A 72,089-nucleotide genomic window follows, 5' to 3' on the forward strand; every position below is an offset into this window, starting at 1 on the left:
GGAGGTATCACTATCCATTATTATTATTATTATTACTATTATTATTATTATTGTGGAGGTGGTGGTGATGATGATGATAAAAACGAATAGTTTTGACACAAAAATAGACAGGTTGATCAACTGAATCAAATTGAAGACCCATACATAAATCCATTCACCTGATTTTTTTAAATAAAAAAAAAATCGAGAAACACTGTAAAAAGAAAAGAAAAAGCAGCTTCAATAAATGATGCTGGTCAAATTTGATAGCAGCAGGCAGAAGAATCCAAACAGATCCATATTTGTCATCTGAACAAAGCTCTAAACTCAATTTCAAGTGGATCGAAGATATTAATATAAAATTTGAAACACTGAACTGGATAGAAGAGAAAGAAGGGAATATCTTTGAACTCAGGGAAAAAATCTTTCTGAAGAGAATACTGTTAGAGCTGGCAATAAGATCAACAATTAATAAATGGACCTCCTGAAAGTGGAAAATTGCTATGCAGCAAAGGAAATAATCGTTTGTACAAAGTGGCAACTTACAATACGAGAAAAGAATTTTACCAACTACACATTTGCTAGAGATCTAACCTTCAAAATCTATAAAAAAAACTCAAAAAGAAAAAAGAAAGAAAGAAAGAAAAGAAAAGAAAAGAAAAGAAAAAACGAAAAGAAAAAGAAACACCTGGATATCGAGAAAAAAATACCCAACAAAAAAAATGGGTACAGAGAATTCTCAAAAGAGGAAATTCAAATGGCTGAGAATTACTTAAAGAAATGTTCAGCACCCTTAGTCATCAGCGAAATGTGAATCGAAGTTACTTTGAGATTTCATCTTCACACCTATCAGAATGCCTAAGATCAATATAACAAGTCACAGCTCATACTGACAAGAACATGTGTTCTGTGTAGTTTTAAAAAAATGCTATTTCCTTTACCCAGGACCCAGGCTGCAATTTTGTTCTGCCCAATTTAGCTCCAGGATCATCCACCTCCAGCCCTGGTCAAGTTGCACACCTGTTACAAATGTGTGGGTGACTTAGGTCCAGCCCATGCATGCTCTTTGGTTGGTGTTTCAGTCTTTGTGAGCCACCATGAGCCCAGGTTAGTTGATTCTGTGGCATCCGTGACCCCTGCAGCTTCCTCAATCCTAGCCCCCACTCCCCACTCTTCTACAGGACTCCTGGGGCTTCACCTAATGTTTGGCTGTGGTCTCTGCATCTGTTTCCATCAGCTGCTGGATGAAGCCTCTCAGGAGACAGTTATGCTACGCTCCTGACTGCAAGCATAGCAGAGTATCATTAATAGTGTCGGGTTGGCTCTTTCCCATGGCCTCTCAAGTTGGACCAGTCATTAGTTGGTTGTTTCCTCAGTCACGGTTCTGTCTTTATCTGTTTGCATCTTGTAGGCAGGACAAATTTTGGGCGAAATGTTTTGTCAATGGGTTAGTGTCACCCTTCCCACACTGGAAGTCCTACCCACCTGGCTACAGGAGATAGCCACTTGAGTCTCTGTTCCCTGTTGCTAGCAATCTCAGCTAGGGTCACCCCATATCCTTCCAGGAGCTTTCCCCAGTCCCAAGTCACCAGCTTGTCCCAGAGAAGCTCCCCTCTACCAATTTCCCCTCTCTTTCCCAGCCCCTCTCACTCCCCACCTCTGCTCTTCCTATGCCTAATCCTAGCCCCATTTTCCCCTCCCAATCCCTTTCTCCCACCTAGTTCCCCCTCTCCATCCACTTCTGATATCTTTTTTATTTCTCCTTCTGAGCGACTCAAGCATCCTTTCTTGGGTCCTCCTTTTTACTTAGCTTCTTTAAGTCTAGGGATTGTAGCATGGTTACTCTGTGCTTTATGACTAATGTCTACTTATAAGTGTATATACCATGATTGCCTTTCTGGGCCTGGGTTACTTCACTCAGGATATTTTCTAGTTCATCCATTTGCCTGCAAATTATATGGTGTCTTTGTTTTAGTAGATGAGCGTACTGTGTATATGTACATATACTCCTGTATAAATATACCACATTTTCTTTATCCATTTTTCTGTGCAGGGACAACTAGACTGTTTCCAGTTTTTGATTATCATGAACAAATCTGCTATAAATACGGTTGAACAAATGTCTGTAAACGTGACCTTCATTCACCTGATGTCATTGTCATTTCCGAGGCTTACTGCCTCTGTCTGCTAACCCAGGCCTAGACCTGGAAGCTTCTAGCCTTCATACAATCTAATCAAGGATTAGAATGTTTTGGGCCTCTGAGACTTATTACTGAATAAATTCACCCTTTCTAGTTCTTTCTGAACTCTGGCTGCCTAGTCAACTCAGCTATTCTGACTCAAACTCCTCTCCAAGATGACTGATTCAATCTGTCTTCTCTCAGCTTCTCCAGAATTACTCTACTTGGCTTCATACTAACTTTGGCAATATGTTCTCATCTTCTAGCTCCTTCTCATTCTATGGTTCATTCTGTCTTCACCCATGTTTAGTTTGTTCTCTCTGCAGCCTGTCTCTGTAAAATTCTCCTAGTAAAACTACTTCCTGCCATTGTTTCTGTGCTACTCTCTCTTAAGTCATCTCTCTTTCCTCTCTGTTCTCATGAGGGTTGGGCATAACCTATTCCGTCAAATCTTTTTCTGATTTATCACTTTGTCTGCCACTCACAAAAAGTGATATCACTTTCAAACATGGGTGCTTCCTTCAATAAATTAACTTTACCTTCATTGTCAGGTATTAAAGGTGTATACTAAGGGTGTATTTCAGCCAGAGAGATTAAAGGTGAGTGCTAAGGTTGCATGGCCTTGATAGGGAAGGGATGACAAGGTCCCTGCCCCTGGGACAGGGCCAGTAGGTATGGGCCTCCAGGAGTGTTTATAGCTGCTGTGAGCATAAGGCTTGTTTGTATAATAATGTACATATTTTCATGTTCCTCCTTCAAGAAATGTCCTCCCTGTTAACATTAATGACTCCATAATAATAAGAGACAGCAGAGTCTGGGAGGTGAAGATATGGCTAGTGTCCCAGCAAAATGGCAAATGCTGGGATCTTCAGGGCAGCCCTTAAGGCTGTGGAAAAGAACTCTAAAAATATGAATTAAGATATATATATAATTTCTCAGCTATGCAAAATATAAGGATGCAATATGAATTATACGAGGTGCTTCATGAATCTAAAGGAACAGAAGCAGCTGCACTCTGAGCTTGTCAGAAAGATGCTAAGGGAGGAGGTGAAGAGATTTAGGGAGTGGTGATCACAGGAGATCCTACCCAGATAAGGGTTTTTTGTTTGTTTGTTTGTTTTGTTTTATGCTTGATTCCTGAGTTCAAGGTCAGCCTGACACAGAGGGAATTTAGGTCCAGGCCCAGGTGTGGTAGAAATGGTCATTTCAGGTTAGAGTCCCACCCTGTCCTCTGTGCTTAACAAAGGCAGATAGATTTCTAAATTCTTTTGCAATTTTTTTTTTAATGTCTGTGCTTGCTGTCTAAGAACCAAGGAGCTGGGATCCTGGAATGCTGATCTATAGGCTAATCAAAAGGGAACCTGGAGTAAATGACTGGGTTGATATGTAAAATAGAATTTTCTTTCAGCATAACAGGAGAGAACTGCTTGGAGGACTGTCTGGAGCAGAAAAGAGAGAGAGACAGAGAGAGAGAGAGAGAGAGAGAGAGAGAGAGAGAGAGAGAGAGAGAGAGAGCTGTCTGGAAATTTCCAGAGAAAGCAGAACAGAGAAAATACAATCTTCAAAGCTGTCTTAAGCAGAACATAGGTCATCAGCTTGGACCCACGATTTGACTTTGAGTCATGTGTTTGTCATTCTCAAACACCTCTTCCTCTCCAAGCCAAGGCTGATCCCTCGCCCTGAGCCCCACCACAACTAACATTAAACAACATGATATCAGGGTTCACAGTGTGATCAAATATCCTGCAACAAGTATCCTTGTGGGATGGCGGAACATCTTTTGGGTATATGCCTAGGAGTGGTATAGTTGAGTAGAACTATTCCCAATTTTCTGAGAAACTGCCAGATTGACTTCTAAAGTGGTTGTACAGGCTTGCACTCCCACCAGCAATGGAGGAGTGTTTCCCTTGCTCCATATCCTTGCCAGCATGTGCTGTCATTTGAGTTTAATGAGTTTCAGTGGCTTAAAAAATGTTCATAATACATTTTTTATTATAAAGCAACTTACAGTGCATGAAATACATGGTAAACCATTTAAAATATGGAATATGCATTACATTTGATTAAAGGAATATATATTATACCGAAAGTGTGAAGGTATAACAACATGCATATGAAAGACCCCAGCTTAGCAACAGTAACGCCATTTTGCAAGGCTGTACTTAAGATGACTGGTTCAGGGAAAGGTTAGAACACTGAGTACACAGCGGCTGCCAAGCAGGATGTGTTTGGTTGAAGGCCTGGCAACAGGACGACTTCGGTTGAGCACCTGACAATGAAAAAAAAGCCCCGGGAGAGGTCCCACACCCTGGTGGGGGGCCGAGTCAGTCGTTATGTTCCAAGAAGGTAGCTAAGAAACTTGCCCCCGGGCTGAACCCTTGGGGGGCCGAGTCAGCCGTTATGTTTCTGGAAGGTAGCTAGGAAACTTGCCCCCGGGCTAAACCCTTGCCATATTAGAATCCACCAATTATATCCCTGTAACCATGCATCTGCTTCTGTATGCTTGCTTCTGCTCCCCAAAATCCTATAAAAGCCCATCCTTGGTTCCGTGGGGCGCGCCAGTCCCCCGAGTGACTGAAGCGCCCGCAGGTGCCTGTGCCTGTGTATCCCGACAATAAACCAAATCCTCTTGCTGATTGCATCCTGTGGTGTCTCAGTCTGGTCTTTGGAGTTGGAGGGTCTCCATCCCGAGGGAAAGTTCTCCCTGAGAGCTTTTCGTTTGGTGCGTTGGCCGGGAAAGGAGATCCTCCACCCAGGGACCACCGACCACCCACTGGGAGGTAAGCCGGCCGGCGTCTGTCTGTCTGTCTGATTTTGTCTCGTTCTGTCTTATTCTGTCTGTTCTGTGAGCGCTCAGCCAGGTTCTGTGAGCGCTCAGCCAGGTCTGTTCTGTGAGCGCTCAGCCAGGTCTATTCTGTGAGTGCTCAGCCAGGTCTGTTCTGTGAGTGCTCAGACAGGTTCTGTGAGCGCTCAGCCAGGTCTGTTCTGTGAGCGCTCAGCCAGGTTGTTTGGAATTTGGGCGGGATGAAGAAGGAGCTGACGAGCTCGGACTTCTCGCCCCGCAGCCCTGGAAGACGTTCCAAGGGTGTTAGGGGCCCGACTTTTCGGGGCCCAATCTGGGAGAGGAGAAAGATCCGGACTAACGGCACCTCTGTCTGTAGTTTTGGCTTTCAGAGGGCCCCGGACCTTTGCCACCTCCATCTGACTTTTTGCTTTCAGTTTGGTACCAAAGCCGTGCAGCACACCTGTCTGTTGTTTGTTTGACTGTTGGTGTTGTTTGTTTTCTCTGTGTTCTAATCTTCCTTAGAACTAACATGGGACAGTCCCTAACAACGCCCCTAAGTCTCACTCTTGATCATTAGAAAGACGTCCACGACCGGACACACAACCAGTCCGTCGAGGTTTTAAAAAAAAAAAGGAAAAGGGCAGACTCTCTACACATCCGAGTGGCCCACTTTCGGAGCAAGATGGCCAGTGAATGACACATTTAATAAGATCATTATTTTACAGGTTAAAGATCGGGTCGTCCACGGACATCCTGACCAGGTTTCTTATATTATCACTTGAGAGAGTCTCGCCTTAACCCCCCCCCCGGGCGGAACCCTTCGTGGACCCGAATTGGCCTCCCCTCAACCCCCAGCCTGTCCCCTCGGCCCCGCCCGGTCCGCCGGCCACGTCTTCCTCTCTCTACCTTTGTGAAATCAGAGCCTTCTAAGAAACCTGTCCTCCCGGCAGACCCAAACTCCCCTCTCATAGATCTTCTCTCTGACAGGCCCGGCTGAAACGGAGGAGGCAGAGCCGCCGGCCAGATCAGTTGCCGGGCCACAGTCTGATAAGGGTTTCTCCCCTGTCGCAGGGAGATTGCGCAATAAGCTCGAGGTGATGCCAGATTCAACCTCCCAGGCTTTCCCACTTAGACAGGGAACCGGTGGCCAGACCCAATACTGGCCGTTTTCAGCAGCTGACATTTACAATTGGAAACAACACAACCCTTCTTTCTCCAAAGATCCGGTGGCACTCACCGACCTAATAGAATCTGTTTTACTTACCCACCAGCCTACTTGGGATGACTGCCAACAGCTCTTACAGGCCCTCTTAACCTCAGAAAAAAAAAAAAAACAAAAAAAACAAAGAGTGTTCCTAGAGGCCAGAAAGCATGTTCTGGGAGATGATGGGCGTCCCACCCAGCTGCCTGAGGACCAAACTGGGATTTTAATACAGCTGAAGGTAAGGGACACCTACGCCTTTATCGCCAGTTGCTTCTAGCGGGTCTCCGAGGGGCTATACGACGCCCTACTAATTTGGCTCAGGTAAAACAGGTATTACAGGAAGCAGGGGAAACTCCCTCCGCCTTTCTAAGGAGGCCTACCGTATGTACACTCCCTATGACCCAGATGACCCAGGACAAATGACGAGTGTCTCTATGTCCTTCATCTGGCAGGCTGCTCCAGATATCAGGACTAAGTTACAGAGGTTAGAAAATTTGCAGGGCTATACATTACAGGATTTACTTAAAGAAGCTAAAAAGATTTTTAATAAGAGAGAGAATTGAGTCGAATCTTGGCCGCCGTAGTTCAGGGCCAAGAAAGGAAGGGAGATAGGGGGGAGCTCGAAAGGGGCTGAAGCTGGATAAAGATCAATGTGCCTATTACAAAGAAAAAGGACACTGGGCCAGAGAGTGCCCCAAGAAGCCTGGCGGACCCCGAAAGCCTCGACCACGAACCTCCCTCTTGGCTCTAGATAAAGATTAGGGAGGTCAGGGCCAGGAGCCCCCCCCCTGAGCCCAGGGTAACGCTTAAAGTTGGGGGGCAGCTGGTTACTTTCCTGGTAGACACAGGAGCCCAGCATTCAGTCCTCACTCAAGCTTCAGGACAACTCAGCGACCGGACGGCCTGGGTACAAGGAGCTACTGGTGAGAAACAATACCGATGGACTACGGACCGCCGGGTTCAGCTGGCTACTGGTAAGGTGACCCATTCCTTCTTACATGTTCCGGACTGCCCGTACCCTCTGCTGGGCCGTGACCTGCTCACCAAACTAAATTCATTTTGAGGAAAGAGGGGCCCAAATAACTGGCCCCCACGGAACTCCCCTTCAAGTTCTAACCCTATGAACCGGGACAGGACACTGGCTTGGGCAGAGACTGGTGGGATGGGGTTGGCGCTCCAACAGCCCCCCTTAATTACAACTCCAGTCTCCATAAAACAATACCCCCTGTCACATGAAGCTTATCAAGGTATAAGGCCTCACATTACGAGGCTTCTAGATCAAGGCATCCTAATCCCCTGCCGGTCGCCTTAAAATACGCCTCTTCTGCCTGTAAGAAACCTGGCACTGGAGATTATAGGCCAGTACAAGACTTGAGAAAGGTCAACAAGAGGATAGAAGATATTCATCTGACTGTTCCAAACCCTTACAATTTGCTCCTGACTTTAGGGTTCAACATCCCACCCTCATACTCCTGCAAACCTTTTGAACTGTTCATCGATGAGAAACAGGGGTATGCTAAAGGGGTCCTAACACAAAGGTTGGGACCCTGAAAACGCCCTGTGGCCTACCTGTCTAAGAAATTGGACCCTGTGGCCTCCGGCTGGCCACCGTGCCTAAGGATGGTGGCTGCTATTGCTGTCCTGATCAAGGACACTGGAAAATTGACTTTGGGACAGCCACTCACCATCCTAACACCCCACGCAGTGGAGGCCTTGGTAAAGCAGCCCCCAGACCGCTGGCTCTCTAATTCTCGCACCAAGCCTTGTTACTGGATACAGAACGGGTTCAGTTTGGGCCCGTAGTCGCCCTCAATCCTGCCACCTTGCTTCCTCTACCAGAGGAGGCAAAACAGCATGACTGCCTACAAATCCTCGCAGAAGTACATGGAACCAGGCCGGACCTATCGGACCAGCCTCTTCAGAATGCTGACCACACATGGTACACGGATGACAACAGCTTCTTGGCAGAGGGAGAGTGAAAGGCTGGAGCTGCGGTCACTACGGAGGACAAAGTGATTTGAGTGAAAGCCCTGCCTGCTGGTACCTCCGCACAACGGGCTGAACTCATCGCCTTGACTCAGGCGCTCAAGATGACAAAAGGTAAGAGGCTAAATATATATACAGACAGCCGTTATGCCTTTGCCACGGTACACATCCACGGGGAGATCTACCGGAGGCGGGGGCTGCTCACATCTGAGGGTAAAGATATTAAAAAAAAGGCTAAAATTCTGGCCCTCTTAGAAGCTCTATTCTTGCCCAAAAGACTGAGTATTATGTATTGTCCAGGACACCAGAAAGGGCACAACCCAGAGGCACGAGGAAACCGGCTGGCCGATGCCACGGCGAGAGAAGCGGCCATGAGCAAACAAATCTTGCCCTTAAATAGCCCAGACCAACCCACGCCCCCACCAGTGGGACAAACTAGTTGGGTTTATGCCCATGAGGACATAGAGCTCCTAGAAAAAAATGGGGGCCATCTACCACCCTCAACTAAAACAGTGGGTCTACAAAGGACTTTTAAATTGATCTCCTTTTTACATAAGAAGATAAAAACCTTACTAGATCGAGAAGAGATAAATCTGTGTTTTTTTTTGAATTGGGACAAAGCGATACAAAAGGTGACTGAGAGTTACAAAGCGTGCGCTCAGGTTAACCCGGGAAGGACCAGGATTGGACAAGGAGTTCGTCCTAGGGGACACCGTCCCGACATCCATTGGGAAATTGATTTTACTGAAATTAAACCAGGTATATATGGATACAAGTATCTCCTAGTGTTTGTAGACACCTTCTCAAGATGGGTCGAAGCCTTCCCCACAAAGCACGAGACTACAAAAATGGTCACCAAGAAGCTCCTCGAGAAAATCTTTCCCAGGTATGACATGCCTCAAGCGTTGGGGTCGGACAATGGGCCCGCTTTCGTCTCCCAAGTAAGTCAGTTGGTGGCCAAATTGCTGGGGATTGATTAGAAATTACATTGTGCCTATAGACCCCAGAGTTCAGGTCAGGTAGAACGCATGAATAGAACAATTAAGGAGACTTTATCCAAACTTACGCTTACAACTGGCTCAAAGGATTGGGTGGCCCTCCTTCCCCTAGTTCTATATCGGGCCCGGAATACCCCGGGCCCCCATGGTCTAACTCCTTTTGAAATAATATATGGAACACCACCCCCATTTGTCCATTTCTTTGATTCAAACATTGCTGATTTTGCTGACAGCCCTTCTCTGAGGGCCCATTTACAGGCCCTACAGATTGTGCAGAGAGACGTCTGGAGACCTTTGGCCGCTGCTTACCAGGACAAGCTTGAGCATCCGGTGGTGCCACACCCGTTCCAGATTAGAGACACCGTGTGGGTGCACAGACACCAGACCAAGAATCTCGAGCCACGGTAAAAAGGACCCTACACCGTCCTCCTGACTACCCCGACCGCCCTAAAGGTAGACAGAGTCTCGGCTTAGATCCACACACCACACGTCAAGACAGTCCGGTCTGAGGAATTGACTAATCACAACACTACACCCCAGACATGGAGAGTTCAGCGCACTCCAAACCCCTTAAAGTTAAAACTCCTACGTGGCTCCTCCTAGCCCTTTTGTGGCCTAGAGTCAGTGGGGGAATAAGCCCCCACCAGACAGAAATTTCTTGACCAAGTCGAGTGAAAGATTTCACTCAAAGTTAGCAAAAAAATGGGGGAATGAAAGACCCCAGCTTAGCAACAGTAACGCCATTTTGCAAGGCTGTACTTAAGATGACTGGTTCAGGGAAAGGTTAGAACACTGAGTACACAGCGGCTGCCAAGCAGGATGTGTTTGGTTGAAGGCCTGGCAACAGGACGACTTCGGTTGAGCACCTGACAATGAAAAAAAAGCCCCGGGAGAGGTCCCACACCCTGGTGGGGGGCCGAGTCAGTCGTTATGTTCCAAGAAGGTAGCTAAGAAACTTGCCCCCGGGCTGAACCCTTGGGGGGCCGAGTCAGCCGTTATGTTTCTGGAAGGTAGCTAGGAAACTTGCCCCCGGGCTAAACCCTTGCCATATTAGAATCCACCAATTATATCCCTGTAACCATGCATCTGCTTCTGTATGCTTGCTTCTGCTCCCCAAAATCCTATAAAAGCCCATCCTTGGTTCCGTGGGGCGCGCCAGTCCCCCGAGTGACTGAAGCGCCCGCAGGTGCCTGTGCCTGTGTATCCCGACAATAAACCAAATCCTCTTGCTGATTGCATCCTGTGGTGTCTCAGTCTGGTCTTTGGAGTTGGAGGGTCTCCATCCCGAGGGAAAGTTCTCCCTGAGAGCTTTTCACATACTGGCTATTTTGTGTGTCAACTTGATAAAGCTGGAGTTATCACAGAGAAAGGAGCCTCCCTTAAGGAAATGCTGCCATGAGATTCAGCTGTAAGGCATTTTCTCTATTAGTGATCAAGGGGTGAGGGCCTAGCCCATTGTGGGTGGTACCATCCCTGGGCTAGTAGTCCTGGTTTCTATAAAAAAGCAAGCTGAACAAGCCAGGGGGGAGGCGGGGGCAGTCAGTAAGTAACATCCTTCTGTGGCCTCTGCATCAGCTCCTGCTTCCTGACCTGTGTGAGTTCCAGATCCTGATTTCCACATTCCTGATGAACAGCAATGTGGAAGTGTAAGCTGAATAAATCCTTTCCTCCCCAACCTGCTTCTTGGTCGTGATGTTTTTTGCAGGAATAGAAACCCTGACTGAGACAGCATGCAAATAATATTTCCTGAAAACTGTGTTTGAGGAAAGGGACATGGGAAATCCTGCTTTTGTGTTCGTAAAGAAATAAACTGTAAGTGGGCTGCATAATGATATGATTGAGCCTATATTACTGCTCTTAAAGAGTTGGTTTATGTGGAGAGTTGTGTGTGTGTGTGTGTGTGTGTGTGTGTGTGTGTGTGTGTGTGTGTGTGGTGGGTAGTAGGGGATTGAGATCTTGTGTAGGGAACTTATGCATAAAAATGCTAAAACTCATTTTGTCAGGAAGTGGTAGATTAAACCCTGCAGTAATGCATTAACTCTTTCAGGTCACTAAGGGACCAATTAGTGCACCCTGCTAAGGGGCACTAAATTGTATCCTACTAGCCTGGAGGAGAGCAGGCATGTCCCGAAGCACTAACTCATCACCCTGGGAAGTGATTCAAATCTGGGAAGAAGCTGGCTCATTGAATATTAATTGAATGGGTGAATAAATGAAGGGAAGGCAAGGAAGAGAGCTAACAAGCTAACATGTATTGATTATTTACTATGTGCCAGAGGCCTCCCATTCATTCTCTCATTTAATTCTCATGGCAACTCTGAGACCCCTATTATTATTACTACTACCACTTTACAGGAAAGGAAATTGAATCCACACCAGAGACTTGGATGGCTTTTTGTCTGTCCTATAGGTACTGACCTTACACAGTCACTGGTTTACTATAGTCAGGAGCACGGAGTCCCTCTTGGCCCTAGAATCTTCTTTTGGTATAACTGATTCATAAAATTCTACAATTCAAGACATCTCCTCCTTTCTTTCTCCTTCACCTTCTCCTCTTTCTCCTACTCCTTCTCTTGCCCCTCCTCATCCTCTTAAGACCTCATTATGTTGGCCCCTTTGTGTAGCTCTGCTTGTCCTGGAACAACTATGAAGTTCATAGAGATTTACCTGCGTTTCTCTCCTGAGTGCTTGGATTAAAGGTATGTGCCGTATGGCTAGACTTTCCTTTTTAGTGTATAACTGCACATGTTATAAAGGATGTAGTTCCATAAACAGGGAATAGGAAAGGGGGTTGGGCAGTAAAAACATTTGGGATATTATTAATTTCCAGGGAAATAAAGTGATATTACATTCTGGGAAACATTTTTTCTTTTTTTACATTTTAAAATAAGGGATGAACTAGACATGAGCAAGAAGGGTAGAAAGGAAAGCCACCAGGGTAGAAAAGGAGAATGAAGAAGTGGGGGCAGGGCTGGAGGGAAGCTGTGCTTTACCCATTAACTATTGCTTTTGGTGGGTACATGGAACACTTTTCCTTTTAACCTTGTGGAAGACAAAGGGAGGCATTTGCAGGATGGTTGGTCTGGGCTTCACTGTACCTTGGAGCAAAGTATATTGGTTTAGGAAGGAAATATATTTCTAACTTAACTTCATTACTGAGAAGTTCTAACCCAGTCAGCTTGCTAGTACAGACTTGTGAGTGTGGGAAACTGGCAGAAGAAAACCAACACTGGGTGGATCTGCTTATTTATCTCTTAATTTTTTAATATTTTATTTTACTTAAAAACGTTATTTTTAAATCTAATTTGAAATGTTACTTTCCCTTGTTCTTTTCCTCTCTCCAGTCCATCCCATGTTGCCCACTTTTTGTTCCCTTCTCAAATTCATAGCCTCTTTTCCTTTAATTGTTGTTTTGCACACACAGACACACAGACACACACAGACACACACACACACACACACACCTCCCTTAGTGTTGCTTATATGTATATGATTCTGGGGGCTAACCACTTGGTATTGAACAACCAGTCATGTAGTGCATCCCTGGGGAACCTTTTCACTCTCCCTCAGCATCATTTAGCTACCTACAATTGTCTATTGATGTGGCCATGTGGAATGTCAAATGTCTATGGATGACAATGTCCCTCATAGGTCCCGATAGGCCCCCATAGGGTTTGACACTATTAGGATGTATGGTCTTATTGGAGGAAGTAGGTCCCTCGGGGTGGGCCCAGTGTGTCTCTTCCTGCTGCCTTTGGGTCAGGATATAGGGCTGTAGGCTCCTTCCCCGGCAACATGTTTGCCTGTGTGCCACCATGACTCCCGCCATGTTTCTCTCCATGCTGATAATATACTAAGCCTCTAAACTATGAGCTAGCCCCAATTAAATGATTTCTTTTACAAAAGTTGCCATGGTAATGGTGTCTCTCTACCCACCAATAGGACATTGACGAAGACATATCCTTTCCACACTAACGTGTCTATTGCTGTTGTACTTGTTCATGGCTAGAAGACACCGCCACCTCACTGCAGACTACCTGGTCATCTGACTTACAGTCATTTTGCCCTCTCTCCTACCATGTTCCTTGAGTCTAAGATGCAGAAGCTGTGCTGTATCCCCAGGGGTGGGCACTCCGTGATTGGTTGTTCTGTGCATTTTGGCTCATTTCTTAGATAAATCCTGAATTGGGAGGAGGTGTTGCTCTGAATATCCCTAATGGGAGGCCAGGCAACTCAACTGCTTAGACAGTTACAGGTTTTGAATACTCAGTTCTCCGTGTCTATAATTTTCATTTTGAAAAGACGGTTTCAAGAAATAAAATGAAAATTCTAAAAAGAAGCCTTCTCTTATTCTTTCCTGCTTCTTCATTTGGGTGTATTTATATTTCAGCTCTCAAAGAATGAGGGGGCAATGATTTTCCTTCTCGAAAGAAAATTCAAACTACTGACATCTTTAAATAGATTTATACCCAAATTATACACTGTAAGTCTACCAGCAACTTCACAAAGAATCATCCACATGGCCTTTTGTATTGGGATCTTTTATATGATACTGAAACTCATGTAGGAGGGAGAAAATAATGATTAGGCTTAAGCAAAGTGAAAAGATATTTTCTCAGCTGGAAGCTGTTAATACTTCAGCTGATAGAGACTTGGAGAATAACTCCTCTGTTGTGTGTTTAACAAATAAATATACAAGCACCAGAATAATTCACAGGCTGAGGAATCGCAGGAGGGAGATGGCAGTTGAGCAGATCCGAGACTGATCGTTTTCCTGCTCCTGGGATGTTGTTCTTTTGCCCTAAGCATCAGAGTGACAGCCCTTCTGCAGGTTGGCTCCAGTCCTGTGGGCCTTGCTCTCTCTGAGTAATACTCGCCAGCAGCTTTACACGTTCACAGAGGACACAGAATTGGTGGAAACGCAGGTGGAGTGTTTGGAATTTTAGCTCCCCTCTGAGTATTTTTTAAAAATTTAAATGCTTTTTTTCCAAAGTGATTCGTGTGAATAAAAAAATTTACGAAGCCTGGAAATGAAGAATTTATATAATAATCCCACTTCTGAGAAATACCAATTAGACCTGGAGACTATTTACTCCCTTTTTAAATCCTACAGGAGTCGTGTGTGTGTGTGTGTGTGTGTGTGTGTGTGTGTGTGTGTGTGTGTGTGTGTGCACATGTGCGCGTCTGCGTGCTTGTTCGCCAGAGGTTAACCTTGGTCCTCTTTCCTCAGGAACTATGGCAGTTTGAATAAGAATGCCTCACCCAGAGGTCCCCAGTTGGTGGAACTATTTGGGAAGAATTAGGAAGTGTGTCCTTGTTGGAGGAAATTTATCACTGGGAGTGAGTTTTGATGCTTCAAAAGCCTGTATCCTTGTATCCTTCCCAATCAACTCTCTTTGTCTGGTGGTTGTGTCTCAAGATGTAAGCTCTCAGCTTCTGATTCAGTACCATGCTGCCTGCCTTCTGCCATGCTCTCATAATGATGGGCATGGACTCACTCTCTGACACCGTAAGACCACAACACTTTCCTTTCTAAGTTGCCTTGGTCATGGTGGTTTGTCATAGTAATAGAAAAGTAAGTAGGACAGGAGTGATCCATTATGCTTTCCTCAGACAGGGTTTCTCATTGGTTTGGACCTTACTGGATGGTGATCCCCATGAAGTACCTACCTGATTCTGCCTACCCTGCGCTAGTATTACAAGTGAGTGCCCCCAATGCCTGGAATTTTGTAGATATGAATTGAACTCAGATCATTTGTAAGACAAACACCATACAAATGAAGCTATTTCCCCAACCCTATGGGTGTCTGTTTACTTGAACTAGAGTGTTAAATCCTTCACAATCAAGGTCTCATTTCTCAAGGGGAGAGTTGAAAGACTGAGCTAAGAACACTCCTATTTCTACTGTTGTTTCAAGAGTTTTGGAGGAGAGGAGAAAGAAGACATATGAGCCTTGTCACGAGAAAGGGCGGTCTTGGATCATGTTTTCCTTGTCTAGACTCTTACAGTTTTCCTCAGTGAGCCAGTGGAGGTGTCTGCTAAGCAACTGACATCATTGATCATCTCAGTGGTCGTAGAAGCGTATCGATCACAGACAGACTCTACCTAGCAAATGCTGGGCTAAGACTGCACTCGCTTGGGTTTTTATAGTGGGATGATAGACACTGACTAGGTGGTCAGCACTCTGTTGTTTTTTTTCCCCCTTGGGTTGCTGCTCCCTGTAAATGGAAGGCATTCCTTATACACATGCATGGTTACAATGGTTACTGGAACACACCCTTTAGTTGGTCAACATAAATGGGCTCGGGATGGTAACATACAACTTCAGAGAGAACAGTCTAAATGAACCCATAAAACTACCACAGAATCCCAACATTTGCCAATTTTGTTTCAGTTCCCACCTTGGTACATTCGTTCCTTTCTTCTTCTGCTGCCATTGTCTTCTAAAGTAAATCTGAGTGATCCTGTGACTGCTTCAATAGGAAATTCTAAAAAGACAATATCCCCATAACCATGGTATCATTGATATGAAGCAAAATTAGCAGGAATTCTTTGAGGTTATCTAGTACTTATTTCAAGTTCAAATGTTCTTGACTGTCTAAAAAAATTATTTTTTTCCTATTAGAATTCAATTAAATCCTATTCGAAGTGTTCTTTGCTTCAAAAATACTTTAAAGTAATAGTTCTCTATTGCCATTTAGTTCCAATCAATCAATCTGTTCTATGGCAGGGGTGGGGTGGGGGGCGGCCTGGGTCCTATGTGTCAGATAAGCACTCTAGTACTGACCTATAGCCTAGTCCCTTCTTATCTCTTATTTTGACATAGTATCTCTCATTAACTTTCTCAGACTAGAGTTGATCTCATATCTTTTTGCCTCTGAAGCATCTGGAATGATAGGCCTGCCTTTATGTCATTTAATTTTTAAAGAAACAGTATTATTTCTCCTTAGAAATTCATGCTGGCTTTGGAGGGATATATATTTTTTTTTAATCTGTAAGATTTCCTCTTTATTTTGCTAAGTGAGAGGCCATGTAGACCATCACATTATTAATATTTCTATGATCACATTAATAATGTCATAGTGGTGGGCCCAAATGACTGGGAGCTGATTGACAGGTCAAGAAAGAACATTTTAATCATAGGTTATAGAAAGTGGATTCAGGGAAACAAACTTCTATAAGGACAGCTATTCTGTGAATGGCCTTATTAATCAAGTCTGGTTTGGCTTTGTTAAAGAACATAACAAAACTTTGGTCTATGAGCCCTGGGATCTATAAGCCCCATTTCCATCTGCCTGTGTGTAACCACTGTGCTATCTCACCAGCATTGTGGCTGGCTGGGCCTTGTTAATAACACACCAATGGATTTTTAACCTTCTTCAGATTCCCACTAAGGTTCTGCTTAAGAATGGAGGCATAGTGCTGCCCCTGGAAAGTGTATGCATTCTACCAAAAATTAGGCAAACTCTAGTGTTCTTAAAAGCTACTCAACTGATAGTGTGGGTTGTGAATCCACAGGATACTGTAGGAACTGGAAAGGAAAAGCCAGTTCTTTCTTGACATGACCTTGTGATCAATCTGAGCCATCCTGCTAACTTTGGAACTCTAAATGAGCAGGAAGGGAGCGAACCAAGATTTCTCTTATGGCCCACTCCCATGGGGATTGCTCAGGACTTCTGGAACATTCTTTTTGGCTTCTCAGCTTCGTCTTTTAGAAGTGTTCTTCATTTTCTTTGTTCCCTAGAATTTAAGGTTCAGTTCAGATGGCAATTCCTTAGTGTGACTTTTCTAGGTGCCCATTTAGGTCTGTTTGCTTCTCTTCTGAACTTTCAAAGTGCTAGCATTTAATGTACCCACTAGGATTAGTGCTTCAGGCAAGATCAGAGCTAGTCTCATTTGTCTTTCTTTTTCTTTTTTTTCCTAAACGTCTTTGAAGATTATGGCCATGTATCTAGCCATCGAAAGAGAGAGGAGACTTGTCTCCAGTTAGCCCGTAAAACAGAAACAGCCCATCAGAAATGGGAGGAAACTGATGAACATTTATGCCTTGGGCCACTAGGAAATCTTATTTTATTTTTCAGTGTTTGATATATGCAAAAAGATCCTGTTGGACACAAGAAATGTAAAGAATGACAATAGCTAAACGTTTTATGATACTTACGAGGTATCAGAAGATGGTCTAAGCTCTTGGCAGTTATTATTCATTTAATCCTTGAGACAATGTGATAAGGTTGGCACCGTTATTATCTCTGTTTATCTTGTGGGAGCACTGTGAATTCAAGCAACCTACCAAGGTTATACAAGCTGTAAGTGACAGAGCTGGGATTTAAACAAAGGCAGTGTGACTCAAAGAAAAGTAGGACGTAATCTCTTAGCTTTCAAATATTTACAATCTGAGGGATTTAACTACAGTGGGAATAGGTACATTCCCTAGAAATGAGCGTAACCAGCAACAGGAATCTGCGAATTTCAGGTTAGAGCATTATTGCATGAAGTCACAGCTGAGGCCAGTGGCTAGATGCTGGTTTCTCAGCAGGCACCAGGAGGAGAGTCCATTCTCACCACGGGCTGAGCTGGGCCCTCTGTTAAACTGTAAGGACTCCCACAGAGGGGATTATTGGGCCCTGTTCATCAGAAGTGACCAGGATGCTTGCTGTCTATGGAGTATGGCTTTATTTTTACAGACTTACCTTATGTTCACCAGAAAAACTAATTGCACAGTGTTGTTCGGTGGTATTGTCCCACTACCTCATGAGAAGCACCCTGAGGAGATGACCATTTTGGATTTTTCCTTAGAATTTCTTCTCAAAACAATAGTTCATGTGACTGCTGAGAAGCCACTGAACTGAAGCCACACGGGAGACTAGCCAAATGCTAGGATGGCATTGCAGTCTCCACGAGCATTTCTCTGGGGAGCCAGGAATGTTCGGAGTAACCCTCCATCTTAAACACTGTGGTTTTTATTTTATTTTGTTTTTGTTTTTTTCCAAATAGGTTTTCTGAGAAAGAGGGGGTTTTAAGGGCTTCTCTGGAGATGAATGACCATATAATCATCTGCTCTGGGGGCAAATGGTTCCCGAGCTCTGGCATAAATCTGAGCGGTTGTTGCCTTAGAAACAAGAAATGTTTTGTAATTCTCTTTCCTGGACAACCATTTAGGGTCTCTAATTTGCTCTCTTCTATCCACAGTTTCTAACCCTTTAACCCCAGGTGAGAAATCTTGATCCCCCCCACCCCCGTGAGGGATAACCAGCATCCTTTCTCATTTCCACAGACATTAAGCACATGGTGGGGACTGACCCTCTTCTTAAAGGAGGTCCAGTTGTGATGGCAGTGAGGAAATAAGCCACGACAGGACCCTGAGGGTTCAATGACATTTGTCCTATTTTTCTTGCTACTGCTGAGTTTCCTAGGAGGCAAGATTTTCGATGTAAAGCCTGAACGATCCTAGCAGGGACATGAGCAGTCCTCCAGGTGAGTTCTATGATGCTTCTGATTCCACCCACCCCTAGAATCATCTATGGAGGGCAGCTTAGGGCATAATTCCTGCTGGGTCTTCCAATGCTTATTCTTTTAAAGATCCCCTTACAGCAGACAGCTACATTATAGAAGCTGTTGGAAATATTACCTATGGCCAGATTCAGTCCAGCTCATTCAGCCTCAGTCAATTGATCAAGCTGCTTTCACAGAGTTCCTATAAATGCATGGCAGTGCATTAGGAAGTTGGAGATACAAAGATGAATAAGACCCAGTCTTGCTCACTGAGCCTCTTAGTCTAACGGGAAACGTGAAAGGACAAAGGGGCATCTGTCAGCGGGAGGGATGCTGTAACCAAAATGGCAGGCATAGAGAGGGGGCGCTCACGCAACCCTAACAATATGAGGCCAAGAAAGCCTTCGGGGATGCAGCGTTGTTGCAGTGGAAGATGGGAGCTTGGGTAGGTGTTTGACAGCTGGAGGGAAGAACATTTCTGGCAGACGTGATAGTATATTGAGAAAGCAGAGATGAGGAATGATCTGGTTGGATATCTAAAGAGCCACAGATGTGGTTAGGACATGGGGTGTGAAGTGGAAGAGAGATAACTAGGGGGAAGGGGGCATTTATAACAGTCACTGTTTGGTATCTTCATAACTGGTGATTTTGTGAGAGTGGTCCTCTTTTACAAGTACTAGGGTTCCTTTTATCTTGTTTCTCTGACCAGTGACTTGTTTGGTGAATGCCATCATGCTAAAATTCTGGCTAAAGGCAGTAAGGAGAGGTACATATATTGAGGATCTGTACAAAAGAAGCCCTATTATTCTGTCGCATGACTGCACATGTGGCAGCCATCTTGTGACCATGAGAACAGGAGACTTGGTGACAAGCTGACTGACTGATGATAGTGAAGAAGAAAGATGGAGGAAGAGCACCACATATTCTAGTTTGCTATCTGTTGCTGTGATAAAATGATGGCCAAAAACAACCGAGGGAGGAAAGGGTTTGCTTGGCTTCAAAATGACAGTTTGTCATTAAGGGATTTAATACAGGAACTCAAGGCAGGAAAGTAGAGGCAGGAACTGAAGCAGAGATCACTAAGGGATACTCCTTACCGGCTTGTTCCCAGACTCACATTCAGCTACCTGTTTCATAGTTCCCTGAACTACATCCCCAGGGGTGGTGCTGCTCACAGTAGTCTGAGCCCTTCCACATCAATCATTAACCAAGAAAATGCTCCCACAGGCTTTCTTACAGTCCAGTCCAATAAAGGTAGTTACCCAGTTGATGGTTCTTCCCCAGATAACTCATAGATTTAGTTTCTTGATCCCAACTTCAGAATTGACTTTATCTTAAATTGTGTTTTTGTTGGTTGTTGGTACTAGCTTCCAGAGTAGTTTTGTGTATATGTTGTGATTTCAAAGATTTTAGCTTTCGACTTAAAGACTTTTAGTTTCAACATATACTTTTAGAAATATTCCTCCTTGAGGAAGCTCATTTTGGCCTCTTTGGCTTCTCCTTATTTTGCTTTCAGATAGGATTTGCTTGTAAACCTTGTGTTAGTCTCCAGGGCACTAATAATGGCTGTGAGTCACAAACATAGTCATCTGGGGATCGATATTGAAGGTCTGGCTACTTAACTTTGGCTTTGGTAAACACTGAATAGAAAATAATTGTCATATTACTTTCTGGAAACAATAGGGGTATGTCGGGGTCTCAAAGGTTTTCCAACACACAGAGAAGCTGTATAGCAAAATGGCTTCTCACTTGCTACAACTGTTAGCAACCTAAGTGATGTGAAGATATTTAGTATTGGAAGTGTATACATTGCACCTCAGCATTATGGAAAGACCTCACTCTACGATGGAAACCTAGTGGTCTCTAATACATACAACCTTCCTGAGGACAGATTAATCAGTTCCTGGGGCAAAAACTTCAGGCAGGCAGATGACTTGGAAGGGATGTCCTGAAGATTACATTTTTTTTTTATAAAATCACATTATTTATTTAGCGTGTGTACCTGGGCATGAATAAATGATGTCTGTGTGTGTGGTGATCAGAGGACGACTTGTATGAATCTCTCCTTCTACTGTGAGGACTATAAGAGATGGAATCCAGGTAACTGGGTTTGAGAATGCCTTCACTTGCTGAGCCGTCTCACCAGCCCCATCCTGTAGATTTATAATAGCAAAATACAGTTTTGTTTGCATTTCAGGCAACGACCCTTGCTCTAGAGTCATTAAGCTTGGAAATCAGTAGGCAGCGTGCAACAGGGATACAAAGTGGTGCGTGTTGTGTTTTAACAGTTCGAGGTGCCAAATATTAAGCTTCAGTCACACTTTCTATATTTTTCAAAAAGAATTGAACTCTACTGTGCTTATAAAAACAATACCACTTATAAATAAATCAAGCTATGAGGAAAACTGCAAAGAAGACAGGGAGTCTACATCCCACCATATAATGTAGCCACCATTAGCATTTGTGCTACCATTTTATTAATCTCTCTGTGTAGAGATATAGGGAAAATACAGGGAATGGTTATTTGGAATATTCAAAACCACTGTTTAACCTAGGCACTATATTAAGCATAGTGTTTTAACTTTAAAGTCCTATAAAAGGGAGATGAAGAAAATGGTTGGTAGACTAACAAATGCAAGTGTGTGTCTGCATATGCATATGTCGTTCACCTGTATGTGCAGGGCCACAAAGACCTACATCACTGTGTTCTGCAAACACTCTCCGCTTCATTTTTTTTGAATACTGGCTTTCTCACTGAAGTTGGTGCTCTCTGATGAGGCCAGGCTAGCTGGTAGCAAGCACTAGGGATCCTCCTGTCTCTACATCTCCGGCACTAAGATTTCAAGTAGACATCACTGTACCCCCAACTTTTTAACGTGGATACTGGGGATCCAAATTCAGGTCTTTGTGTTTGTGTAGCAAGCATTTTATTGACTAGCCATCTTCCCATCCCTCTGATGCATGTTAACTAGGGGACAAATTTTTTTCTGAAGTGCTAAGTTGAGAAAAATACTTAATTTCAAAACAATGGAGTTTCATTAAGTTTGGGACTTTGAGTGTCAAATATGGGCAGTGTTGACTAAATGCACACACACACACAAACACACGCGTGCTCTCTCTCTCTCTCTCTCGCGCACACACACACACACACACACACACACACACACACACACACACACCTGAGAAGATACTAGTGCTTGCTGTAAAGACAGATAACTTGGACTTTAGTCTTCAGGATCCACACGGTGAGAGGAGAGACCAGACAAACCTGCAAGTTGTCCTCCGACTTCCACAGGCATGCCCCCACACAAAACAAACATAAATCTAAAAAGTTTAATAAATGGTTTAATAAAAAGATATAAATGGTGTTATTGGGCTTTTTTGTTATTTTATTTATTTACATTTCAAATATTGTTCCCCTTCTCGGTATTGTCCCCTCTGCAAATCCCCCATCCCATCCCTCATCCCCTTTGCATCTGAGAGCATACTCCCAACCCACCTACCCACCCACTCCTGCCTTACCCCTCTAGCATACTGTTTTATATCATTCACCTCTATGTGCCGTCTATACCCTGGGTATAACAGCTGTCGGTATAGGCCCCTTCATCTTACTCTAGGTGTAGACCAGCCCCCGCCCCCAGCAGCTCTTGTTCATGGACGCTCTAGTCTCATCACTGACTGATCTACCTCATCAGGGATGGATGTCTTTAATAAATGCTATTATGTATCTCTCAGCTCCAAAATAACAGCTATCGATTTTTGTTAATTTTTTTCTCCCTTAGAATTCCACAGATTTTTCACTCACATCTGTAGCTGACCGTAGCTGAGGCCAGCCTGTGTTTTTCCCTTTATATATGTCTTATGATTTTGGCTTGAATGGCCACTTTACATTTCCCTTGCTGTTCAAAGTGCAATAACTCACCAACCACCATATGTAATTTGTTTCTGAACGGCGAGATTCTCTTTGGGTTTTTCTCTTCATATATTTTGGGGGGAGAGGGTTACAGTTGTTGTAGTTCCTTTTCTGAATGCTGGGTACCTGTGTGTTGCATCTCTGGGGAGTGCCTTCTATATCTATCATCCTCTCTATATTTTACAGCCTTGTTATTGTCTGTTTTATTTTGTGTGAGTTAGTCTTCTGTCCTTAGTCTCATTTTTTAAGTCATGCTAATATTACATTTTTTTCCCCCTGCTGTGGCTTTCAACACGTAAATTTTATTTTCTAAGACTTACAGTTTTTTATGAGGTGTCTAGTGCCGAGGCATAATTTCTTGAGTGAGATTTGCTTTGTGTCTGTATTCTTTTCTTAATTTTGTGCTATCCTAAACTTTTAAGATTACTGATTAATACTTATCCTAGGTAGGCCCTGAGTGGTATTGGTAACTGAGTTTGAGCAAACATCAGTCAGTTATAATATGTGGGCAGGACGGGAGGATCCCCATTTGGCTCAGTGTTCGAGCAGCAGCTGACACTCAGTGTCCCACATGTCACGAATTCATCCTGTTGAAATCTGACTCACCGCCTCCCTCTCCCCACCCATGATCACTGAGTTTGCCATCTGCTGCCCTATCTTACTAGGTAGGATGAGACGTCCTCCCTGCCTGGGCTCTATCTTCTGTCATTCTGAAAGTTAATTTGGACCTCCACAGGCTGTTCCATGGTAATTTTGAGGACTGTCATGGTTTCAAAAAAGTCTTGCAGTAGCGTTGGGGTTGGCCACTATGGTGGGTCTGCTCAGCACCCTACCAAAGAAATAATGGTCCTATTCTCCAATGTTGAAGAATTTTACAGATATGGGTTTCTGAGTTGTCTTTAAGTGATCTGACCAGTTTTCTTACACGATCTAGAAGCATCTGCCCTCTTATAGAAGGTTACAGTTCTTACACTCCTTGATTTTCCTTGACTTAGCCTATGTCAGCACTTATGCGGTAAGCCCCAGCACCTGCAAGATTTGAGTGGGTAATTACTTCTTAATCAAAGGGCTGTTGAGTCAACCTTTTGGGTGACTATTTTTGGAATGTGCAGTAGGTAGTGGCCTCGTGTCAGATGCTGGAGATATATAGACAAAGAGAGGTGCCTCCATTCCTAAGATGTTCCCAACTGGGTGGAGACCATCAAAACTCCTCAGATAGGAGTAACACCAGATAACATACACCTCTGCTCTGCACATGACACAACGTATATCAACCAGCTTATGAGAAGTGCAGCCAGACCTACTGCATGTTTGGGAAGCAAATACTGATAATGGGTGCCTGTAAGAAAGTATTTGGGCTGGTTTTTAAATGGATTTATAGGTTTTTACTGAGAGGATGTGTGAGAAAGTGGACTCTCAAGAAAAGGTATGGCTTCAAATAGGCCAGAATACAGAGATGAACAAAGCAGGAGTGAAATCAGCACTGAAGTTCATGCTGCTGGAGACTCTGGTTTCATTCTTAGCTGGAAACCTGGCTGAGAGTAGGGTCCCCAATGAAGGAGTTAGAAAAAGGACTGAGGTAACTGAGGGTTGTTTGGGACTCCATAGGAAGAACAACAATATTAACCAACCAGACATCCTAGAGCTCCCAGGCACTAAACCACCAACCAGAGTACACATGGGGGAATCCATGTTTCTAGCTGCATATGTAGCAGAGGATGGGCCTTATCAGGCATCAGTGGGAGGAGAGTCCCTTGGTCCTGTGAAGGCTCAATTCCCCAGTGTAGGGGTGATGCCAGGGGGAATGCCAGGGCAGAGAGATGGGAGGGAGTAGGTGGGTGGGTGGGGATGGGGGTATCTGAAGGGGAAACCAGGAAAGGGGATAACGTTTGAAATGTAAATAAAGAAAATATCTGATAAAAGAAAAGAAAAGAAAAGAAAAGAAAAGAAAACCTTGCTTACCATGAGAACTGCAGTGCTGGGTTTGGGATGCATCCTTTGTCCAGAGAGAATATGCTTTGGGTTTCAACAAGGACTGCTAGGATCAAAGTGAAGGTTTTATTGGATTATATTATCCTTGAGCTGGATAGATTAAAATGGGAGAAATGAAGAGGAGCTGAGACTTATGGCTACCTTTTATATATGGATCTCTGTGAACTTAAGAAAAGGCATCAGAATATTTATGAGCTTTACCTGCTAAAACTTAAATTTAAAAATTGCAAATGCTTTATGTCTTGATGTGTGCCCATTTATCCATTATCCCATAGCTGGAGAATCCTTTCTGACTAAAGAGACTTGAACCCTTTTTACTTTACAAGTGACCTTTTATTTGGTTAGTTTTGAGATGCTCTAATCTCTCATTTTTGGAATTCTTACTACACATAAATATAAGAAGTTCTGGACCATTTCCCATGTGTTTCTCATTTGTTTAATTCTTTGCCATGTTTATCTCTTATGGTTCAAGTTGGGGGATGCTTCTAGAACTAGTACTGGAACTAAATCACTTAGCTTTTGTGCAGAATCTACCACATACTGAATTGGTTGTATTTTAAAAGGCGCCTGTCATTATTAATCACTAATAACCATTTTATGTTGTTGAGGATAGCATTCTAAGCAGTTTTTAAAAGAACCTGTGTGAAGTAGTCCCACATCACTCTTCCAGAACACGCCAACAAAAGTTAGATTTGTTTGCATTTGAAGGCAAAGGAAACTGAGACTCAAAAGTTTGTAAAACTTGTCTCGAGTTCCCACTATAACTTGAGGAAACATTTGCAACAGTTTCCCTCACTGTGTGACTCAGGAAAAACAAAGCAGGTGGCTTTATTCCCTCCCCTTGCTCATATCATGAAGAGAGGAGAGACAGGCATGTGGAGAGCTTACAATGAGGAGCTGATACCAAAGATGCTGAACACTACGAAAGGGAAGGTATGTAATTTATTAGTGCTTCCACCCCCAGAGCTTCAACCTTCTAAGTCTGGACCCAGTTTGATGGGTTTAGAGAAGGCACTACAGCATGTCACTTAAACCTAAATTGGTGTGCTAGGCTCTGGACCAGAACAGCTGCATCCAAACACTTCACTGGTAAGCTTATATGTCTCATTTCTTGTTTGCCAAATACATGCCATCACACTCTCGAGGAAGTGGGAGAAAGAAGGGGAAGTCATGGTGGGGATAGGGGGGCAGCTGGAGAAATGAAGGTTCGAGTCCAGCATGGTCAGTACATTTTAGCCACCTGTCCTTTTGGGCTCTCCATGCTGACAGGCATCAGTGAGGAATGGAAGGCTACCTTTTGTGGACTCATCATTTTTCTCATGCTGCTGCCGGGGTAAGGGCACAGATGTCCTACTTCATGGTAGTCACTGCTAGCATAAGCCCGGTTTTCATACCTCATTCTCAAATTTTTACCTCTCTAGACTCAGGCAAGCCTTTCCTCCTTTTCCTAAAGTTGAGGAAGTCTAGAGACACAGATATCGATTTTGACAGCTTAGATATACTTTAAAACAGTCTCATATTCACACAAAGAACAGAAGGAACGTGAACTTTAAAAAGCTAACTCAAAGGTATCGAGCTGATTTTAGAAAGAACTTGCTTTGATTTCTCATGAATTTTGTGCATCTCGAGAGAAGGAAAGCCTCTAAGCCTCTAAGAGTATCCAGGCTGGCAGACTAGGAACTTTCCCAGGACCTCCCCGGTTCCAGTTTTACGTGACCCTAAAACCTCTTCACAGAATAATAGTCTGACCTGGATCCTGTGTGCTCTGAACATTTCCTGTTCCTACCTGTTTGATCTTGTGGGGGAAAAAAAGCCAGAACAACCGAGGGTGTAAGGTAGTGTTGAAGACGTCCTCTTTGTAGCTTCTTCAGTGTGTCTGGGTTCAGCAGCACCTGCTTTGCTGTAGAAAAAACAGTTGGCTAAGATTATGGCATCACTGATCATTGAACATTTTAAAGAACAGGAACAGTGAGAAAGCTCGATACAGATGACAGGTGGTGCTCTTGGTTTCCCCTCTGTGAGTCAGGCAGCATGACAAACTCTGAGACAGCCACGGGGGTGGTAAGGACTTGAGGGTGGCATCCTGTGACTGCACTGGGGGTTGAGTTTGGTTTGGGAATTGCTAAAGGGTGCAAGGAGACAGGAAGAGATTTGATCATGTTTAAAGGAGAATGATGGACACTGAGAAGGAATCACTCAGACTCTTGACACATCGACCATGCATTCTTTACAGAAGAACCTGACATGGCAGTGATTCTGGTGACCTGCCCTCACTGCAAGCAGAAAGCACAAATGATATCAGAAATGAGTTCTTTAAACCAGTAACTTAAAATCGTAATCAACTGTGGTACTGTGAAAGACACTATTAGAAATATGAAATGATATACCAGATGACCACCTAAAACAAAGATTGTGTGGTTGTCTGGCTTAGTGGGGGCCTTGCCAGTGACCTGTTTGAACAGCTACATACACGGCTAATAGCTACAGTTGACACTTTTTCCATGTTCTCTGTCTCTATTTGATCCCGGGTGAGCTGGCTTCCATCCAAGCTCCACTGTGGAGATGGTTTCCATCAAAGTCACTGGTAGCTCTCTTTTGCTAGACTCCAATCACCTCTGTCCCTGTGGCGTTTCACACTTCAGAGACATCAAGCGTAACATAACTTTTTGGAACTAGCATCTTCCCTTGACTGCTATGGCATCCAACATACCCAGTCTGTTTCTTCCAACCTTATTGACATTTTTATTCTTCGGTTACTTAGCGATTCTATTTCTTTTCGGTATCTACATGTTGGGATGCCTCAGGCCTCTGCTTAGGAGTCCCTCATTGTTTCTACCTCAGTTAATTCTATTCAATGGCTTTAAAGTCTGTCCACAGATCCCTTGGCATTCATTCCCTGGAGTTTGGATTGAACACAAGGATTTGTTAATAATCGATAGGGCATAACAAAAGAATTGATTTAACATAGAAGGGAAAATAAATAAATAAAAAGACCACAAAGCTCCCATTTGCTTCTCTTGGGGTTTGGGTCTTTGACAACTTGGGCTGGCAGCATTGACAAGAGCAGTTAGGAAGCCAGGCATTTAGAGAAGCCATGAGCAGTACTATAGCCGAGGACCCTTTATTGTGGGACACAGACGAGCTTTTACCATTTTGCTTGTCATTATTTATTTTGTGGTGTTAGTGAGCAAACCCAGGATCTTGTGCATATTAAGCAAATACAGTGTTAATAGCCTAAGCATGTGGTTTCTCCAGACAATAGTCAAGGGCTGTCTTTCAACTGATGGTTCTCCTGTCTCCTCTTTTCTAGTGCTGGAATTATAGAGTGTGCCGTGATACTGAGCTTGCTTGTCAACTATAAGCTTACAGAATGTATGAGGAACATGAAATGTTTATTTTCTGTCACTAGATTTGGGGTGGTTTGTTCTACACCAGTATAAGTGATAATGTCCTTAGGAGGCCTCATTTAGTCCTATACTATTGAGTATCACATGTAAATGCTCATGGGTCCAAGTCTGCTTTCCAGTCCTGATCTTTTCCTCCAGACTCCACTTTTAAATCCAATTACCCAAGTGTCAACATTAACTTTTCATGTATTCAAGAATTTCAACATCTGAAATTTAATGTGTTCCAGAAGTCTTGGCAGCAAGCCTTGACCTTCAACTCTTCTTCTTGCCTTTTCCTCATCTCTGCATACATCCCATTTTTCAAGTCAAAATTCTACTAGTTTTGTTTCTACCTTTTGCTCCCAAGATGACAGCATGCCATAGCAAGTTTTCAAGGTCACATTAAAGTCTAGCTGAATGGGCCTCCCTCTCTTCATGTCATCTCTCAGGATCCTTCATTAGGTGTTACTTTCCAAATAGAGGCTCAAACCATGGAACCTGAACCTGGGAATGGGCGTGGCATGGACATGCACACGAGAGCACACATGCCCACGAGAGCACACACCTTGACTTTGTGACTTAAGTTTCACCACCATTGCCATGTTCTAGCATCTAGAAGCAAGTCACTAAGCCTGGGTCATGCTCAAGGAGAAAAACTTACACATGGCCACAAGCACCATAAGTTGGAATCTGTTTGAAGTTACCTACGACGCGGATACAGAGTAAGTCTTCAAAATCATATCACATCATCTTACCCCTCTCTAAAAACTCCTAAAGACCTTTGCTGCTCTTTAGAATGAAATACAATTTCTTGTTATTTACAGACTCCTGCATGTCGAGCTTTGTCCTACCTCTGACATTATTATTATTATTATTATTATTATTATTATTATTATTATTATTATTATTATTGTTGTTGTTGTTGTTGTTAATTTCTTGCCTCCATTTTGTTCCAATGACTTGCTTCTCTTCCTGCTCACTGCATTGTCGCATGCATTTCATCGCTGGGTTTTGCATAGATATTTCACCCTATGCATCTCTTTCTCTTTGGTTTATCTCTCTGAGTTTTCTTCACTTTAAGGTCACATCCAGTCATGCCCCCATGAGTGAGGCAGACAGAGATCTCTAAGTCCAACTTGCAGTTTCTCTTAAGTTTTTATAGTGTTCTTACCTCTGTATGTTTATTAAATTTTCCCTCTTTGTTCTTCTCTCCCACAGTATAATTGGTTGCTCCTTTGGTTCTGGTTTTTGCTCATTCAGTCTGTATCTTCAGCAACACCAGGCTCTGTTACCAGAGACTTCTGAATGCACGTTCCGTTAATAAGTTTATAACAGTGGCTAATACTAACATGACATTCACAAGGCGAGGAAAGCATAGAAATGTAGAAAAGCAGTCTCCAGAATGTCCTCTGAAGCTACCCTTTTACCCTGGAACAGATAACGTTTGTAAATATCTCAGCTCTCCCATACTATAGTGCTGGAATAGCTTTCAGAGGTTGTCCTGGGTTTTCAGCAGGAGGAGAACAACTCTCATTATGATCTGAAAATAATCTCTTGCTCCGAAGATGTTATTGACTTGGTGATACTTCCTGCGTTCCAATACCCAATGCCTCCTTGGCTGTGACAGACAGGTGTTCGCCATGTAATTGCTCCATTCGCTTCTCCACATGGAACTAAACATACAGACCTGGCTCCACTGTCCCAGTGTCACTTGCCAACAGGTTGGGACACCTTTTTTTTGAAGTGAGTTGGAAATGTTCCAGGGAGGAATGTCTCCTGCCCAGACAATGATAAAACAGTAGAGAACAGCGCCACATCAATCACCAAGTATGAGCTAGATAGACAACCAGCTTCCCCTTCCTTCCCAGCTGAAAAGGAACAACAGTAATGGCTTGAGAGTCAGGAAGAAAATGGTCACCAGATACAAACAATTCATTGAGAAATATCCAGGATACCTTTGGGAGGTGTGCATCAAAGCTGTCTCTCCTCAGAGAGCCAGGCTTTTTAGCTGGATGTGCACAGAGGACCTACCCAGGCCATTTCTTTTTTAAATAGATGCTGTCTTCAGGTAGAAAAGAATGATATTTTTTGTTTAAGTCAAACATTCACCTGAACAAATAGCAGATGTTGATGAATATTAATTTGTGCTTAGATTAATGCCTCAAAGTGTCAATTTAATTTCTGTTTTACTCTTCAGCCCTTGATTGTAATGAGCTACTTCAGGATGTGGGGAGCCTACACCTGGCTGGGGGAGTGCTAGAGGCCTCCAGAGAGTGAAGCTGAGTCCTTGGGCTTTTGTTTTTCTGAAAGAGGACACTTTCAACTGTGTCCAGATGCCCCTGAAAGCTACTCAGCCGTACGCTGTTCCAGTAGAGATATGGTATGTGAGGGCAGAGTCCAAGAGAGGGAACAGAGATAGAAAGAGATGCTTTTGTAGGAGAAACCAGTGTAACTGAGTGATTGTCCAAGCTGAATTCGATGCTCCAAGCTAAAAAAGGTGCTTGGTATCCTTCTCCCTCCCCTGTCCCTGCCTCTCTCCTCCTCTCCACCCCGTGTGTGAGAGAAAGAGTGTGTGTGTATGAGTGTGTATGAAGGGGAGAGGGAGGGAGGGAAGAAGGGAGAGAGAGAGAGAGAGAGAGAGAGAGAGAGAGAGAGAATATGTGCCTGTATCTGTGTCTGTGTGCACATGCATGTGAAGGCAAGAGATCAATTTTGGCATCAATCACTTCTATTTTAGTTTTTGAGAGAGAGCCTCCCATGGAGTGTGGAGCTTATTCAGATAGAATGGTAGGCCAGCAAATCTCTGAGGATCGTCTTGTTTCTGTTTCCACAGACCTGGGTGTGCAGACGTGGAAAGCCACGCCCAGCCTTTACATGATGGTGCAGATGAATTTCAGATCCTCACAGTGTGCAAGCACTTACTGTCTGAATCATCCCCTTAGCTCTCATTTTTAACCTGTCATGCTCTATTTCTGGTTGGGGCTTTTTAGGTCCCTGAGAAATTTAATGCTAATTTGTTCCTCATTGGTCTACAGGGTATGGGAGAAAGCGTGTCTTTAGAGTTAAGCATATTGGAGTTTAATTGGAGCTCTTAGAGAATGTGCATCTCACCAGCTTAGGCATGTTTTCTCCAGCTTTCTTGAGCCTCAGCGTTCTCATCTATAGAACAGAACTGTGGGGCAAACTGACTGACCCTGTGCTTAGCAATGGTCCGTCATCAAGCACATGCCATGCATGAGGTTTTCTCCTCTCATCTCTCCCAGTAGATAAGCCCATCCTCCAACCTGCCTTGGTAACTTGGTAAGTAAATGTGACATACATACTTCTGTTTTGAGTTTCTCACTATAATAATGACTGTTGTGATTTTAAAAAGACACCACAACACCATATTCTACATGTGTCATATTTCTTTATTGACATACGCTGCTTTTCTCTGTCAGATGGACAAATAGGTTGGGTCTTGCTTATAGCTAATTGCTCCCTGGCTCCCCAGTCTCTATCTTGCCTGGGCCTTGTTTTGTCATTTTACCCTCCCTCCCACCACCATCACCACCACCACCACACTATCCACACAACTCTGAGAACCCAGGCTCTACACACACTACAATTGAGAAAGTCCCGAGACATGCCGATATGTGTAATCCAAGATCTAACTATGCCCTTGAAACTATGGATGGCAGATTTAAGTAGGCTTCATGGATTCTGAATTTTTCTAGATCCCTCTGTGTTGTTTCTGGTTAACTAAAAATAATGGAAATGTATTATCTTATAGGTGAGGAGAGTAGATATCCAAAATCAAGATGATCATTCTGAAGTCTAGATGCAAGAGTGTTTTCTTGCAACTGTCGCTTGGTGTTCCTTGCATAGGGCTGTGTACCTTCAGTCTCTGCCTCTAACTTCATAGCATATTGTCTCTGTGTAAAGGAAACTTATTTTACATATCACCATTTCCATTTTAGACTCCATTTTATCATAGGGAGAAGTTAAATTCAAGGTCCTAGGCTCTAGGGGAGCTGGGGACTTCCCAATATGCAAATAGCTTCTGTTGTAAGGAAACAGTTGTCTGAGTCTAGACACCTCACAGACAACTTATAAGGAGACAGTTATCTGAGTCTAGACACGTCGAGGACAACTTTTCCATCTCGTTGGCCAGGTTAAACTAAGTTCACGTTCCCAGACCCAGTAACCAACTCTTATGTTGATTGATGGAAATTCCCTTACTCAACCCCTTATGTCAAAATATGATTTGATAGTGCAACAGCCCACCTAGATGCCCCTCTCTTTATGGTTTCACCCTTTAAATATACTGTGCAAAGTCCTTCAGGGTCCTGTACAGCTCCCAAATCTGTTGTGATGCCCTGATGGATTAGTAGCAGTTTGATTACAATAAATGTCATCTGTGTTAACATTGTGCTTGAGTTATGTTGGATTTAAATGGACTGCAAACACATACCTGTGTATACCTGTGTGTTAATTTCCCCTTATTATGAGGATTTTAGTCATAATGGGTTATAGTCCATCCTAATCACCTGCTCTGAAGTTAGTTGACTTTACAGAATCTCTGTTTTTGGAGACGGTCACTCCCTGTGATACTAGAGCTGAGGACTTTAACAGTCAGCAGTGTAGACAATGTCTCACTTCTTCCTCCTTAGGATTCTGACCAGTGTTTTCAGCCTTACCTGAATTCCAAGGGAACAACAGAGTTCTTCTCAAGTTTCTCGTTCACAAAATTTCATCATTTAGCCCTTTCAACATGTTTGGCGTGGTACTTTTATCTTTGGGATTTTATCAAACTTCCAAGTAGCCTAGAAATCACAGTTTTGGTCCCAGTTTGCAAGAGAGAAACGTAACCACATTAAGGAGTTAGCTTGCCCGTTCCTTCACAGAGGACGTGCAAGGGGGTTGCATTTAACTTAAAGCTTCTTACTTAGAGTCTGTTTGTCAGGTCAAAAGTGTATTGATTCATCAATAGCTTTTATTTCCTCTTCTATTATTTCATCTCCACCCTTGACCCTGGAAACTCCTCTGCCCTTGATCTCTTCTTTCTCTCAGTGTTCTCTGGTCACCCTAGATTTCTTTTTGGCTGCTTCAGTGGCTTTGGCTCTTCCTTTCACCTCAGACCAGCAATTTGGACTTCTACTGTGTGCTTTCTTCCCTGTAAGTGTTGTCTGTTGCCTTGCCGTGACTTTACTCTCCCCCTCTATTTTTGGTGCCTCTCCCTTTGTTCTCATAATCTTTTAAACGTGCAGCATGCTGACCCTAATGCCACTCATCTACTTCTGAATGGAGCACTCACTTTCCATTCCTTCATATATATTGGGGACATTAACATAGCTCCTTACTGCTTCTGATTCATATGTCTCATAGCCTCTAATGTGTTTTGAATGATCCTAAAATGCCATTTGGAACGGGAACACAGCCTTGTTCCCCCTCTCTACTGCTCCTTCCAGGCACAAGACTGGTCCCCTGGGTGATAGCATATACTTGTTTCTAAGCACTCAGAGATGCCCTTTTGCTAAGGTTACTGTATTGTGCTTTTTCAACAAAGACTAAAGGGAGTCTAGATGTCCAACTGTTTCTCTAAGTATCTGAGTGCCGGGCTGGCAAGAGCTATTTGAACTCATTTAACAGATCACTTGGCTGACAGTTCTACTTAAAGGAATGTCTACCCTATGAAGGGAGACACATAACCTATATTTAACTTCCAGAGAAAGAAGTGGAGTTATTCCCCTGGTGGAATTAAAAGAATTCCACACCTTCAGGCTTCATATTTTCTTCTTCCTCCATTATTCTTGTTCATATTCTCCTCTTCTTTCTCTCCCTTTATGTGCTAAATATATACTGGGAAATGTCAAATCTAATTCCCTTGTCTTGATGCCTTGCCCAAGTTCCATATCTGTATTTTTAGCTACCTGCTATTCACTTGGATGTCCTACAGATAACTCTTGCTTTGTCTCTCATCCTTCCTTGTGCCTCCTCCCTTTTCCTACTTTGGATTTTAGTCACTGACATCAGTCACACTCCATCATCCAAATGAGGGTGTCCCTTCTTTGCCAGATTGATTGACAAACTCTGAGATTCCAACTTGAAATGCACCTATATCTGTTTCCTTATGATCCTTGGCCTCATTAACATTTCTCACGGAACACGGCATGGTCAGCCGATATTTCTTTTCAATCTATTTTTATTTCAGTCCAAAGTGACTTCTTAATAAAATTAAAGGTCATCATATCACTGTCTTGCCTTGAAATTGCTGCTGTCTTCCCTGCCTGAGATAAATCTCCGGAGTCCATGTGTTTCAATTCTGGACTTTCTTAAATCTATCTGTGACTTATCTCCCATTCTTCAAACTTTTCCCCCTATCTCCAAGCATACCAAAGTCCTGACTAGTTATGATTTCTCTTTGTGTCTCAGACAACACTCCTTTGTATTTCCACATGCCAGTGGTTTCTCTCGGTTAGATGCCTTTTCTTACCTTTTTACCTCATACATTTTTTCTTATTTTCATAATCTACAGCAATGTGAAGTTCATGGTGAATTGATAGTAATTCCCTTAGTCAGAGTTGGTGACTATTAGTTTTCTGTTTAGTGACTAGTTCCTGATATAATCAACAAATAATGTGTGTGTGTGTGTGTGTGTGTAATACATACACATAATTCATATATTATGTAAGGATATAACTAACACACACACATACACACACACACGTACTGGAGATGTAGTTCACTGGCATGGCACTAACTCTGCAAAAACCAAACTTAATACAACGATAATAATGACCAAAATATACATAGGAATTCAAGGTTAAGCAGCACAAAGAAATGTTACATATTTAAGGTGATAAAATTCCTAACTATTCTTCTTGCTGAGCGCCGCCAACGTGGTGTTCAGGCGTTTCATGGAGGTTGACCGAGTGGCCTACATCTCCTTTGGGCCCCATGCTGGAAAGCTGGTCGCAATTGTAGATGTTATTGATCAAAACAGGGCTTTAGTGGATGGACCCTGCACTAGGGTGAGGAGGCAGGCCATGCCTTTCAAATGCATGCAGCTCACTGACTTCATCCTCAAGTTCCCACACAGTGCAAGCCAGAAGTATGTACAGAAGGCTTGGGAGAAGGCAGACATCAATACGAAATGGGCCGCCACACGATGGGCCAAGAAAATTGATGCCAGGGAAAGGAAAGGCAAGATGACAAATTTTGATCAGTTCAAAGTCATGAAGGCAAAGAAAACGAGGAACAGAATAATCAAGACTGAAGTGAAGAAACTCCAGAGAGCTGCTCTCCTGAAAGCTTCTAAAGAAGCCGCTGTTGCTAAGGCTGCCATTGCGGCCGCAGTAGCAGCTAAAGCCAAGGTCCCAGCCAAGAAGGCGACAGGACCAGGCCAGAAGGCCGCAGGCCAGAAAACTCCTGCACAGAAGGCTGCAGGCCAGAAGGCAGCGACCCCTGCTAAAGGTCAGAAGGGTCAGAAGACCCCGGCCCAGAAGGCACCCGCTCCAAAGGCAGCCGGCAAGAAAGCATGAGGAAGCTACACAAAGAGTAAAGGTTCTTTTTGACTGAAAAAAAAATTCCTAACTATTTTGGGTTTTGGTCTTATATATCCTCTCTCTATATAAGATATAGAGTAATCTTATGTCTCATGAATATATATAATTATTATAATCAACATTTTTTTTCTTAAAGGGTGGTCGGGATTATATCATGGGTGGGCTGAGCGAACAGTCTACTTGCCTTGGGTAATGCAGATGCTAGAGAATGGCCACAGTGTATCTCTGAGCTCCTAAGCCCTCCTCCAACCCCCACCTCCACTGAACAAGATCAGTCCATGCTGTTGTTGTATTCATACAACAAACCAACTCACACCCCTGGAAGTGGCAGTAACTAAGCCCCAAGAGCCAAGGGAAGCATCTCACAAGGATGTTATGTGACCTGGGGAGCCCCACTGTCCCCTCTCTCATAACAGCCAGCACATAGCAGGGTGATTCCTGGCTGCCTGTGAGCAAGACCGTCATCTCTGTCCAATGTCTCCCTAAAAGAGTTTAATTAGAAAATAGACTCATGATATTGGCTCCCAGCCTATTGTCTGATGGCAAGGGGAGTCTCCATCCTCAGACCCAACGTGGTGGCAGCTTCACTCATGCATTCACACATCAGGTAACAGTCCCTAATGGAACATATGAGACTGTATGTGCGATGTCCTACCCATCACCTATAGCTCCGATCTTTAAGTTCCTCTGGAAAGGATCTCACTGCCTATCAGCTCCTTCACACCAAAGGCCAGAGGACATAGCTGCCTAAATTGCTTTGCCCAGGTTCATCTCTCAAGCTGAAGGTTTTTCAGAGGCAGCTAATGGTTGTCATAGGGAGGAACACAAAGGGCTCTTGGACATGCTTCTTTGTAAGCGTCCAGGGAACATTTTCGGGCTCTGCAAAGATTGCTTTACAGAGCAATTTTCACCATTATCTGCCGAGAATAAAACCTACTTTACGAAATTAAATTAGCCAGTCTTTCCTCCCAGATTCATTTTTCCTCCCTTAGTGTGAGAAACCCATCTCTATTTAGCAGGCCATGTAACCTCTCCTACCTCGTTGTTCAAATCATTTAGTAAAATAAAAAGCCTTTAGAAAAGGAGGTTGCAAATGTAAACACGAGTGCAATTAAGATCTCAACTCCATTACATTAATATAAGTACTTTGCACGGGAGTTCATTACGATGCGCATCAGGGTTTTAATGTTTTCTCCAGTTAGTGCTATCCTTAGTTAGAAGGAAATGGCATGCTATAGGAAACAGTTGCCTGTTGGTTTGGAAAATAGTTCGAATAGGATTCCATTGTGATTAATTAAACTCACGCTCGATAAAGTAGGAAGAGCCAAACCGTTGTTCTTCAAATTGACAGCCTAAAAAAAAAATCATAACATTAAATTTAAATTTTCCTGAATAATAATACATTATGGAAATCACTCTTCCCCGACCCCTTCTGCTAGAAATGTGGTGAGCCCTCGTTTTCCCCCTATGTGAAGAGTAGAGGCACAAACAAGAATGAGGAAAATGGAAGGAAGGGGTTCTTAATGAGCAAGCATAGGCATGATAATATGGATAAAAGCCTTTATTTTCTCTCCATTACCTGCAAATTATTTTCTTCAAACATTTTTGTCAGACAAGGCGTTGTCTTGGCAGTCAGCTCTAAATGTGTGCTGCCTTGCTGAGGAAGGGCTGGACATCTTTCTCTTTGTGTAACAGCCTTCTTGGAAGTCATCGCCCAAATTGCAATACTGCTCTTGTCCCCCCCCCCCCCCCGCCCCAGTTCCTTTGCTAGCCTGGCCCTCCAGCAGGGCTATCAGGAAATAACCATTGTCAGCTCTGAAAATATGAGGCAAGCCACATCAGGGCATCAGGACCTTATAACTAGCATGTCTGCAAAGGGGATAATGAGCTCTGCTTTGAAAAGGGCCCCTTTCCAGCCAGCCTTTCCTCCTCTCCTGCTCTATTATGCCTTCCCCTTGTTGTTCTGTCTCCCTGTGTCATGCGTCACATCTGTGATTTTCTGAGTGTCCACATCCCTCCTCAGCCAGTGCATCAATTTCCTCTTCCCAACCACTACCTGAGCCCCAGCCCCTTCCTCTGCCAGCTCCCCCCAGACCCCCGCCCTCCATCTACTCACTAGTCCTCTAAATTCTAAGTCTCTCAGTTGCAATCAAGATCCTTGAAGCCAAATAAGGAGTGATGGAGCACATCTCTGGAGAGGGTCTTATATTAACTGGCAAGACTCGGGAACTGCTATTAATGAATAAAGGCAGTTCCCCCGGGGGTCAGCCAGTGTTACTAGGGCAGCACATTCAAATAGTCTTTGTCATTGGGAAATTCAGTGGGGGAGTCAAGTGCTGGAGGAGAAAGGCGCTTCCAAGCCAACAGCAGAATTGGTGTGATGCTTAAAAAGTTGCTTCTTTTGCTGTTGCCCTTTGCTCCCTCTGTAGCCTGCAGTCAGCCCCAGCAGCTGCCTGAGCCAGTGAGCAAGACAGGCCTGAAGATATTGGTGACAAGACTTAAGCCTTCTTTGTTGTTCTGAGATTCAAAGAAGTATTCCTTTTAAATTCCCCCACTTTGGAAGGAAGCGGCTTGCAGCTTTCTGCTTTCCAGAGGAGAAGGATAGCTTTCTGATCAAGAGCTAATGGGTTAAGACACACCTGTTTTGGGGCAATGTAGACTCAAGAAACTGAGCAGTCAAATCTTTCTAAGATAGGAAGTGATAAAGTATGACACCAAGGTAAGGGACTTGGCTCCTTTATGTTTCTTTAATGAACACTTTGAGAATGTCAAGGAGCAATGTCCATCAAACCGGAAGGACCTCAGCACTGCCTCCTGACTGACTTCCCAACCTCCCTGTGCAACCACACACATCTTGCTTTATAGACAAAGATTATAAACCTAGCTGCTGCTGAGAAGCTGGGGACCCTGGTGAGTGGGACATGGCCTCAGCTTATAACTTCCACGAACCTCTCAGAGATCTTAGGGGAAAAAAGCGCTAAATGTATGCCCAACCCCCACCCCAACTTATTTTCCACATTTCAACTCCAACCTTCCCCTCCATACAAGGATTGTGTAGGCAGGGTGGGTAGGCTCATTACAGTCCTTTCCTAGCTAATCTAGTTCAGTCTCTCCCTGTGTTGACATTCTCAGCGGAGTATTGCTGTCTTTGTATCCCTTTACTCTGCATGGATTTTACAACAGTGACCAAGAGACGTTTGTAGAATAAACCAGGTCATGGGTTATTTTTAAATTATTTTTATACATTTGTATTTTATGCTGAATTCTATAAACTCTTCCTCTTGTTTTTGTCCCAATAATACACGCTCATAAAACTTTTCTAGAGTTAAAATAAATTCTATAACTCTTTTTCCTTTTGCTAGAAAGGAAACACTATTGGATTCAACCACCTGCATGCTAAAGGTACTTGAAGAATTACGTGAGCACAGATAGCCTGAATCTCCTGTTATTGTTCTCTAAACAGCAGAGTAGAGCATGTGTACAGCACTTACACTGCACTTTGTTCAAGTACTGCTGCTTTCTATAATGAGCATCCTTGGATTTTGAAAACCATGCCGATGGTGCTAGAACCAACCACCCATAAATATCCAGAAGTCAGTGGACTTTTCTTTTTAACCCTCATTTCTGTCATATTGTATGTAGGATTACTCAGAGGCCTTATAAAGTGCAGATCCCAGTGTATCAGAGAAGCTTAGAAAGCGGTGAGGATGTGTTGGCAGTCGTGACGCATCCATGAGTAAGAATGTTTCTGGTCTAGATGGTCTGTTCTGAAAAGTCTTTGATGCTAATTCTTTGCAGCAGAAAGTGAGCAATAGTTTTCTCTTTTCCTGTCAGCTGCGACAGGAAGAGTTTGACTACTTTCTGACTTCACTCAAACATTTTAGTGCCTGTTCCTCTGAAATAACACCTGGTGTCTTCAACATCCAGAGACCTGCCAGGAGCAGCAACTTCTCTTCAACAGGTGATCCTGGGGGCAGAGGGTCATGTAACCAGGGTGGGTGGGACTTGGGATGTAGTCACCTAAGGACCCTCAGGAATGCAGGCCATCTAAAATTTTTATTTACCTTATGTGTGTGTGTGTGTGTGTGTGTGTGTGTGTGTTTGTCTGTGTGTGTGTGTCTGTGTGTGTGTGTCTGTGTTTCTGTGTGTGTGTCTGTGTGAGTCTGTATGTGTGTGTGTATCTGTGTGTGTGTGTCTGTGTGTGTGTGTCTGGGTGTCTGTGTGTGTCTGTATGTGTGTGTGTCTGTGTGTGTGTGTGTGATCCCTATATGCCTTTGCTACATTCATGAGAGTAAGAATGCATGTGAATATGCAGGGTCCACACCTTGATATGTTCCTCAGTCATTAAGGAATTCACCTAGACTGGCTAGCCAGTCAGTTCCAGGGCCCCTTGTCACTCTATCTCTCCGGCAGTGGGGTTATTGACATTCATCTATGGCTTCTGTCTTTCTTTCTATCTTTTTGTCTTTCTGTCTTTCTTTCTGTCTTTCTGTCTTTCTTTCTGTCTGTCTTTCAAGGTAATGTCTCACTATAGCTCTGGGCTGGAGCTCATGCTGCAGACTGTATACAAATTCTCTGTGACAGGTTGGCTAGTTAGTTTTATCTTTTCTGCTAAAAATCTGTCCCCTCCCCTCATTTAAACTCCTTAAGGTTTGTACAGGCTCCCTAGCACTCTCCCTAACTAGATTTAAAGGCAGTGGCCTGATTCTGGTGCTCTTAGGATGGGACTGCTGTGAGCAGCCCATGTTTTTCCCACTAGAATCTCATCTTGTACTCTCCTCTTTGCTCCATGGAATGCAATAGTCTGACCTTGTGCTATACCCCCAGAGAAGGAAGGGTGCAATTCTAGTAAGGTGAGCTGCCGTTTAAATGGACTCCATCTCTTCCAGTTGGAGGTGGGGGAAGAGGTGCATTTCCACCCAGACCTGTTCCTTACACTCTCCCTGCCCCATGTGTAGAGTACATAGTTAGCCCTACATTCATCCAGATAAACAGGGAAACAGGTATGATTTACAGCTTAGTGCTAAAAAGACAACCGGAAAGTTTCCATGCTGGATCCCACAGGGGGCTCGCAGATGCTATAAAGAACTTGCCAGGGATAAGACACTATTGAGAATTCTCACCTACTCCCTAAAAACAAAGCAAAACAAGCAAAACACTCTGTACTTCCGCAGATATGAAGAGATGCATTAGACATTGGAGTTTTTTTTTTTATTTATTAACTTGAGTATTTCTTATATACATTTCAAGTGTTATTCCCTTTCCCGGTTTCCGGGCAAACATCCCCCTCCCCCTTCCCCTTCCTTATGGGTGTTCCCCTCCCAACCCTCCCCCCATTGCCGCCCTCCCCCCATAGTCTAGTTCACTGGGGGTTCAGTCTTAGCAGGAGCCAGGGCTTCCCCTTCCACTGGTGCTCTTACTAGGATATTCATTGCTACCTATGGGGTCAGAGTCCAGGGTCAGTCCATGTATAGTCTTTAGGTAGTGGCTTAGTCCCTGGAAGCTCTGGTTGCTTGGCATTGTTGTACCTATGGGGTCTCAAGCCCCTTCAAGCTCTTCCAGTTCTGTCGCTGATTCCTTCAACGGGGGACCTATTCTCAGTTCAGTGGTTTGCTGCTGGCATTCGCCTCTGTATTTGCTGTATTCTGGCTGTGTCTCTCAGGAGCGATCTACATCCGGCTCCTGTCGGTCTGCACTTCTTTGCTTCATCCATCTTGTCTAATTGGGTGGCTGTATATGTATGGGCCACATGTGGGGCAGGCTCTGAATGGGTGTTCCTTCAGTCTCTGTTTTAATCTTTGCCTCTCCCTTCCCTGCCAAGGGTATTCTTTTTCCTCATTTAAAGAAGGAGTGAAGCATTCACATTTTGATCATCCGTCTTGAGTTTCGTTTGTTCTAGGGATCTAGGGTAATTCAAGCATTTGGGCTAATAGCCACTTATCAATGAGCGCATACCATGTATGTCTTTCTGTGATTGGGTTAGCTCACTCAGGATGATATTTTCCAGTTCCAACCATTTGCCTACGAATTTCATAAACTCGTTGTTTTTGATAGCTGAGTAATATTCCATTGTGTAGATGTACCACATTTTCTGTATCCATTCCTCTGTTGAAGGGCATCTGGGTTCTTTCCAGGTTCTGGCTATTATAAATAAGGCTGCTATGAACATAGTGGAGCACGTGTCTCTTTTATATGTTGAGGCATCTTTTGGGTATATGCCCAAGAGAGGTATAGCTGGATCCTCAGGCAGTTCAATGTCCAATTTTCTGAGGAACCTCCAGACTGATTTCCAGAATGGTTTTACCAGTCTGCAATCCCACCAACAATGGAGGAGTGTTCCTCTTTCTCCACATCCTCGCCAGCATCTGCTGTCACCTGAGTTTTTGATCTTAGCCATTCTCACTGGTGTGAGGTGAAATCTCAGGGTTGTTTTGATTTGCATTTCCCTTATGACTAAAGATGTTGAACATTTCTTTAGGTGTTTCTCAGCCATTCGGCATTCCTCAGCTGTGAATTCTTTGTTTAGCTCTGAACCCCATTTTTTAATAGGGTTATTTGTTTCCCTGCGGTCTAACTTCTTGAGTTCTTTGTATATTTTGGATATAAGGCCTCTATCTGTTGTAGGATTGGTAAAGATCTTTTCCCAATCTGTTGGTTGCCATTTTGTCCTAACCACAGTGTCCTTTGCCTTACAGAAGCTTTGCAGTTTTATGAGATCCCATTTGTCGATTCTTGATCTTAGAGCATAAGCCATTGGTGTTTTGTTCAGGAAATTTTTTCCAGTGCCCATGTGTTCCAGATTCTTCCCTAGTTTTTCTTCTATTAGTTTGAGTATGTCTGGTTTGATGTGGAGGTCCTTGATCCACTTGGACTTAAGCTTTGTACAGGGTGATAAGGATGGATCGATCTGCATTCTTCTACATGTTGACCTCCAGTTGAACCAGCACCATTTGCTGAAAATGCTATCTTTTTTCCATTGGATGGTTTTGGCTCCTTTGTCAAAAATCAAGTGACCATAGGTGTGTGGGTTCATTTCTGGGTCTTCAATTCTATTCCATTGGTCTCTCTGTCTGTCTCTGTACCAATACCATGCAGTTTTTATCACTATTCCTCTGTAATACTGCTTGAGTTCAGGGATAGTGATTCCCCCTGAAGTCCTTTTATTGTTGAGGATAGCTTTCGCTATCCTGGGTTTTTTGTTATTCCAGATGAATTTGCAAATTGTTCTGTCTAACTCTTTGAAGAATTGGATTGGTATTTTGATGGGGATTGCATTGAATCTGTAGATTGCTTTTGGTAAAATGGCCATTTTTACTATATTAATCCTGCCAATCCATGAGCATGGGAGATCTTTCCATCTTCTGAGGTCTTCTTCAATTTCTTTCCTCAGTGTCTTGAAGTTCTTATTGTACAGATCTTTTACTTGCTTGGTTAAAGTCACACCGAGGTACTTTATATTATTTGGGTCTATTATGAAGGGTGTCATTTCCCTAATTTCTTTCTCGGCTTGTTTCTCTTTTGTATAGAGGAAGGCAACTGATTTATTTGAGTTAATTTTATACCCAGCCACTTTGCTGAAGTTGTTTATCAGCTTTAGTAGTTCTCTGGTGGAACTTTTGGGATCACTTAAATATACTATCATGTCATCTGCAAATAGTGATATTTTGACCTCTTCTTTTCCGATCTGTATCCCCTTGATCTCTTTTTGTTGTCTGATTGCTCTGGCTAGAACTTCAAGAACTATATTGAATAAGTAGGGAGAGAGTGGGCAGCCTTGTCTAGTCCCTGATTTTAGTGGGATTGCTTCAAGTTTCTCTCCATTTAGTTTAATGTTAGCAACTGGTTTGCTGTATATGGCTTTTACTATGTTTAGGTACGGGCCTTGAATTCCTATTCTTTCCAGGACTTTTATCATGAAGGGGTGTTGAATTTTGTCAAAAGCTTTCTCAGCATCTAATGAAATGATCATGTGGTTTTGTTCTTTCAGTTTGTTTATATAATGGATCACGTTAATGGTTTTCCGTATATTAAACCATCCCTGCATGCCTGGGATGAAGCCTACTTGGTCATGGTGGATGATTGTTTTGATGTGCTCTTGAATTCGGTTTGCCAGAATTTTATTGAGTATTTTTGCGTCGATATTCATAAGGGAAATTGGTCTGAAGTTCTCTTTCTTTGTTGGGTCTTTGTGTGGTTTAGGTATAAGAGTAATTGTGGCTTCGTAGAAGGAATTCGGTAGGGCTCCATCTGTTTCAATTTTGTGGAATAGTTTGGATAATATTGGTATGAGGTCTTCTATGAAGGTTTGATAGAATTCTGCACTAAACCCGTCTGGACCTGGGCTCTTTTTGGTTGGGAGACCTTTAATGACTGCTTCTATTTCCTTAGGAGTTATGGGGTTCTTTAACTGGTTTATCTGTTCCTGATTTAACTTCGATACCTGGTATCTGTCTAGGAAATTGTCCATTTCCTGAAGATTTTCAAGTTTTGTTGAATATAGGTTTTTATAGTAAGATCTGATGATTTTTTGAATTTCCTCTGAATCTGTAGTTATGTCTCCCTTTTCATTTCTGATTTTAGACATTGGAGTTTTAAAGGAATCCCACCATCCCTGGACACTCAACACAAGAAAAAGAAAAGAGAAAACAAATCAGGTTTGGGAGAGTGTCTTAGTCATTATTCTATTGCTGTGGAGAGACACCGTGTTCACAGCAACACTCAGAAAAGAAAGCGTTTAGTTGGGGCTTGCTTACAGTTTCGCAAGTTTAGTCTATTATCTGCGTGACAGGACAGAGGCAGACGTGGTGTTAAAGGAGGAGCCAAGGGTTCTACAGCTGAATCCACAGGCAGGGTTTGTGGGGAAGAGAGCTATACCCGGACTGGCTTGAGCATTTGAAACACCAAAGTCTACACGGAGAGGCGTACTTCCTCCAACAAGGCTACACCTTCTAATCCCTTTATGAAGGGTCACTCCCTAATGACCAAACATTCAAATATATGAGCCTATTGGGGCCATCCCTATTAAAACCATCACAGAAGGTTATTAGGCAAAGCTAGCTCTACTGCTTTTTTTCACATCACGAGCTGTGTACAGATCTCCCCTTCTTTCCTGAGAAAGACCCTATAATGCTCAAAGGCTGGATTTTGTGTCTTATAGCAAACAGAAACACTCGGTGTCAATATGTCTGTCCATGCCTGCTATACCATAGGCATCAGAGCTGAGAGGAATGCAAGTTTAGGGCATATCCCTGGTAAGTCCTGCATATCCCTGGTACCTCTCCCAGAGACTTCACACACTTTCAATAATGAAATGCTGAATGAACAGAGTAGGCAGCCCCTTTGCCCATGGGTAGTAGTCTATTGTGGAAAAACTTGCCACCTCTGAATGTCTCCCGGGTGACATGTACACAGAATGTGAGTGGGGTGTATTGATTTTGGAGGTTAACTTATGTGTGGTTCTTCCTAAGAGTTTTCTAAGCTCCTGGCAAAGCAAAGTCTTCAATAAATGTCATTTCCCCTTTGATTTGAAACAAACAACCTCGGTAAAGTGACATTTTACACTGCCCAACCAGAATTACCCAACAATCAGTTCAGAGAATTTTACAGTGAAGGTTGTTATACCAGGATGATCAGAAGGGATTAAATGAGTTAATATTTGAGAAGCACACAATCAACACTACATAAGTTCTTGCCAAATGAAGACACTAAATAATACTGCCAGTATTAGTCTTATTAGATCCTAAGACAACATGCAGACTAGTTCTTAAGCCATCGAATTTCTGATACATTAAAGGAAAAAAATCCTTTACATTGTGGAAGTTCCCAAAATATTCCATGGAAATACTCTTGGGTGGAGGTTTATCCTATTTAACACCTTTCAATAGGGCAACATCTGGATGTTATCACTGCCTGGCAAGATGAGATGCCGAAATGACAAATTCTGGAAATGCTGTGCATTAGGCACTCTTGTCTTTGCCTGTAATTGCCTTAAAGATATAAAAGAGCCTGATTGTAATAACTCCTCTAGTGTAACCATTCTTCATTTCTATTCCACGAGAGAAGATAGCAGGAAGTGGTATCTCTCTAAGGGTATAAGTAAGTCGAGACGGAGCTAATCCTGAAATACATGTGCCCTGCATCTCAAGGAAGCACTGAACAGCAGTGTGAAAGGATTACTGGTAATCTTATATATATATCCCTTAACCCATTAACTGGAATAATTGTTCCACTAAGATAAGAGCCCCATAAGTATTCCAGGCTAGGTGGCCCTAGGTCAGAACACATTTATTATTTATTTCTTAACGTCCTGTTCTCTGGTGATAGGGATGGAAATTTGGCAGACCAGGTCTTTTCTTGTCAAGCAAGTGAAATGGTTGTTTCATTTTTAATCAGGATCCTTTGCCCTGACAGATAACTCTGAGGACGGCTGTTAGAAATGGGACAAATTGAGCTCCTGGTGGTGTTTGCAGGAACATCCGGGAACTACATTCCTCGCCACATCAATGTAAGCCCTTGGAAGTAAGATAGGCAGAGCAGGGCAGTCCTGAGTCACCCTTGAAATCATGTGGCCAAATAGCATGGCCACTGTAGTAACTACTCTTCTTTTAGCTGTAGCAAAATTACTGACAAAAGGAACCTAAGGAAGGATGGGCTTATTGGCTCACAGTTTAGGGGTCACAGTCCATCATGGAAGAGAAGGAATGGAGGTAAGAGCTTGCAGCAACAGTCATAGTGCATCCAAAACCAGGAAGCAAAAACAAAAGGATGCTGGTATTTAGTTCCTTTCCTCGGTTTCATTCAGTCTGGGACCCAGGGATATTCTTAGTAGCTCCCACATTCAGGATGAGTCAGTTGTTAAGGGTACTGGCTGCTCTTCGAGAGTGGATCCAGGTTTGATTCTCAGTACCCAAATGGTAGCTTACAACAGTCTGATTTAATACCCTCTTCTGGTCTCTGTGGGCATATGTCCTGCATGTGGTACACAGACATACAGGCAGGCAAGATACTCATACATATTACACACACACACACACACACACACACACACACACACACACACACACACACACCCCAAAAGATCTAGCAGCAGTAGTCTGTCATAATAAACACAAATATTTGGAAGGTAATGGATAGTCTGTCCATTTAGTAAAAGAATAAAATGTTTCTCTCTATGGCCTATGACCTCCCCAGGCTTATAGCTTCCTTAGACTTATGATCAAATTTACAGCATGAAGCAAGAATTACTTTCAACAGAGCCAGGGGCAAGTCCAATCATAAAGTGATTGGTTATCACCGTAATAATCTTGCCACAATTGCATCAATAAGCACACCCTTCTTGGAAGGTTGTTATTGTAGCACACAGTCCAGTGCTGGGTACGTTCACTGATGGCCTTTCTTCCTCAGCAGCCTGAATAGTACAGTCCAGCGCTGTGAAAGCTAGCCACAAAGAGGATGTTCCCACATCGGTTGTAGTTCTGTTTCTCTTTGTCCTGAAATCAAAGTACGCTTTGTTGTCAGCGATAGGGTCTTATCATTTCACTATAATGGACAACCAAGAGCAGGTAACAGTCTTGTTGTTTCGTGGGCCTTCTGGGGACTCTGACCAATAGCATGCAGAGAGATGCCTGGCATCATGATTTTCGTTTAATAATCCATGTTTTCTGGGGAAAACATTTATCTACCAATGAATGTACCTCTGTGTAGGGTTATGGGGCCCCAAGTCCATTCCGCCATAGGGCAGGGCTACTATGGGAAGGGACGCAGGAGTTGATTGCGCCTACCCCACACAGTCGCAGTTGCCTGGTGACTGTCCTGCTCTAGGGAAGCCCAGAACACCTCTGGATGGGGTACCTAGCCTGAGGTCTTCGGGACAGTCGAGACTGGCTCGGGATCCCCAGGCCTGAAAGGAGCCTGGGGAGGTATGGTTCTCAGGCTCTCGGACACCCAGGTGCTGCTGGGAGCCATGGAAGAGCTGAGGAGGGGGCTGACAGACTGGATGTAGCCTGGGGCTGGTGGGGGTAGTGGGTGGGGGAAGTTCTGACTGGTGCAACAGGGAGAGAATGCTTGGCTTGAAGGCTTAAGGGCTTGGGCTTCACTTAGCTTGGTGGTGGCTGTGGCTGGGAGCTCAGAGAGGCTTCTACTGGAGATTAGATGGAGGCTCTGTAGGCTAAGGCCTTCTTCTTGCCTCTCCACAGCAGATCCTGATGAAAGGAGGCAGTCCATGGTTTTAAGGCATTTATTGTCATGGCGGAAAGTGGATGAGTAAAACCATACCTCACTTCTCAGGGTGGGCCTGAGATTAAATACCTTTTGCAGGAAGGTGTGTCTGGGAAGGAGGGTTTATTGGCTAAGTCTTCTAGGCTTTTAGGTACCTCATTAAAATGGAGATCTGTCTTGAGCCTATGTGAGCACAGGTTACATCTTCTACCTATGGAGGGGCTTGGGACATTGCCCTTAAGTGACTGATGGCTACAAATCTATGGGGAACTGCAGCTAGTGACAGGGTCCTGGTGCTCAGGGAACCGGCCAGGCACCTACCGTCTCTTCAGGGGCCCCGGGTTTATAGCCTTAGCTCAACCCAACCAGGCTGCCTTTCACAGTCCCACACACCTCTGTTCTTTGTAAAGAATTACATTTTTTAATTAGTGTGAAAAGCTGTGGTTTCCATAATACTTGTCTCTATGTCTTTAGTTTTAGGGGCTACTGTGAATGAAGTAATTTCCCTGATTTCTCTTTCAGTGTGTTTGCCGTCGGCGTATAGAACGGTTGCTGTTCTTGTGTGTTAACTTCTCATCTTGTCATTTTGCTGAAAATGTTTATCGGTTCTAAGTGTTTTCTGGTGAGTCTTTAGGGTCTCGTGTATAGATGTATATCATCTACAAGTAGAGGTTCTTGTCTAATTGCTTCCACTAAGTCTTGCAGTACTATAGTGTATAAGAGTGGAGAAAGTGGAAACTCTCAGCTCGTTCCTGAATTTAGAGGAGATACTTTGAGCTTTGCTCCATTTAATATAATACTGGTTGTGGGGCTTTCATAAACAGCCTCTATTTTGTTGAGATCTGTTCCTTATGTTCTGAGTTCTTTCAGGACTTTTAACATGAAGGGATGTTCGATTTTTCTTGAAAGCTCTTTCCGTGACTCCTATTTCTCAATGCAGACATATGGAGCTATAAACTCCCCCTTAAGATTGCTTTCATTATATCGCGAAGATTTTGGTATGCTGTGTTTTCATTTTCATTTGGTTCTAGAAACTGTTTAATTTCCTTCTGTATGTCTTCAAGGATTCATTCATCATTCAATAGTATGTTGCTTAGGTTCCATGAATTTGTATGTTACAGGTTTTCTCCTGCTGTTGATTGGCTGTCTTATTCCACGTGATCAGATTAAAAAAAAAAAAGAATGATTTCAATTTTCCTGTATTTGTTGAGACCTTCATTGTTTCCTAATATATAGTTTATTTTATGCAAGGTTCTGTGGTCTATTGAAAAGGATATGCATTCTGCAGGATTTGGATGGGACATTTTATAGATGATGGTTAAATTAACTTGATCTGTACTGTCATTAGTTAATATGTATATATATGCTTATTTTCTGTTAGGAAGACCTGTCAGTTAGACAGAGAAAGGTATTGAAGTCCCTCACTGCAATCATGCTGGGGTTAATCTGAGCTGTTTTGTCTAATAGAATTTGTTTCGTGAAGTTGGGTGCACCTGTGTTTGGCAAGCATATATTTAGATTCCTAATGTTCTCCTGAAGGATTGTTTCCTGAATTCACATGAAGTGACCATCTTTATTATTTCTCACTGGGATTGCATTGAAGTCTGTTTTGCCAAATATTCAAACAGTGGCACCTGCTTGTTTTCTAAGTCTGTTTGCTGGAACACCTTCTCCTACCCGGTTTGTCTAAAGTTGTATCTGTCTTTTGTGGTGAGGGACATTTCTAGGATAAATAAAATAGACGTTTTCTGGGGTTTGATGTAACTCACTACTCTGTCTATTTTGACTGAGGAATTGAGACTATTAACACTGGAAGTTATTACTGAAAGTTCTGTATTGATTCCTGTCACTTTGTAGTGTTTGGGTTTCTTTCCTCTTCCTTTCTTGCTTAACTACTATCCTCATGTGGTTCTTCTTCCCTAAGGCTTTGTTGATGGGTTTGTTTTTCTCTCCAGTCAGAATGATTCCTCCAACTACCTTCAAGTTTGATTGTGTGTTTATCCTGATACAAATCATTCTTTACTATAATTTTCTCTCATATCTTACATACTTCAAGTATTTTTGTTGGGTATAATATTCTGTGTTTGTGTTTCAGAACTTGAACTACATCACTCCAAGTGCTTATGGCTTTTGAGATTTCAGTTGGATAATTTGCTCTTATTCTGATGGGTTTACCTTTATATGTGATTTGGAGTTTATTGCCACTTCAGTAAACTTTATCTGTTTTTTTTTATTTAGTTAGCTAGATAGTTAGTAATTTGCTTTTTTAGTGTGGATATGTGCATGTACGCATGTGTGTGCACATGTGGTATGATGTGTGCAAACACATGTGCACATGAATGTGTGCTATAGTGTGTGTGGAAGTAGAAGTCTCTTCTTGTCTTCTAACATGTAGATCCCTGGATTAAGGTTGCCAGGTTTGGTGGTAAGCTCCCTTCCGAATTGAACTATATCACCAGCACTGCTATTTTAATTATAACGTGACAGGAATGATTCTTGGTCTTGTCTATTTAGCGTTCTAAATGCCTCCTGTATTTGGATTGGCATTTCTTTTCCTAAGTCTGAGGAATTTTCCTATTGTGATCCTTTTGAAAATGTTTTCTGTGACTTAAGAATGAAACTTCAACTCTTCTGTGCCTATAACCCATAGATCTGATCTCATTTATCATTTATATCATTTATATCTTGGAAGTCCCAATGGAACTTTATTGATTTCATCCTATCCTTGTTGTTGACTCCAGTTCTCCCATTTTGTCTTTAGGCTCTCATGTTCTAGCCTCTCCTTGATATACTCTGTTGGAAAGACTTTCCATATAGCTTTTTTACTAGACCTATTATAGTTTTTACACCCAGCATTTCAGATTGGTTGTACTTCAGTACTTGTCTTTTTTGAATTATTCTTCCATATCTTATATCACCCTTATTACTTTATTTAGTTGATTGAGTTCTCAGTGGGGACTTTCTTTTAGTTATTTTCAGTGAATTGAATTATTCTTCTGAGCTCTTCATGTTTTCATCGAAACATTAGATGTTGTTACTTCAGCATTAGTAATTTCCAGAGCAGTTCTGTAGCCTGCTTTTTCTTGTTTCTTATGTCGCTGCATTGGGATCTATGCATTTGGAGTTATTACTAAGCATTCTTTTCAAATGCCATATATTTTAGTTGAAGTATTTGCAATGCTCAAGTAGGACTTGGATGTAGTAGAGTTAGGTATGTGGTTCAGGTAACAGTTCCCCAGGACATGAGTTTAGGGTGCATAGTATGGGCTCTATATTATTCCTTGAGAAAAATACTGAGAACTACCACTGTTGTTGGATATTACCACTATGCAAATTTTGTGCTAGCTGATTAATAACAATATCTCCTCTTGACTCCAATAACTGTTGTTGGTTCAATAACTGAATAAACAAACAAAGATAGTATAAGTGGGTTCAGCTTTTAGTTACTAAGATTATGATTGATCTGTTGGATCATAAGTAGGATGGGTAAGGATAGGGATAAGATCCACTTTGAAAAGGAAAATATATAAATGAGTAAAGTAATGCAGAGGTCAAAGTTGAGAGAACATTACAGTCCACAGACTTAAAGATCATTAAACCTATAGAAAGTAATAATTAAGAAGTAAAATGTGGAGAGTTCAAAGATGAGAGAAAGACAAGAATGAGAGGAGGAGTGGATGAAATATGGGCAGACACTAGAGTAAAGAATTCTTTCTATTAGGCTGGATGAGGAAACACACAGTAACCCTAAAACTTGACTCAGAAATATACTAACAAAAGCAAAAACATCACAAAACTTGTTCCAGAATGAAGATAGTATAAAATAAAGAATTAAAGGAATATTACTGTGTCAATTGCTGGGCACAGCTGAGTGGAGTTAAAGGTGAAGCTCTCAGATCCCTCTGGCTCTCTCAGACTCCACTTGACGTTGGGGTAGGAGTCAGGATTGGGAGGGAGAAACTGATCTTTGTAGCCACTGTGTTCTATGTGGTTCTGCGAGGAAGCTGATGTTATGAGCTCTTTCTTAGTTATCTCAGAACCCTGTCCTCCACCATAGCCTCTTTACCCCAATAGCAATAGGGTAGCTAATTGGTGTGGTTTGATTGATGTTTAGAAATAATAAAAGCAATGAAACAATAAAGAATTGGGGAACAAGAGACACAAGAGTAATTTGAACATGTGAAAATATAATACTATTTTAAAATTATGAACTAATTAAGTGGTATTTATCACTTCATTATGAATTTATCACTTGGAAATATGAAGAGACCCTTAAGTAGGTATAAAAATACAGGAGCAGATACTAGTTAGAAGGTTGAAGTAGAATATACAAAGAAGGACCAAATCTTATTAAGTCCCTGCCAATGCCTGCATTGTGGCACAACCAATGGACAGCAGAGAATTTAATGCAGCAATGCAGGCTTCAGCAGGAAGCCACCTGTTAGGGTGAAGCCACAGCAGGGGTTGTGTCACTGAGGATCCTGTATAATAATAGAAGGGGGCTGCCTATCGTCATTGAAGATACTCAACATTTAATAGGAGAGAAAGTGCTGGAATCAAAAGTGCCTTTCCCTCTTTTGATTTTTCTTTCCAGTGCCCTTTAATGATGAGTCTAACATTGTACTTGCTCACACAATGCTTGCATTTTGATTGAGCTGCAGGATCACAAACAAAAAAACTGTATATGTGAGACTTAGTGAAAGAAGTTAGTAGCTAGTACAAATGGGGAAAAAAAAGGTTGGCTTGAGAAAGGTAACTTTCTTCTTTTTCTATACTGCATTTTTTATTTTTAAAAACTTTTTCTTGTATTGAAAATAGACTTTTTTTATACAGTATATTCTGACTATGGTTTACCCCCTCTTTACCCATCCCAGTTCCTTTCCCCCCATCTAGATCCACTTCCTTTCTATCTCTCATTAACAAAGCAAACCTGCGGCATCTAAGGAAGAATAGAGATGGAGTGATCGATCGGAGTGATCGATCTCAGGGCGGTGCGCTGACCATGGTTCTGAAAGGACTCAGCTTCGGGGAAGAAGTGGAGTCAGAGAAATATGGCTGAGGAGTATAAAAGGAAGAAGAGAAGGTGATTGTTGGGAAATTTGGTGTTCATCACAGTTAAAAGAAACGATAGTCTTGGTGTTTGGAGGAAGTGACACATTCTGCTTAGAAAACTGATATGAGTTCATGATGCCCATGGAATATCCTGACAAAATAAAATGGCCTTGATAAAACCAGGTACATAAACTGTGTACCTGGGCCACACATTTCTAGAAAAATGCACATACTGAAAAAAAAAGAATCAAAACTCTACATTAAGAAAAAAATGTTTAAAGAATTTGCTGGACAGAAGCAGGAGGATCTCTCGGTTCAAGGACAACCTAGTCTACATAGTGAGTTCCAAGAGAGTCAGGGCTACACTGAGAAATTGTGCATTAAAATAAAAACATAAATAGATAGATAGATAGATAGATAGATAGATAGATAGATATTAAGAAATTTTCTCCACATTCATTAAAATGTAAGAAATTGTGAGGGATATGGCTCAATGGAGGGTGGATGTCTACCACATATGAGGACCTAGGTTCAATCCTCAGTAATCTCAAATTTAAAAAAATGCTAAAAAGCAGCTAAAACCTGGAGCTGAAGCTTAGAAAAACTTAAATAGGGATCAGTTGATAAAGTGTCTGATGTGTAAGAGGATCTGAGTTCAAATGCCCCCGGCCCAAGTAAAAACCCAAGGGTGATGTTGTGTTCCTGCAACCCTAGCTCTTGGGAAAAGTGTGTGCATGGAGACAGAGTCTTGAAGCTCTTTATTCAGTCAGCTGAGCCAAACTGATGAGCTGAGAGACCTTGTTTCATAAAACAAAAGGGGAAAGAAATTGAGAAAAGATACAGTCTCTCTCTCTCTCTCTCTCTCTCTCTCTCTCTCTCTCTCACACACACACACACACACACACACACACATGCACAGTTCAATGAAATGAAAGACCATTGTTAACATTTAGTTTATGCTGCGTATGGTTTTGATCATTGTTGCTCTGCACAGAAAGAAATGTTTTTATATGTATGTAGTTTCCAACCAAATAGAGTTTTCTGTAGTAAACATAAAAAGAAGCATGTTATTTTATATGTTGTACCATTCTATTGCAGGCTGATTGATAAATAGAAATGAAAAGGAAGACAGTATGGGTAATAGTCTGGAAATTCAGAAAACAAACAAATGAAAAACAAAGAAACCTTCCTTTAGGACTCATTTCTGTGTTGCACGCACACACACACACACACACACACACACACACATATGTCAGTCAGATTTTCATCACTGTGACAGATTAACTGACAAACAACTTTCAAAAAAATAATTCTTTACTTTGTTCTCATGGTTTAAGCCCAGAGACCATGGCTCCTCAAATCTATAATGAGACAGAACCTGCTGGTGGTGGGAGCATGTGGTAGAAGCTGTTCACATCATGACAAACAGGAAGCAAAGAGAAAAAGAGACCAAGGTTCCATGACAAGATACAGATCTCAAGGGTTATCCCAATTGCCTACTTTCTCCAGAAGTTTCTCTTCCCATAATACAACCACCAGCTTGGGACCAAGCATTCAACAATGAGCGTGCTGGGGCTTGTATTTCATATCCAGTTGAAATTCATATTTTTATATCTAGTTGCTTTCCGCATATAACACTGATTTCTTCTGCACTGATTTTCTAGAGGACAGGTCAGATATTGTAATGTTCATAACCTAATGGCAATTTATCAACAATGACCTTTCATGTATTAATTTTCAAAAAATTTCTTAAGTATCTCTGTGAATTGGCCTAAGTTCAAGTTCACAACACAGCTGTTGTTCTTCAAGTAAACATGACTTAAATGAACAAAAAATGCCCAAAGATCTCATTTTGACAAAATTTGGTTAGGTGTTTACAGTAAGAACCCACTGTCTATGCAGCTCCTTTGATTTTGAGTGAATCTTTGAACCAAGGAGAGATTAAGTCCCATTTGTTTTTCCTATCAAAATCTGTGAGTTTGTTGGTTTATCTGTTCATGAGCAGGCTGATCAGAACTTCAGTTGTATGCATTTATAGGCAAAGCACAACATGGGTGATCACGGATTGTATGGAACTGCACAGAAAGGATGTCAAAATGTTCTAATGCTTTAAAATGTGACAAGAACATTGGGAAGAATAATAAGTTAATCTTTCATAAAACGCTTTGAAAATAGAGATGCCCGCATAAGTGTTAATTGTTATTATTGGCCCTATGACCTTTTTACTTTTCTCTTTACTGTTATAGCAATGATAAAATATCTTAACTTCGGGGGAAATTATTGTTCTTTATATGAAAAATTTTAATAAAGTAAAATCTTAATAAATGTGTGTTTGTGAAAATAACCTCTTTCAAGTTTCTTTTTATCCTCCCTAGAGGGGAGAGATGTGCCATCTATTTATTCTGTAAGGTGTCTAAAAAAACAATGCACAACTTCCTAAGGATGTTGGCAAGGGTTGGCTTGCCTTTAGGAGACAAAAAACATGTTTAAAATCCTTGGCAAGACTCCAAATTTCTAAGATTTTTTTAAAAAGGATGAAGAGAGCTGGAGAGATGGCTCAGTGGTTAAGAGCACTGACTGCTCTTCCAGAGGTCCTGAGTTCAAACCCCATCAACAACATGGTGGCTCACAACCATCTGTAATGGGATCTGATGCCCTCTTCTGGTGTGTCTGGAGACAACTACAGCATACTTATATATAATAAATAAATAAATGAATAAATAAATAAATAAATAAATCTTTAAAAAATAAATAAAAAGGAAGTAGAAGGAGAAGGAGGAGGGAGGAGGAAGAGAACAGCAGCAGCAGCAACAACAGCAACAACAATCAGCTAACTAAAGAGATTAGCATTATAAAATGGCTTCTATGGGAAATTGTAAAATCTATTGTACCAGAAATATTACCTGACATTATCCAAAATATTTTGGTCCTCTTCACTTGAAATTGCTTTCAGAAGTACTTGAACAGGCCATATTAAGAGTTGGTGTCATTACTTCATGTCATATCCTTTACAAAGGAAAGAGTGTAAGAAAAAAGTGGGAGCGATATCTATACAGAGCTTTTTGTGTTGGTTTGTGTGAGGCTCAGAGAGCCAATGAGTGTTTTTATGATAACACAAGAGCAATCAGTTTAATGCTATGACACCCATATCACTTGGGAAACACTGGGCAGTCTTGGAACCTTTTCAATATATTTTTAATATATTGTATTGATCTGGAAAAAGTAAACGATATATTTGAAAGACAATCACTGGAGGAATGAAAAGCAAATGGGAAAAATAAGAGTGCATGCACATTTTATTCTCTGCTCTTTGTTTTGGGAGCCTATTCAAACCCTGAAAACAAATTCAACCTCCACCCACCCCCATCAGTTGTTTCTTCCTCTTTCCCACCACAGGCAACATGAGCCAGAAATATTTGTTGCTTTTCCACTTTTTTCTAATCAATATGATTTGTTGCCAGCAAAGAGGAGGGGGGAGAACTAGATAATGAGCAGTTGCAACACAGAACTGCCTCTACTCCCTGAAGCCTGTGGTCTACAGTTTGTCTCTGCCTCCCCCTCCTCCTCTTGCTCCCCCTCCCCCCTCCTCCCCTCCCCTCCCCCTGTATCCCTTTCCTCTCCCCCTCTCCCCCTCTCCCCTGTGTGTGTGTGTGTGTAAAACTTTCCCCCTTTCTGTTTCTTCCCTTCAACCTTTCCCAAGTCTTCCCCTTCCAACTTTTTCTATAACCACCCTCATTCTCAAACTGATAACCTCTTTTTGTTTGATTATTGTTGCCACAGGTATATGTATATGTATGCACAAATATATAAATTAAACCTGCTGAGGCTGTTCTTGTTGTTTATGTGTATATGCTTTCAGGGCTGATCACTTTGTATTGGATTAGCTGTCAGGGGCTTATCCCTTGGAGAGGCTAATTCTTCCTCACTCAGTAGTCATTAGTTGTCTGTAGTTCTTTGTCTATGGTTGGAAACTTGTGAGATTTTCCCTCCTTCCACATTAGTATGTGTATTGATATTTCCATTGTTCCTGTATGTTTATGCAGCTGTTTCTAGGAGAGACTCTTTCACAGCAGACCTCTCTGTATTCTGTCCATAACAATCTTTCTCCCTTCTCTTTTGGAATGTTCCTGAACTATAGATGCAGGAACTGTGGTGCAGATGTATCCACTGGGTGTAGGCTCCCCATGATCCATTGATCTCCACATTGTGTCCAGTTCAACCTTTTCTTTATTTTTAAAAAAGCCAGCTATGCAGTTATTGATTTATTTCTCCAAGCCCCAGGTATATTTCCCTTCTGCCAGGCTTTCCTTCCTTTCTTTGTAACTTGTGTCAATATAACTGCATTGGTTTTCTGAGGCTTCTGTCACTGTGTCCCACACCCAGGTGGTTTAATTAACATAAATACCTTGTTTCCTAATGCTAGAGGCCAAGCATTCAAGATCAAGGTTCCAGGAAGGTTGGTGTTTCTGAGGGTTATAGGCCTTTGTTTCATTTTCTCCATAACTGCTGGTGGTTTGTGGGAGATCTTTGGTATTCCTTGAATTGAAAACACATTCCTTGCTCTCTGTGTTTCCAATATTTTTGCATTTATTTGGACACTAGTCTATTGGATTAATGTCCATTGTAACGCTATTATTTTAATTTGATGATTTCTGTAAAGTACTATTTTTTCAATAATGTCACATCTTGAGGTCCTGAGGACAAGCACTTTAACATAAATTTTGTGAGACACAGTTCAATGCACCAAAACATGAGATCGAGGGATGACCTAACTGCTGGGCATTTTGCACTGTGGCTCATGTGACTGGGAAGCTAAGCTGTTTTCATTTGCATAACTTGTCCCACTAAGGCTCTAGCTAAGAAGTCATCATCATATCTATCTCAGGTTGGTTTATGCATCATCTTACTTATACCTATACTATGACACACATTTTTCCTTGTACTACAGCATCTGACATACATAATTTATCACTCATAAAGCTATAAATTGCTTGCAAATAGTAACTACTCCATCTTTGTCTCCATTTCTTGGCCTAGCACACAATGTTGTATATAGGAGATGTGAAATCCATCCAGTCTCTGCAGTTACAGAGTTTAAAAGGCTTGTTGTTACTTATTATATTATGTCAATCACAGAAAGGCAGGGCTGTGATGCAAGGTCAAACAGTTCCAAACTGACTTCATACAGTGAGGGATCGTTATTTGGCAGGTCTTGATGCTACCTAAAGTGGTTGTACCCTATGTGGGAGCAAAGGATCCTGGGCAACTCAATCTTATGATTAGATGTTGGGGTTTTGCCTGGTAAGGGAGAAGAGCAAGAAGCAACTTCCCTGGGTCTTCAGTGTTTTACCTAAGTGAAAGGGTCATGTGATGGAGTTACTCTGCTCCCTGTCTGTTGGCCAGAGTACTCACATACTCTCCTCAACTGCAAAGTAGGGTAAGAAACATCATCTATGTTCCAGGAAGAGAAAGAGGACTAGTAACGCTACTGGAAATGTAGAAATGTCCATCTGAGGCAATTTGTACCTTAATCTTAAGAGTATGCATTGGTCTTAGCACTTACTGAGCATTTTTTGTATGTCAGAGAATCCTTCAGATCCCAGACCTAGCCAGAAAAGACAGGTAAGACACTACATCCACATGTGAGGCAAGAGTATTTACAGTGATCAAACACACGAGACAGTTGTGCCTAGAATTGATGCAATAAAGAAAGAACAACGGTGAAGAATAGCTTCCTCGTGGACTCAGGGACAATTGTTCTAAGAATCTTAATTTTGTATTGCAAAATTGGTGCTCACTCTTGCTTTCTCGTGTAATTAAAAACGCAGTATTATCACTCTTTATTTGATATAACCTAGAAATTAATTGAACAGAACATTTAAATAATTTGGAGCCTTACAATATGCAATCTTGGCTTTTAAGGTCAAGCCATGAGAAAATTAGTTCACACATCATAATATCAAAAGACAAGATAATTTAAAATGGAAACACACATGATATTTTCATTACTTCATTATTTATACTAAATCACCACTGGCACACATGCACTACTGATTCTGAGATTTGAGCATGGCTTTGTGTGGGGAAATTCATCTGTGGCCCACGTTTATTTGACTGGAATATCCAAGGTGTCTTTTCTAATATTGGGCTGTCTATATCGCTACATGACTAGAATTGTTGAAGCTTTCCATGAATCTCTGAAAATGCCTAGCTAAGCTTTCACACAGTAAGTCCCGTGGGTTTCAGGAACATTCCCAAAACATCGGTCCAAAGTATAGGGTGCTTATGAGCTCTTTGCTTGCATCCTATGTGCTGGTATCCCACAGACCAAAGCTACTCACATGGCTAACGCCCCTGGGAGTAAGATGAGAGTCGGGGTTCACTAGGAGCTAGTAAAACCTCTTATTACTACAATTGGATGGCCCCTAACAGTCCCCATTACTCCTTCTCAGGCAATTCACCCTGCTCTCACTGAGAGCCCCTTAAAGATTGATTCTACAATAGCAGCAGGTCTCAGGAGTTTAGAATGTTGTCATCTTTATTAGGACAAGTGAGAATGGTGCTCTTTCAGTCTGGTAGCTTCAGCCTCAGTACTTGTGATGTGAAACAACAGGTTGTATGTCCCCTTTTTCATCATTACTAACATACAACTGTAGGACAGTGATGGTAGTGACAGCTCCCATTCACGAAGGACCAGAGAGCTCACACATGCCTCTCTACCTGAGGAATGTCACACAGCCTCAATTAGATTACAGGATTATTTTCTTTTCTCCTGATAAAACCTGTTCGTCTAGCACCTGAGGTTCCTGAAATCGTTCCCCATGCTAATAAGGCATTCCAGGTACCCTAAGCCCTCAGGCAATGAACTTTGCCCCATCCTGGATGTTCCTGCCCCCAACCCCCCAAAACTTTATAAGCCTTGAATCACCTGATGTAAAGTTGATCTGTCTTTTGGTAGCTGGTTCTGGTGTGGGTCATCCACTTTACATATTCACAAGGCTTCTGAACTCCCCCAACTCATCATCTCTGCTCCTTCTGACCTTGTGGATTGAGTTGGTCGATGATCCGAAGAACAGGAAGACCCATAGCCAGGCACCATGAATAATCCACTCATGTTTTTGAAACGTTTTTCCCTTCTTGTGCCCTACCCCTACCCATGTTGAAAGTCTATGAGGAAAGCCATGAAGAGTAGCAGTTCTTTTGCTTATCTGAGAGCTATAAGGCAATGCTATTACTCTTTCTGAAGTATCCAAACCAGTATTTTTACTTTGGCATTTGGCTTTTAGGTCCTGTTTTACATGGCAGTGTCCTGGATTTGTTGTTTTCCTTCAGGCAAATTCTTACTCGGTGTGATAGTTTGCATATGCTTGGCCTAGGGAGTGGCACTACTTGGAGTTGTGACCTTGCTGGAGGAGGTGTGTCACTGTGGATGTGTGCTTTCAGACCCTCGTCCTAACCACGTGAGATCCATTTTCTTCTAGAGGTCTCCAGATGAAGATGTAGAACTCTCAGCTCCTCCTGTACCATGCCTGCTTTCTTTGCACTTTTAAAAATTTTTGTACTGGAAAACAAAAGTTAATTTTTAGCTCATTTTACTGTCATAATATATCTTAGGCAACTAAAGGATGCCAGGTGTTTCCTTAAACATTCGGCATGAATATCTCTAGAGCAGAACCCACAAATTAATTGGGTAACTTTCTATTTTCCATGTGATAGTTTTGCAAATTAATCTGCTCAAACATAACAGGTTGTCATTTCTCCAGCGTCCAGGAGCCAACTCCTCACTACCACTTTCCCTTCCACTAAGTGTCTTATTGATGCTCATCAGGTCTCTACCCATGTATAATTTCAAGTTCTACATGTTTTAAGTTCTTGTTGTAGCTGACTCTGCTTTGAGGTATTAATTTCTAATTTTCCCATTGCCTCAAGTGACATGTTTACTTCCTGTTTTCCTAGTATATAACTTAGACCCCCTTTTCTTCGCTTTCTAATAGGTCCTCCCACTCTTATTTGCAGCAAAGCTCAAATAAAATCTCTTTCAAGTTACACCTAAAGAACAGTACACATACTCTTCATTTAGTCTCTTACATATCTGATATCAAGTTTTCTTAAAATTCTCCCACTTGTTACTCTTTCTGTCTGAGATATTGTTATGTCACTCCTAGGATCTAGGCATATAAAATAGACATAAACCAAGTATTTCCTGGCAATACATCATAAAATTTATTGTTTAGTATTTCTATAATTTCCTAATATGTTAAAGATTCAAGCATATTTGTCCACTAATTAGATAAATGTGCTTGTTTTTTTTAACACAAAGGATTACATTTTGGCTATGTGATCCCGTGGAACATTGAAATATGTTGATGTTTTGATTTTGTAGCCATCAGTGCTAAGAATGCCCCTTTGCATAAATATGTAATACAAAACAGAGAAGCATGTTTAGGATAATTTCAGAAATTATTGGAAGTTCTATCCTAATCTATCCTACACTAAAATTTGCACCATAAAAGTCTCGAGTGTGAGTTGAGTTTCAGGCAGGGTTTGTGCATTGCACTGCAAGGCGTTGCGTGGTGTCACAGCATGCACAGTGGACGTGTTCCTGGCGAATGTTCTGAGCCAAGGCTGTGGTGGAGCTGTCGGAAGTGACATGGATGAACACTGCCAGGATCCCTTCAGGTTCATGTCATGTTTAATTTTGAATTTGGTTTTGCACATGCAGAAATAAACCTTTTGCTTTTGCCAAATTTTTCATTAGCTTGTATTCAGTTATGTGACCCAATACATAGCTGTGCCCCACAGCCTAAGAAACTTGGCAACATATCAACATTCACAAAGCTTTACTGGCAGTTACCATACGTTCTTAATTGTCAAAGATTTGATCATGATATTTGAAAATTGAAATCAGATTCCTTCCTTCCCTTCCCTCTTTTCCTTGCTTCCTTCCTCCCTCTTTACCTCCCTCCCTAAAACATTTACTAATCATTTCTTTTAATTCTGGTATATACTATTTAACATTAGGGTATAGAAATAAAAGATCAAATCTTTTAATGTGCGAAGCTTACATTAGAGTATGGAACTTTTTTTTCTTCTTAAACATCAAACAAACCATAAAGTCTATTATAGATTTAGATTTTTCAAAACCTATTTTAACGAGGGTTCCTAAATGCTATAACCTCCCTTCTAGCCAACCATTCATCAGAGGTAGTAGAAAGGAAAAGTTAATAGGGCAAAGGGGAATGTAAACCTGTTTAGAAAAAGTTCTTTAGGGCAATTCCCATCTCTGTTGTCAGGATATCAGCAGTTCAATTCACATGAATCAGCAGTGGTAACTCAATCTAGACCAAACCCCGAGGCTCTGCCAATTGGTCTGAGTCTGTGAAAGTGGCGAGAAGCCTTTAAAATCTCATGAGAAGTTCTTTGATGCTTTTCTCTCTACAAAGTCATGGCAAGTGATGGTCAGCAAAGAGTGGCAAGGTGAACCAATACCAGTGTCATCGGTGAAGACCAGCATTCACAAAGCCCCACAAAGACTAGCAAAGAGTGGCAAGTTGAACCAATTCCAGAGTGTTGTCCACGTCTATTGGGTTATACGTATACCCTTCCCAAACATATGTGTTCTCTATAGTGTCTGCTCCAACAAAATGTCACATGTCTCTTTTCCAGGCAGCTTCTAGAAAAACACCACATGTCTTTTCTCAGTCAACCATCCTCTCATGTGTCTGCTTCAGCAAAACATTCTCTCTTATTTTTTAGTTTTCAGATTTTTTAATTGAACATTTTATGTATTTACATTTCAAATGTTATCCCCTTTCCAGGTTCCCCCCTCTCCCATATACCCTCCCCCTGCTTCTATGAAGATGCTTCCCCCTCACCCATCTACTCCCACCTCACCACCCTGGCATTCCCCTACACTGGGGAAACAAGCCTTCATAAGACCAAGGGCTTCTCCTTCTATTGTTGCCAGACAATGCCATCCTCTGCTACATATGCTGCTAGAGCCATGGGTCCCTCCATGTGTACTGTTTGCTTGGTGGTTTAGTTTGGAGACACAACTGAGTTTCCAAGAAACCAGAAATTTTTCACTTCAGTCTGTTTAGGTGATTTGTTTGCCCAAGGGAAACTTTTTTTTTTATCTTTATTAACTTGAGTATTTCTTATTTACATTTCTATTGTTATTCCCTTTCCTGGTTTCTAGGCCAACATCCCCCCTCCCCCTCCCCTTCTCTATGGATGTTCCCCTCCCCATCCTTCCCCCATCACCACCCTCCCCCCAACAATCACATTCACTGGGAGTTCAGTCTTGGCCGGACCAAGGGCTTCCTCTTCCACTGGTGCTCTTACTAGGCTATTCATTGCTACCTATGAGGTTGGAGCCCAGGGTCAGTCCATGTATAGTCTTTGGGTAGTGGCTTAGTCCCAAGGGAAACTTTTAAAGTGAGCAAAATCCGTCTCTGGTTCACTGGTTCCTCCCATTTTTGGAAGTTATATCTATGAAGCATGTCATGGTAAGTTTTCATAGGACATATTTGTTTTTTTGGTTTTGTTTTGTTTTTTTCCTTTAAATTCCACTAGAAAAGGTCTCAGGATATAGCTACAACTTCTTCATTTTTCTTCATATTGAATCAATACATATATTTTGACTTTTTAAAAATAATTTGGATTTTCCATGGCCTTTCTTTTCCCCAACTTCCCCTACATATTCAGCAATGTGATGTAGGAATGCATGCAGACTGCTTTCTCAGTACTTTAAACTCCAGCTAGTGACACTTCACCCTAAGAAGAACCGCCCCTCACTCTTGGATGTTCATATATAGCCTTTGTTCACCCCAAATAAAGTTCACAGAGAAGGGAGGATAATGGGGGAGGGCACATTTAGCTTCTTCAAATGACAATTTTCGTATAGTCAAGGTTGGCTTCAAAACTTGTGATCCCCTGTTTCAGCATCCTTGATGCTGGAATTAAGGAAGTGCACCCCATAAATAAAGATATGTGCACCACAACCTGGTCTTTGGTATCAATCTGAAGGGCCAAGCCCCCATACCCTGAAGGAGAAAGCACACGTGCATACATGCCACAGCTGGCTTGTATATGCAATATCCCAGTCTAATGAATGTCTAAAGCTATTGCTTGGCTTGTGATGAAAATCTGGAGTGGTGAGTTGGCCTTTCATATGTCCTTAAGTTGCTATGGCAACTGCATGTGTCATCTGTACCATTTGTGATTCTCTACAGAACCATGACCGTGTGTTATAGAAGGAATGCTTTCATGTGTGCCTTTCCAATAGTTCTTAGGGCTGTGCTTTATACGTTTCAGGTAATGTATTGCAATCCTAAACTTGTAAACTCTCTTCCTTAGCCTTTTAGGGCACATGGCTAGAAAATTTTCCATTCCCTAAATGGAAAATTCTCATAAGGAAGAATATGGTGGGAGGGGCACATTTAACTTCTTAGAATGAAAATTTTCATATAGTCAAGGCTGGCTTCAAAACTGGTGATCCTCCTGTTTCAGCCTTGTTGATGCTAGAATTATGGATGGGCGTCACCCCATCTTGAATGACAGCTTCTTTTCTCACAAAATGCGGCTAATAATGTCTGCAAAACACTTTCACAAGATGAGTAATATTTATTTTATAGTTCTGGGCCATCCCGGGGGTAGCAGTGTTCATAAGTGTCTGAATTTCTTTACATCCAAACAAAATGTGTTCCTTTTGGAAGGGGCAGGTCTAACTTATTTGACATATAGGAACTCTCACTGGTAGTCAGGAAAGGTCTTTCTGTGTTTTCTCCAGACAAGTTAGCACCCAGAGACAAAGAAGGCTGTTCTCTTTGTTTTTACAGCTAACCCAGAAGACTTTTCTTTTCCTTTTAAAATTTAATTTCTTTGAAGAAATAAAAATAGAATCTCAAAGCATTCTTTTTCTTTGGGAGTAGTTAGGTGTGAAACGACTTAAAACCACCATCTAAACAGTTATGACAAAGCTACTTCTTTTTCCAGGGCAGGGAGGTATAATCCTATTATCTTTGTGTGGTTATCAGACCCACTTGAAATTCCAATTAGTGCAGCTAATCACCGTGGGCTCCTCTGGTACTTAGCTGGCGAACAGCTAAGTCTAATTAATACTTTGGAGTGGTAGGTAAATGACATTTCTTTAACGTCTGTAGACACATTTTCTAAGTAAAATTCTGATTTTGAAGCTTGCTTCATTGCCAATGGACAATTTCTAAAATAGAATGACAACAAAAAGAATTGTGGATGAAGCTAACAAAATAATTTTCTTAAGTGTTTTATCCAGTTGCAGAGAACCTAGAGGGCCCCAGGAGAAATGTATTTTATTGGATGGAGAGTCAAAGATAACATTTCTCATCCAAATTTTGTTTAAAAAAACATAAATCTATAAAATAGGAGAAGGATCATTCATTTAAACTCTAGTTTGTAAGGAGAGACTCTTTTAAAAACTGATTTATTTGGTTAGAAATGTTAAAATAGTATGAAAGTGAGGCAAGTCCTTGGGCTAGGAGTTTCTGGTAAGTGCACTACAACTACCTGTGTTAAATCCATGCAAAATATCCTCTCCCTCCCCCTCTCCCTTCCTCTTTCCCTCCCCCTCTCTTTCCCCTTCTCCTTCCCCTTCCCCTTACCCCTCCTCCTCCCCTTCTCCCTCTTCCTCCCCTCCCCTTTCCCCTTTCCCTCCCCCTGCCCCGTGTGTGTGTGTGTGTGTGTGTGTGTGTGTGTGTGTGTAGTGTGTAGTGTGTGTGTGTGCGCAGTATTTTAAATAGGAACTGGCCTTTCGCTTAAGGGTAACCCTTGTTTCTCCATGTGAAAAAAAAATTGTAGTTACCTGTCCCCTAGCTCCCAAACTCAGAGGAGCGTCGTATTTGTCCTCGTAGAGATACTGAAGGTTAGCCTGGGAAGGTCCATTGTTGACCTATGGACCAATATTGGCCACTATTACCTTTGCACGCCTCGTATGAAAGGGTAGACTTGCAGCTTAATCAAATCCAGCAAGACTAAGCATCACCTCTGAAGACCATATACAGGTCTGCTCGTGTCTGGAGACAAGTGCCACAATTCTGAGATTAACACGCAGAGTGAGGGATTGACTTCCTTTAAGCAGGTCTTTCCCTGGTGGGAGCCAGTGCTCTCTCTGGCAGAGTAACCTGTTTATAATTAAACAGCTGCTTCCTTCTCCTCCCTGGAAAAAAGTCCATATTTGCAGAGACTACCAGAATGTCTAAAGCCCCAAACAGCAACAGAGAAGGATAATGAATCTCAAAGAGTTGCAAATTTCTTTGGTTTTGGAGCTGAAGCCTCTGACTGGTCCTAGTCTGGGAAAAGGGGACACTTGTTTTAAAGCAAGAATTCTGTATTTAATTTCAGAGGGGTAGGTATGAAAGAGCCGAGTGTTTGCTTGGGCAGGGATTTGAAACCTTTTGTAGGCTTTTTGAGTTGGTCGGATGAAGGCTATCCACATGGATCTTAGTAGAGAAAGTGGGTCTGCAAGCCCTCGCAGGAACCGAGCGCCTCTCCCCAATGTATAAGCATTATTCTGTATAATTATGGATATTTTTCACTTCCAAAAATATTTTTTTTCTAGAAGCTGCTATTTCAAAGGCTTTCAATTCTGTGTGTCATTATCAAATAATCTTTTTTGTACTCGGGTGTTTATTATTGGATTGCAACAACGATAAGGCTCCAGGGGTTTTTGTCTTCTTTGGTATGCTAATTAGCCCGTTTCCTTTTGATCTTTTTCCTACCGAAGAGAGTGAAAAGCTATCTCGGCAGGGAATCTTAGTGCTGTACGCTCATCTCCTCATCTCCATAATCTATGGATCAGAGGAAGACAACAATTTCACTGCTGAATGGGGGCTTCTGGGGGGCTCTAGTTAGAACCGAGGTTGCCCAATAATCCCGCTGGCACCTTAAGTTGGGCAATGCTTAGGAAGATGGCAGAGGGTGGAAAAAAGGCTCAGAGTACTTCATTTGACTGAGTGAGTGTAATTGTTTTTGTCTTCTCTGAGCATTCAATCCCTGTAAATCTATGCCATTTTGCCCAATTGTTAACTTTTAGATTTCTTTCTCCTATTCATGTGTTTAGTGACAATGACTGATTGCTTAGTTTGAAGAAAACGGCCCGAAGAGTTAAAAAAAAATGCAGCTGACAAAAATCTGCTAGACTATGAAACTGACTTTGAAAAGACATGGTTCAACCATATACGTAGTTACCAGGGGAAATACACAGGCACCTGTACGTTGGAGGAACAGGTTTCAGTAGCTTGTTCTAGGGAACAGTGTTCCTTGGTCTCCTAGAGTTTATTAGTAAGATCTAAGAATTTTAGACATAGGCCAAGCAGTTAAATGGGAAAATTCATTTACCATCAACACCATGCCTTAACATCTATGGAGAACACACACACACACAAATACACACACACACACACACACACACACACACACACACACACACACACACACAGAGTCTTGCATTATGAGGATCAAGAAAGTTTTCATTTAAATGTTGGAGTCATAAGAACTAACCCCAACCAGTGTAAGCACACACATAAACACACATACATACAAGTTAGGGTGAACTGCAGGGAATTACTGTTTTTGCAAGTAAAAAAGCAATTTCATCTGGTTCAACCATTCGAGGGTATAATCAAGATGATCAAGTTTTGTTTTTGTTTTTGTGTTTTTAAATTATTCATGGGCTGGAGAGATGGTTCAGCTGTTAAAAGCTAGGCACGAAACTAAAAAATCATTCATTTTTCCCAAAAAGTATGGGCTTCTTTAAAATCAGTCCAATAGAGGTCTGATTTCAAAAATGATGTGTGGCCTAGGGCATTTTTCTGAATAGTCCTAAATTTGAAGTTTTTATTCACTGACTGTTTAGAAATCAATCTTTATCCTTCAAGAAGGAACTGGATCTTGGAAATAAAGTAAAGTCATCAAAATTACTTCTTGTGAATAAAAATAATTTTCACCACATAGCACTGTTTTGAGTGTTGTTTTAAGGAATCAATCTTGAGTATACCGAGACTTCCTTGGGTACCACATCTACAGGCAGAGCCACAGGATTTCACATCTAAAAGATGCTTTGGAAATCAGCTGTTCCATCAGCCCTTCAGCCTTATTAAGATAAATTAATAATTGAACCTCGGGCATCCTACCACAGAGATTTTGATGTATTAAATTTATGAAGAGATCCAGAAATTCACATTTTAAATGCATTTGACAGGTAATTTTGAGGCAGGAAGCTGTTACCATGCTCGGGTTAGATACTCTTGTTTGCAGAGCTGGATTCTGAAGTTCAGTGACCTGTTTAAAGTCATTCTGCTAGACAGTTGGTCCAAAGAAGCAGAACTCTAGGGAAAGATTCCTGGGAGCAGCCGAAGGAGATAGTAGAGGCTTCCCAGGGGGTTATGTGAGCTTAAAACAAAGTTTATGGGTTTTGTTGGCTAGTAATATGCAACCATATTTTTTTTTGGAGCCCATAGATTCTCATTTATAAAATGAGAATTACCCTGAGCCAAAGCTTACAGTTTTGTGTACTGTTCATGACCTTCTGTTTAATAAACATCTCCCACTCTGTTTATATCTAAAGATCTGAACAATGTTTCTTAGTAGTTATTGCTTTTTTCCATCCTTTCTCGTTTTCACAGCCCCTTTCTCTAGTGTCCCCTACTTACGTTCCTCTCCATGACTAGAGTCACATCTGGGGTCTTGGTGTGATGGCCAGACAGAGCGCCATTGTTGAAAGGTACTTCTCATCATAATAACTCTCTGGAATTCTCCCTGAGAGGAACAGCTGGGTCGTTTCACATTTTGTCTTTATGCCCAATTAACCCCTAACTACAGCCCTACTGAGTTGTTATTGTTGCAAAGGGACAAAAAAATCAACTGTGAAACCTGCAAGTCTAGACAGTGAAGGACTCAGTACAGAAATTCCTTCTTTGTGCCAGAGGGCGCCAACTGAGTGGTGCGGAGATGGGAACAGCCGCCTGCACAGCTGGTAGCAGCTGTACTTGCCCACGGGCTCTTCAGACCTAGTTTTGAAGCCAGAGGCGCTAATGATGGGGACAGAAAAAGAACAACAGCAGGTGGCATCCATGAGGTGCCAGTGAGGTACTTGTATCTCCTCCCCATCTGTTCCTATCACCCTGGCACTCTCCCATTTGCTCACAAATGGATAGGCAATGGGTGACCAAACGCTGCCCGAGGGACCGGACCTGATGCTGTTAATGACTATGAGTGTGGAGAGCCAATTATCTCCGCAAAACCAGAACATCTTCTTTGTAGCATTTCGAACGGACATTGTTTTATCCAGGGTGGAGATAAGCTGGACTCTGTTGCTTGCTTCAAACTGAAAACAAAAACAAAAACAAAAGAACAATTTTGACATAGTTTTCAAACTGACTTCTTTTCATCGGTATTAGTGGTTTTCAAATGCTTTAATGACTCAAAGAATGGGACGATGACGTAGCCGGGTAACTATGTATGGATACACTGTATATCTTTGATCTGCCTGCATACTTTTACATACACACAGTGAGCTGAGCACCGGGTTTTTTTGCTTTGGCAAATCAGTCTGCCCATGCCTTCTGTTTGTGTCACTGGATAATGTCCCCGCCTATTCTTTCTGCATTCCCTTTTGATTTAAAGATGCCATCTACATTTTGTAAAACCTCCATAGAACACAATAGTACATACGTGTCTTCAGGTTTTTGTTGAGATTCTACTTCAGGGTTTCCTTTATCAAGCATAAATGATTGGATAAAAGCCTTCGAGGTAACTCTTATCTTTAGTAAAAGTGAACTGATGCTTACATAAGACTAATGAGGTGTAAACGTGAAATCATTTTCTGATTTTCTGGTCAAAACATTTCAACCAAGGGAAAAAAGTAGCAAAGTGAATTAAACATATTTTCTGCTAACTCTGATTAGTGTCATTGGACAACTGCTCGACTCTTCTTTGTTCATAAGCACGAGCGGAGTCATATCTCTCCTGTGCCATTAAATGGGAGAAGGAAAGATAATTTGTATAGCAAGGATGTGTGTGATTTAGTCTTTTCTGTACAGGAAGGAGGCTTCAGCGATGACGTTAAGCACCTGGAGGAAATGCATGCTGATAAAGGCATAATTAAGCTGTGGAAACACCTGGGAAAGGCTGACAATTTTTTTTCAGATATGCATTTAAATTCTCCTCTGTTTCTCGATGGGAGGCTCCACATGCCCCGGCAGATGCCCTTATTTGGATTCATCCTGGATGCTCTTAATGTGAACCTGAGAATGTTGTACCACGAAGTCATTCATACCATCACTGGCGTGCTAGGCATGTGGTGGGGAGCACATCACCAAAGATCTCACCTCTGTGGAGTTTTAAATGAAGGCAGAGGGTATGGAAAAGGCAGTATCTACCCACTGGGGTTCGAAAGTGACAGCAAGATGCTCCCATGCCTAAGAAAAGCTACTTTACGTACCTCTAGCTTATGATTTCAGCATACTCCCTGAGAAGTAGGTACCGAGGGCATTTCTATAGGGTTATGGCCTATCTTTAACCCATCTTTAGTATTTAGGAGAAATGTAGGCATCAAATCAAACCAGGCTTTGCATATAGGAGTTGGAGTGCTACTACTTATCTGCCACAGAATCCAACTGGTAACAGAACTAAAACTCTGAGGTGCTGGTTTATCTGTTTCATTATTGAACTATAGGCAATATTTATGCTGCAAATGATCGCTCTTAACTAAGCAGACTTCCAGTTGTGTGTGTGTGTGTGTGTGTGTGTGTGTGTGTGCAACGCACATGTGTGTAAATGTGAGCTTCCATAGTACCTATAATATAGGGCATCCTGTAGTCCTCTTCATGGAGTCAAGAGACTCTCATGGAAAAGGTTATTCAAATTTTACAGCATTTGAGTAATTCTATTAACCCAGCGCATACCTAAATGTACTTTTGAAAATGGATTTATAGAAAAGAAATGGACTCTTTTCAATAAGCTTCAGGTTCCCATCACACTGGGAGGTGACATTTGGACAGTGTCCATGGCAATCTGTGCAGCCGTCCATGCAGCCCTCGCTTTAAATCGCTTCCTTCTAAAGAACAGTGCTAAGTGGCTGCTCATAAACAGGGCTGAGAAATTTCTGAGTGGGAGGAGACGCCTCGGCTCCTTACTCATACGGTCTGTAAAACTGACGTGGGCGGACATCATTATGTAGCACATGGGGACACTTCAGAATAAATATTTTCAGGGTTTTTTTTTTTTTAATGAAAAAACATGTCCATTGCTAAAACCTCTTTGGAAAAAAATGAGCCAAAAGAGTGGATGAGTTTTGTTTTTCTTTTCAATTGCCTGGTTTCCAGCTTCCTTTTGGGTTGCATCCTGAAGGGCTGACTTCTGAATACCACTGTGTTTTGGCCTTGTCTGTCTAATTTCAGATTAGACATTAAATATGATGAGTGGAGTTTAAGTATCTGGGGGCCGGATTCTTGTGTTTGCTGTTGCAAGCCCCTTGGACTGACTGGACCGAGAGTCATTAGGAAGTGTTTGTGTTGCCCATAATGACAAGTTCTGAGGAAAGAATGATGACCATAATCCCACACAATGCTCTTGGACTGGTTGGAGAGGTGTTCCTGGAAGAAAGAAAGGAAAAGGCCTGATGTGGATGGGAACACAAAAGAGAGAAAAAGAATTCTTTACATGCTGTTACAGAAAGTTCTTACCTAAAGGAGACATGAATCAAAACCACTGAAACTTCTTCTCTTTTTTTTCTCCATTTTTCCCTTTTATTGGATATATTTTACATTTACATTTTAAATGTTATCCCCTTTCCCAGTTTCCCCTCCAGAAGCCAGCTATCCCATTCCCCACTCCCATTGCTTTTATGAGGGTGCTTCCTCACCCACCCACCAACTCCCTCCCACCTCCCAGCCCTGACATTCCCCTATACTGGGGCATTGAGCCTTGACAGGACCAAGGAATTCTCCTCCTACTGATGCCCAATGAGGCCATGCTCTGCTACATATGTGACTGGAGCCATCGGTGGCTCCATGTGTAGGTTTTGGTTGATGGTTTAGTCCCCGGAGCTCTGGGGTATCTGGTTGGTTGATATTGTTGTTCTTCCTATGGGGTGACAAACCCCTTCAGCTACTTCAGTCCTTTCTCTAATTCTTCCATTGGCGACCCCATTCTCAGTTCAACGGTTGGCTTTGAGCATCTGCCTCTGTATTTGTTAGACTCTGGCAGAGCCTCTCAGGAGACAGCTATATCAGGCTCCTGTCAGTATGCACTTCTTGGCATCAGCAGTATTGTCTGGGTTTGGTGTCTGTATACGGGATGGATCCCACAGGTGGGGCAGTC

General features: G+C 42.2%; 1 long non-coding RNA gene and 1 pseudogene across 2 annotated transcripts; both read left to right on the forward strand.

Annotated features, from left to right (window-relative positions):
* The first annotated feature begins 7,858 nt into the window (after window positions 1-7,858).
* On the forward strand, window positions 7,859-10,370 carry LOC148001076 (uncharacterized). The gene is made up of 2 exons (XR_015638360.1): window positions 7,859-8,248; window positions 8,435-10,370. It is a non-coding gene; the product is annotated as an uncharacterized LOC148001076 (long non-coding RNA).
* Window positions 10,371-23,933: 13,563 nt separating this feature from the next.
* On the forward strand, window positions 23,934-35,475 carry Rpl14l1 (ribosomal protein L14 like 1; annotated as a pseudogene). The gene is given in 2 exon segments (NR_178220.1): window positions 23,934-24,367; window positions 34,808-35,475. The product of NR_178220.1 is annotated as a ribosomal protein L14 like 1 (transcript).
* Window positions 35,476-72,089: the final 36,614 nt, after the last annotated feature.

This window comes from Rattus norvegicus, chromosome 15 (genome assembly GCF_021556685.1).
Source record: "Rattus norvegicus strain SHRSP/BbbUtx chromosome 15, alternate assembly SHRSP_T2T, whole genome shotgun sequence".
In the NCBI taxonomy this organism is placed as follows: Eukaryota; Metazoa; Chordata; class Mammalia; order Rodentia; family Muridae; genus Rattus; species Rattus norvegicus.